This window comes from Spinacia oleracea, chromosome 5 (genome assembly GCF_020520425.1).
Source record: "Spinacia oleracea cultivar Varoflay chromosome 5, BTI_SOV_V1, whole genome shotgun sequence".
Classification (NCBI taxonomy): domain Eukaryota; kingdom Viridiplantae; phylum Streptophyta; class Magnoliopsida; order Caryophyllales; family Amaranthaceae; genus Spinacia; species Spinacia oleracea.
Window position 1 is genome coordinate 95,286,196 of NC_079491.1, and position 72,089 is coordinate 95,358,284.

General features: G+C 39.9%; 1 protein-coding gene and 1 long non-coding RNA gene across 7 annotated transcripts; both read right to left on the reverse strand.

Annotated features, from left to right (window-relative positions):
• Positions 1 to 1,104: 1,104 nt before the first annotated feature.
• LOC110791886 (endoribonuclease Dicer homolog 3) lies at positions 1,105 to 9,288 on the reverse strand. Of its 6 annotated transcripts, none has more exons than XR_008920545.1 (6): positions 9,056 to 9,288; positions 8,093 to 8,172; positions 4,491 to 4,618; positions 3,212 to 3,427; positions 1,970 to 2,151; positions 1,105 to 1,785 (listed from the first exon to the last, which is right to left on the reverse strand). XR_008920545.1 is itself a non-coding variant. In XM_021996657.2 (2 exons), exon 2 carries the CDS (start codon positions 7,994 to 7,996, stop codon positions 5,030 to 5,032), a length of 2,967 nt encoding a protein of 988 aa, XP_021852349.2. In that variant the 5' UTR covers positions 7,997 to 8,059; positions 9,056 to 9,230; the 3' UTR covers positions 4,770 to 5,029. The 6 variants fall into 6 exon arrangements, 2 of the variants coding, with proteins under 2 accessions (XP_021852349.2, XP_056683959.1); XR_008920544.1 differs by lacking the exon at positions 8,093 to 8,172 and having other exon boundaries at positions 1,105 to 1,417; positions 1,652 to 1,785; positions 9,056 to 9,287; XR_008920546.1 differs by lacking the exon at positions 8,093 to 8,172 and having other exon boundaries at positions 1,970 to 2,162.
• A 20,416-nt stretch (positions 9,289 to 29,704) lies between these two features.
• Positions 29,705 to 33,338, reverse strand: LOC130461128 (uncharacterized). Its single transcript, XR_008921503.1, has 3 exons — positions 32,993 to 33,338; positions 32,183 to 32,233; positions 29,705 to 29,949 (listed from the first exon to the last, which is right to left on the reverse strand). It is a non-coding gene; the product is annotated as an uncharacterized lncRNA (long non-coding RNA).
• Between the last annotated feature and the right edge of the window lie 38,751 nt (positions 33,339 to 72,089).

Below are 72,089 nucleotides of genomic sequence, written 5' to 3' on the forward strand. Positions count from 1 at the left end.
ATGAGCCACACCAACTTATGAAGTCTAAACATGTCGCAATATCTAGACCCTATGCAAGTAATACAATTTAGTCCACTTGACTAAATCCTATGACACGATAATAAAGATAGTAGACAAGAGGTAAGTAAGGGGTCGAACTCTCGGGGATCAAGTGTTTCCTATACCAGCTAGGCAAATGCAATCACTAGCACACTTTACTTCAAACACAATCCTTGATTGGTTTTTTGCACAACTTGTCACGAATTGCACAAACGGCGAAATATATTTTAAGGAATATGACTAGGGAAGAGGGATTCCTCCTAGTGTAGCTATGGCAAGCGAAAGTCATTCTTACTCTACTCAAGAATGAACACAAGGAGAATTACAAGTTAGAGTAAGGAACAATGCGCAGTACTACAAACCATTCCCACCCGATGGTCACGGTGTGGTTCAGTCTAGAGTTGTGTTTTTGATTTCCTAGCTAGGTTACCGATGGTCACTGTGACAACTAGGTAAATAGAAATGAGGCTCAACACCCACTAAATCACACTCTTATGGTCAACATGAAGAACAAACAATTTCCCGTGTCAAAGTGATCGTTTCTGGTGTCAACGACATTGTGCTCAATGCCTATATTGGAGAAAAAACTATAACACATGCATCACAACTTTTCCTTGGGGTTTGGAACATGGAAACAAACAAGAAAGACCAACATAATTCCTTCTAGCATGCTCATACACCCATCTCAAACAAGGACATAATACCACAACAACTAGCAAAACCCAACAAACACCAAAGGTACATACAAGAAGAGAGAGAAAGAGCTTTCATGTCATTATTCTACTAGGTGTCACCCAACCATAGGCCTAAGGGAACTACTTATACATAGTAGAACTTAAACCTAGAATATCTAAGCAACCATACCAGAAACATGACTTTCTATTTCGGGTAAACAAACTCAACCTAAAAAATGGTCGAACTTAATCACAAATTATGAAATAAAAACTCAGAAATTGTAAAGAAACCTGTAAATAGAAGCAATAACAAGATTAAGCTAAGAAATAATAATAGATTCGAATTGAAAGAGGAAATCTTGCTCCTAAGGTGCAGAATTCAAAAGAACAATAAAGCAAATTAAAGATTTAAATTAAAAAAGCAATAAAGTTGTGAGAGTGTGGAGCCTAGGAAATTCATAAAAATCAGAGAAACTACACTACAACATACTCCACACATGTGGGATTTAGGATAACATTCTATTATACTAGGGGGACATGTGCCGAAGAAGTGGAGTAGCCGCCGGGGCACAGTCCGCTCCAAGGTTGCATGGTCCGTGCCAAGATCTTTTCTTTTGCTTCTGTCCGCACGGACTTGGAAGCTGCACGGTCTGTGCTATGGTCGGCGGTAGGGCTGTCAAAAAGTGACCCGATCCAACCGATTTCTAACAAAAACCAAAGTGACACGAAAAATAAAATTCACGCATTCAATCCGCATAAGCGCACAACTACATTATCCGGTTATACCCGAACCGATTATACCCGACCGGTAACCGACCGATGACCCGATTGGTTGTTTTCACATAAACAACCCCACATGGGATTAAAATTTAAATCTAAACTAGTAACCCTACATGAAATTTAAAATTTTAGACCAATCACAGTCAAGGATATCATACCTTAGGGTATATGTAGCCTTTTCGATGCCCACTTGGATTCTTACAGTTGGTGGAAGTATTATAGATGGAGAGTTTCAATCATTTGTTCAACTTGAAAACGGACATAAAAAATTTCCATCTTTTTCATCAACATACTGCGTATAATAGACGTGATATTACAACTCAGTAAGGCTTACTCTGAACCCTGCTAAAAAAAAAAATCTAATTCCGGCATTTGGTAGGGTACAAGCCTATTAAATACACTACGAGAAGATAAACTATATCCACTGATATCTGCAGCTGATGCAAGACCTGCTAATGTATCTGAATAATGAATACCTGTTATGTTGTATGTTGTACATGCAGCATCCTTTGCAAAACTAGGAAAGATCATAGCTTGTCTTAGGGGAGACAACCTTAGATTGGACAAGGGCGATCAAGCAAAACTTGTTGGAGTTGTTGGCATGATTCTTCGCAATGACAAATCTGACGGAAATTTGTAGCTCATCTTCATGTCCTCCCTGCAACACATCTCAACCACAAAGACCTGATCGGCTGTATTTAACTACATTCATTCTACAAACTAATTATATATACTACATTCTTTTTACTGCCCCAAAAGCAAGTTTTGATGTTAAACCTGCTCCCAACATGGCTGACTTCTTCTCCAAATCCACTTACACAGAGATCTTAAAGGTTTGTTCTAACAACTTTTATTAGATTTTCTTTTATGCTATTCGGAAAGTATGTGCTACGTTTTCTTTGGGTAATCAACCAATTGGTTTGTTCATCTTTTACGCTTATCCGAAAAGATGGAAAACACCATGACCGAAGTCATAGTAGTTGCTGCTGTGTAGGTTAGATTCTGGTTTTCTTTTTCTTAATGATGATAATTAATAAACTAAATAAAACAATAGCATAAATAGGTTATTTGGTAATTCAAATGGAAAAGCGAAGAAAATGGAATATGTGGAAATCAACTAGTTATGTTTTGCCTGTTTTAATTTCCACACTTTTCCCCTACAAAGTGATGGAAAACTGAAAACAAAATTAAACAAGAAAAAAAAGTGTAACATTCCATTTCCCATAGTTTTCCACAATAATTAGCCAAACAAATTAAAATTTAGAGATTCCAAACATTTCTTTTGATTTACTTGTCTATAGATTTCCATAATTTTACTGCCCAAGTGTTCTTCCTGTTTTGACTTTTTTGTCTCACAAAAAGATTCCAAACAGGAAGAACAAAAAGAGAGAAGGAGGGAGTTCTTCGTATAGTTTACATATTTTACTTGAAACTGAGACTGTATATCTTCTACAACTAACAACCTAGTACAAATATAAAAGCCCATTCATTAAAATCTTCATGTCTCTCAATTATGCCGTTCCGTTTGATCAATTGTCTCCTAAGATAAATTTTTGAGAGTACAAATATTTTTTTTAGGAAAAAAAAAACCTATATTAGAGAATTTTCGTTTTTTTAAAACAAAAAAATAGATAAAACATTATCATTGTGACCGAATGGAGTAAATGAGTAATATAGAACATTAGAACGATTGCAACAGCATACTGTTAAAAACTTACTTCGTATCTTGCAACGTACTCCACAAACATATCCTTGTTTAGAAAAAGATTACGACAGTCAACAAATCATGTCTGAGCTCCTCCAAGTAGTGGAACATAGATCAGCCAGCATTTCATCTAAGCGTTGTACTCTTTCTTTCCCTTCACCAGCAGGAAACGAATTTTCTGCTTGTCCTGACAATCCCGATTCTACCCTATCTGTTTGCTGCAATTCAACTGCAAATTGCAAGGACAACCAAAACCTCCTTCAGAAAATTTACCAGGTAACGACGTACATGGTTTTATGTGAAGTGAGATCCATTGATCAAAGAAAATAAAAAGCACATCAGGAATCCTTAAAACACAAAGCATCTGTTTGCTGCAAATGTGTTACTACCGCATTTATGATCAGCCGTGAACATATTCTAAGGCTCTTGGAGTGATTTTCACATACACTTCAGTACTATGGATGAGTCAAGGCTTATTACAAATAACTGCAATATCATGGATGAGTCACGCCTAGGTTTTTTCACATCATATCCCTATCTATTCAAATTAAATGTTGAATGAGCATGGGACGTAAACTATTATGACAAGGATGGCTATATAATTTTGTTATGACAAAGATGATTGTATAACTGTTATGACAATGAAATACCTTTGGTATAGGTATACTGTCACCAACAAAAGGGTTAAATTTCAATTCTTTTCCCAGCATACAAATAATTGTTTTTTTAACAGAAAACTTACGCAGTTTCAGGTCATAACAAAGTATTAACTTTGGTGGTCAGTATTTTAACTAGTATTTGCTTTTATCCCACAGATAGTTAAATTTGAACTCCGTATCGAGTTATAATGGGAAAATAACATACTCCCTCCGTCCCAAAATTATTGTCCTGTTTTCCAAATCGGGCGTCCCAAAATTATAGTCCTGTTTCTAATTTTGACTATTAAGGTCTCCACTTTCTCATGTACTATATTAATTAAAAATGCATTGAAAACCCCACCAATGTACTATATTCCATTTTTCTATGTACTTTATATTCTTTCACATGTACTTTATTCTTTTTCACATGTACTTTATTCTATTTTTCTATGCAACTCAATCATCATTTGTACTTTATTCCACTTTTTCATGTACTATATTCCATTTTTCTTAAAAACCGTATTTTTGGTCAAACGAGACTTTAATTTTGGGACGGAGGGAGTATTAGATTCATCGTGGCTAAAAAAAGTTCCTGAAATAATCATATGTTAAACTTTTTTTACAATATAACCATAGAGAGAGAGAGAGACAGACCTCTAGAATGACTAGGGGCTCGTCTAGCTTCCCTCAACACTTGTTTATACAACTTCAGCACTTGAGCACGAAGAATAAAGTCCTGTTAATCAAGAGCTATACCCATGATGACCTGACCTGCTGCAACCCTGCAATCATATACTTCTACATTAGAATTTCATTAGGGGATCTTTATCACAACCAAACACAGTCTTAAGTAAAAAGGACCACAAAACACTCCCTGGGTTTTCTGGTAATAGTCAGTGCATTTAATCATAGGAGATGCTTAAAGAAACCAAATTTAGAAACGAATAAGGGACATAAATTACAGAAAGATATTATATCAGGAATTATCACATCTTCTAACGCCAATGATTAGGCGAGACAAGGCAACAAAGGAGTTCACAATTACAACAATGTTAGAACATAAATCCATAATGTACAGGGCCATAATTTATTCATTATTTCTAACAGGGAAATTTATCCTTCTTAGTGATTCTGGACTTCCTTAAATAGCTTGTTGTAGACAATCAAAGCCTAAAGGAAGTACTAGCTTGCCATTAGCAGTTGATAACAACTTTTCCCTGCTTTTCCAGCTGATAGAGCAGGTGCAATGCTGCCGAATCTTGGGAATTTTTCTTATCAGCTCGTTGCTCTCCTGTGGCCTCCATAACACCAGAATCAGGTATGAGCAAGGAAATTTTGGATGTGAAACTATTGAACCCAGTCCTTTTATCTGAACCTTGGCCAAATTCCATAGGCGATCTGGACTTCTCTTCAGTAGTTTCAAAGCTAGGCATTGGCCACTGCAATCTTTTACATAGTTCATATAATGAGCTTCTTGGTCCTCCTTTCTCTGCCTTAACAGCTGCAATAACAGGAATTGAAGCATCTGAAGCTCCATTATCTCCACAAGGCAACTGGGAGACCTTTTGCTTCTTGCGAGGTTTGTCTTTTATGACACTAAACTTCATATCAACCAAACCTGAACTGACATCATGAGATTCCTGTTTTTTCCTCTTCAAAACGCATCTATCATATGACATTCCTCTGCTCTCTAGACCCTTTAACAAATAAAGAGCAGCTTGTCCCTTGGCAGCTTTTTTGGTTTTACCAATACCTTCTCCAATTAATAGAATGTCTTCCAGTTGTAATCTCAATTCAACAAACACCACATCTTTGACATTAATACAGTGTTCTTTAAAGAAATATCCAAGGCAATCGCACAGTTCATTAAGTTCACGGAAGGGAGGCAACTCAAGATTATCAGGGGTTACAATGGGAGATAATAATGGTAAAAATATTCTCCAAACTTCTTCGACATTAAGCTTGGTATCGATTAGTATTGCACCGGCAATACTCTCAAAAAGATCACCAAGAACCTTGGGGCATTGTCTTCCCTGCAGCGATTTAGAATCTTCTGCATCAGTTACCAGCGTAACGTAGTCTGTTATTTGTTTCGAGATTGACTCGGAACAAAGCTGAAGATGTTGATACAGGTCTCTTCTAACAGAGACTTGAGCAAAATTTTCGTTGTTGACAGAAGCTGAACGTAGGTCAGTTAACTCTCCTGGATCAATATCCGTGTGGTTCTGATAAAGATGCCATGTTATCAGCACATCCAGCACAGCATCCCCCAGAAACTCCAGCCTCTCATAGCTGTAGTCCACCCCCACCCCCGTTTCTTGTTCTGTTAAATGAGTTATAGCTTCGAGTAACAGTCCCTTGGTAGAAAATTCATACCCAAGTTTAGATTCCAAGGCCGTAACCTGATCAATTTTTAAGGCGCAAGATCGGTCAGATGCCAGATTGATAGCTTTATCCACATAACAGGGCCCCAGTTCAGCTTCAATTCCTAGCCACTTCATTGTATGAAGAGCAGCCACAAATCCCCCACCAACATAGTATGCTCCAATAACTGCCTCTACACAATCAGCTATGCTTTTAGAAACCAACCACCGATGTCCCCTGTCACAGCTCTTTCCAAGTATGACAGTCTCATCAAAAGTATGATATGTGCTCTCCAAAGGCACTTCAGATGTGTCAACACTATGTGAACAAGGAACAGGATGAACTGAAAGCTGCCCAGGGGCAACCCAACGACGAGGCTCAAATGCACTATCACGTATGTACTCCTGTAGCTTACAATTAGTTCCCAGTTTATGCAAGTTAGCATTGCAAATAATACTTTGGCGCTGACCAGATAACTTTCCTTCATGTTTCTGGGGATATTTAAGAAAAACATGGCAGCTCACTGCATACTTGAGTACTGAATCACCAAGCAACTCTAAACGTTCCGAAGAAAAATCTTCACAACACCTTAGAGTCGTAAGTGCTTCCAAAATCAGTGAGCTTGGCATAGGAAACTTATAGGAAATCTCTTTCCTTAGCTGGCAGGCTAACATAATAGACTCCAACCTGTGAATCAATGAAGGTATTAAATACAATGCCCTTAAAGCTGATAGTTTGATATCAATACGGACTAAGAGCTCTGGTGGCATATTAACATGATTATTTCGTTTTGCATCAACCAGATCGCCGCTTGACAGCATTTTTCGACGCAACTCACTAGCCTCACTATCTGAGAGAAGATTGAATGGATTATGAGTCTGCTTCAACAGTAACAACGGCTGCTCAGGGTAGAACAGAACAATTCCATACTTTTTTTTGAAGTAATCAGCAAAACTAGAATACTTTGATGGTGCCCCATTAACATTAGAATCAAAAGGACTCTCAGCAGAGGTATTGACCAAGACTTCTCTAACATAATATATCCTTCCAGTGTGAATGGACATAACCACAGTTTCCTCTAACTTTTCAATAGACAATGAATGATTTGCCAAATGTATAGTACCCTCAGCAGTGCAATCTGCTACAGAAGAGTCACCAATTGAACTCCTATACTTAGCTCCAGATTGCTCAGCACTCAACCATGCAGAATTCCTCATAAATTCTACCACAGAGACACAGGAGTCGATCCCCTTCCAGTTGATTCTCCAGGAATCGTGATCTACCATGTTTGGCGGCTCAAGTGGTAAGATCAAGTATATGAATGAAGTGCTCCATAGAAGATTATTGTCTCTCTGGAGAAGAAACTCTCTATTTACCCCACTTGCTTTGGATCCTTGAAACAGTTTTCCATATAACCCATTGAAAAGAAGTTCATGAAATCGCATTGCCCGCTTTATTTGGTCTGACCCCAAATGTACTTCTCCACATGGGATAACTGATGATTTTGCCGTCTTGTCGAGTAAATACAGATCTACTTTAGCATTCGCTACATCATCATCTAGCTTTGACTCGGTCAAGAGTACAAATCCAGGGTATGACTCAATATCACAGGAGAAATCAATCTTGTAAACATGGAATACAGCACCATGAGGGTTATCTCTCCAAGTACCAGATAAGGCATCTAGACGTATTGTCCCATGTAACTCCTTTCTTTTTGTGGTTCCAGTACCAGCTGACTCATAGCCTTTCACATTTGGATCAATTTCATCACTATGATGATCATCTAAAATATCCATCAGATGCAATGTCTTACAAGCTTAAAGAAGTTGAGCAAATTGGCTATGAAAATGACGCAATACCTACATAAAAATGAATGAAAGACCCATAAGTACCTAAACACCAGTACAAGTACAAACGGTCTAATTTGATATGTTCTCCTGCTAGCAGAGGCATACTGGAGTACTGGACTTGTCTGTTGTCACAGAAAGAGACAGACAGATAGTCAGATTGATAAGTGATAGTCCATTGCTAGAGATTCAATTACTCTTGAAAAGCATCACTTATGTAAGACACAAATTCAAATACTTGGAATGAACAAGGGACACTTGGGCATTATCCTTCGAAATACAAAACCATTACAAGTTTGATGATTGTCAATAGCATAGGCTTGACATATTCCCTGGGTGGGTACCGCGACAAAATTGTCTAAAGCCAATGCAAGAATATGTTGTAACTTGTAACCTAATGATTCTTAACCTTCCACAACACATATAATGAATTCTACAAAATAGCAAAACCAGCATCAGACAGTCACTCTTCATAGTTCAGTTAGTGAAAGATCAATTACAGTTATACCAATTAACTAATCTCTCTGTTTTCTAGTTACACTTGACAATGAACATTGAAACTACTGACCTACTTCCAACCAAATTCAAAACATACTACTCACTCCAACAAACCAAACAATATATAGCCAATTGAGGGAACATTAATCTAATTACTATCAATAGGGAGAACATTAATTAAATTACAATTCAGTATGAACAGATGGCTAATTGAAATTAACAAAAATAATCATGCAAAAACCCCCTTCCCCTTTTTAACCGGTAATTTGATTGATGAATCACTATGATCAACCTACAATTTCAATTAAACTAGGTTATAATTTCAAATAAAATGCATATTAAAAGTAAGAAATTCTTGGGACATGGAAATTGAAATTGAGAAAATCAAAGTTTTACAGTAATCAAGGAAGCAGAATCATTCACAAATTTGAAGGTGGTCAGTTGAATAACATACATTGTGACTCGTGAGTGAATAAAGAAACAAAAAATAAGCTTGAATAGAAAGCGAACCAGAAGACGAAGAAGAAAGGGGATGAAGATGCCAAGATTCTTTCTTTTCCTCTCTCTGTTCCAGGCGCTGTTAATGTGGGTGATGAAGCTGTGAGACTGTAACTCCAACAACCGGTGGCGGAATGCATTTACTTTTATTTATTCATTTACGGTTATGCTTACGCACGACTGGAAAGTACAAGGAAGCCCATCTCAAGTATAAGCTCCGGTTTTTTTGTCTCTTTCATTTTACAGTTTTACCCTTTTTAATTGGCAAGTACCAAGTACAAGAAAGCACATCTCGAACCTCTATTTCTGCTTTTTTTCCCCATTGGTTACACTTTCTAGTTTCCACTACAATAAATGTGTAGTTCTTCTTCTCTTTAGAGTAGGTTTATCAAACAACAAAATTGAACTATTGAAACTTTGGGAGGCTGTTTCGGAAATTAATTAAACAATTTTATTAACTAAGTGTTGTCGCAATTTTATGTGTCGGAGTTTAATTGGTACATATAAATCCTACGTAGGATATGCGTCATCGTAATATTTTTTACTATGAATACAATATTTTTACTATGAAAATATGTAAATAAGGTAATTGATATAAATAAGGAAACAAATTAGTATTTTAAGATTCTCCTACCTTTTTTTGAAACATGTATAATAGGTTATATAAGTTAAATATTTTGATTTCCAATTTAAATCATGACATATAAGCATATCATGTCATGTTTGTGATACGGCTTATAAGTCGCATGTTACGACCTTTATCATTTTCATTAAGACATTTCAAACGGGAAAAACAAAAGAAGAGAAAAAGTTATGATCCATAATAAATTATACAAAGTAATTAAAAAATACGTCATGATATAATGGACCATGGTAATGGAGTTGAGATGAAGCGAAGGTATAAGAGAATAAGAGTTGAGTTGTTGGGCCCCTAGCTAGGTGGGATCTACTTCCAAATTCCAACCAATTAGATTATCAAAATGCCCTCCAATGGAAAATTGATAAATACCCTCGATGATAACTCATACTCCCTCCGTCCCTTAACACTCACCCTGGTTTGATCGGCACAAAATTTTAGTTAATTTAATTGACTTATTAATTTAGTAAGTGGTAGTTGATAGTAGGGTATGTTTTTTTAATATAGTTAGTGGGAAAAATGTCAAACTTTTTTGAGGTGTGAGTCCTGTTGAATTTTTTAATGTTTTTAGAAGGTAGGAATAGATAAGCTTTTGTGTGAGACCGCCTCACAGGAAAGACCGCTTTGTTGGCAGCCTCGTGGCGCGCGCTAACGTCATGCTGACGTCATCGTTTTTCAATTTTTTTTTCAATTTTTTTTCCCGGCCTTAACTAATTGGACTTTTAGCTTAACTAATTGGACTTCTGGCTTCACTAATTGGATTCCAAGCTTAACTAATTCAATATAAGGCTTAAAAATTATTCGACATTTTTTTTCTTCGAAAATTATATAAAGACAAATAGTTAAACTTATGACTCGAATAGTTATTATTTTTAAACAAAATTATTAATAACTAAAACTCATAAAATCTTAACTAATTAGTTCCAATGCTTAACTAATTGGTTTCATTGCTTAACTAATTGGTTCACCGCTTAACCAATTGGTTCCGTTGCATAATTAATTGATTTTGTTGCTTAACTAATTGATTTTCAAACTTAACTAATTGATTTCAGTGGTTAACTAATTAGTTCTAGTGTATAACTAACTGGTTCCGGTGTTTCACTAATTGGTTCCCATGCTTCACTAATTGATTCCCGTGCTTAACTAATTGGTTATATTGCTTAACTAATTGGTTATATTGCTTAACTAATTAGTTACATTTCTTGACTTATTAGTTAAAAATATATACTAAAACTCATAAAATTGTAACTAAAACCCATAAAATTGTAACTAAACCCCATAAAATTGTAACTAAATCGAAAATGTGATGGGAGGAGGGAGGGGGGAGAAAAAACCCTACCTCCAATATGATGAAATGAGGAAGAGAGAGAAAATGCGTGAGAATAAAAGGAGTATTTATTTTTGATTTTTTAAGCTGATGTCACTAACCACGTGGCAGCTTGATTGCCATCAAGGCTGTCTATCCTGTAAGACCGCCTTACCTAAAAGTTTGGAGTAGGAATATAAGTGGGTTCTTGATGAAGTAGGAGAAATAATATAATATTAGTAAAAGTATGTCATTTATAGAAACGGGGCAATTATTAAGGGATGGTTTTATAAGAAAAGCGGGGCGAGTATTCAGGGACGGAAGGAGTATATGAGTTTTTCTATAATTCTGTGGGTCAAGCTCAAACCTTTTAAGTTCTAAGGCAGATTTCACAACCTAACTATTACAAATATTTATCAACAATCTTGTCACACATTTTTGTTAAATACTAAATAGTTCTTTGATTTTTTCAGGTATTTGAATTATTGATAAACAAATTCTCTCTCCCTAATCACATAAGAGCCTGGCTTGAGCATCGGATAGACTTTTCTTGAAAACCCGTGAGGTAACTCGTTATGTTAATTTTGTAGGTGGCACATCGCCAAAAGATAGTGTGTCATGCCCCCACTAGGATGACCTCCTAATCATAATAAAAGAGACAACTGATTGTAAGGACATTACAATAATAAAAGAGACAATTAAACTAGGAAACCAAATCATTAACAAACTAACCAAGTTCAAATGTTTAGGATATACTTTTCTTGAAAACCCATGAGGCATAGTTCTCTCATTTAGTATTTTAAACGTTTTTTAATAATACTAAATATTTCTCTCATTTTTGTAGGTATCAAATTATTGATAAACAAACTCTCCCTCTCTATTCACGTAGGAGACTAACTTGAGCATTAGATAAACTTTTCTTTAAATCTCTTGAGGCAGCTCATTGTGTTAATTTCGTAGGTCACACATCGCCTAAAGGCAGCGTGTCATGACGAGCTCCTAGCAATAATAAAAGAGACAGTTCATTATGTGGAGATTACAATAATAAAAGAGACAATTAAACTAGGAAACCAAATGACTAACAAACCATACATATTTCAAAATCTCTTTTTACCTCTCCAACATCATCATTCCAGTGTCTTTTCCCTTGACTCTTGCCACGTTCTAGAACATATCCTATCTCACTCTTGATGAAGATAGGCACATTATTTGCCTAGTTGATTCAATCCTATGATACTCTCTTCCCGCTCCCTAACTGGCACGCGTTATAGCTAGTCGTCTCACCCCATGTTCGAACCTCCCTTGATCCCTTCAAATGGGCGGAGGGTGCGTAGGGAGGGGGCAGTTGGTAGGAAGGGATGGCAAGGAAGGTATATATAGGTGTTTGGGCTCCCAATTGATATTCAATTGGGCCATTAAGTCCAAATCCCAATAGCTCTAAACAACAGCATCAAACCTACCACCATGGCTATTCAGCCATCCATTAAGGCCCAAGACCCAATAGCAATAAATGACCTATGGGCATTTATTATGCAAACACTATAAATAGACCACCAAGGCTCACACCTCAAGGTACGTCCAATTTATCGCCTTAAGACTACTCTTCTAGAGAACTTCTCTCTAGAATCCGAGCATCGTTCTTACTTAGGCATCGGAGGGGCTTTCCTCGGAAACACCCCCGAGGCTAGTGACTTTGCTCTTGTGCAGGTGAATTCGGACTCGACTCATTCAAGCAAGCAAGATCTTCAACACATACGAAAGGGCCTTCATTCGAAGCCCATTGTTTCCATCTTTACAACACCGGAACAATTTGGCGCCGTCTGTGGGGAAGAACACTTCAAAGCCTTTGAAAGACATTAACCACCTCTTTCTGCAAAATGGTTAATGATGTTATCAACAACAATGATGACGATATGATAGTGCGGTCAGATTCGGAATCTGACGAAGAGGAGCACCCTCAATCGGTGGCGAGGTCACAGCCAAGCAGAGCTACGACCGCCACAAACGCAGGACCTCCGATTCCAACTAGGGAAGAGCTCACTGCGGCCATGACCATCATGCAAAACTTCCTCTTCAATGAGAAGCAGCAAGGATTGGCAAAAGACCGCAGAGAAGAGAGGAGGACCAGGCGAAGGCTGAACGAGCCGCCCAGTGTAGAGGTGTCCAGACCCGAACGAGAGCTCCTTCCCTTGACAGGAACACACCTGACGTCGAGATGGATGGAAAGCACGTGGGACACCCAAAAAAGGGCACAACAACAACCAGATTGGTTTGCAAGACCATCGCCTACTCCAACAGCTCTCCAAAGCGAATCGACTACTCATAACACTCGGATCCGAAGCTCGGTGCTCAGCAGGTTGAGGCCCTCGGTCCACTCAAGGTTAAGACCCTCGATCCATACGAGACTCGGGGTAGGCGAATCAAGCAGATCTGGCGAACGACCCGAGGTCAGTAGCCGAGAAAGAAGAAGAGACAGGAGGCATGATCGAACCCCTAGCCCCCATCGTACGCCCGAATGTTCTAATCACAGAACCTCGGCGAACGAAGGCATCAGGGCTAGACTCGGTAAAAGAATCATGACTCCCACGTCATCCCCTTTCTCGGACGAGCTGATCATGGAAGAAATACCGAAGGTAAGGCTGCCAGCACACCTGACATATAGCGGAATCACAGATCCGAGGGATCATGTCATCTCCTACGAACAGCAAATGTTCTTGAGCCCCTACTCCGAAGCATGTTGGTGTAAATATTTCCCAACCACGCTAACCGGAGTGGCGGGAGAGTGGTTTAGATCGCTGCCGAAGGGATCGATCAAAAGCTGGAAGAAGCTGAAAAAGAGATTCTGCACACAGTTCGTGAGCAACAATCGCCCCGAGCGAACCACAGCAGAACTGACCTCAATCCAACAAGAAAGAGACGAAAGTCTAAGAGAGTTCATGGCCAGATTCATGAAGGAATCAACAAACATACCAAACTTGCAGCCAGACGTGGCCATCTTCGCCTTGAAGCACGCGCTCCAGGAAGGGAAATTCCGTGAAAAGCTCTCGATGAAAAACCCCTCCAAAATAGCCGACGTGCTCCAAATGGCTGATGCATTCATCAGAACCGAAGAGTTCAACAAAGCTGCTGCAAGGTTGAAAGGATCGTCGGATCCGAGAGACACAAAAAATGCCCAGAGCAAGCCCGAGGGCAGCTCAAGGAAAGGGAAGGAGAAAGTAGGAGTTAGAGAAATGAGCCCGAAGAAAGACGGGAGAAGGGGTGAACTTCAACCCAAATACGCTAACTACACTCCACTGACTCTGCCCCGAAAAGAAATCTTTAGCCTCAACAGAAATGATGAAAAGTGGAAACTACCTGGGAAGCTCAAGTCCAACCCAGCTCGAAGAAACAAGAACAAATGGTGCGAGTTTCATGATGACTTCGGTCACCACACCGAAGAATGCAACTCGCTGAAAGACAACATTGAGGACCTCGTTCGCCGAGGTTACCTGAAACAATACTTGTTAGACCGAAGGGAGGAAAAAGAAAAGGCCGCAAGTGGCAAACAACACGAGCAACCCAAGAAAAGGGTCTACGAAGCAACAGGGCACAAGAAGAATGACATCCTAGTGGTGTTCGGGGGACAGAAGTCTGGCCAGGCCAGCAAGAAACACCTAAGAGCTCTCACCCATCGAGTCAACTTCAGCGCAGTGGGAGACAACCAACCACACCCCCCGAACATGACCTTCACTGCCGATGATTGCTTCGGAGTCCAGTACAAACATGACGATCCTCTAGTCATCTCCATGGACCTCAATAACCACAACGTACACCGAGTGTTGGTCGACGGAGGAAGTGCCGTCAACATCATCTTCAGAAACTGCTTCGAGCAACTGATCCTCGAAGAGTCAGAGGAAGCATTGACGAAAGTCAGTTACCCCCTGATCGGATTCAACGGATCCGCAGCTATCCCTCGAGGAAAGATCACCCTGCCAGTCACAGTGGGCGAAGGCCAAGCAGCAAAAACCCTTCGGGACGAATTTTTGGTAATGGACTGCGACTCAGTATACAACGTAATCATGGGAAGAACCATGATTCACAAGATGCAAGCAGTCCCCTCCACATACCATCAGCTGATGATATACGTCTCGGACGCAGGATTCGCCGAACGAATTAGAGGTGATCAAGAGGTTGCAAGAAGAACCTGCCACACCGCCGTCCGAAAGCCCAAATTAGGAGACGGTTCCGAGGCGGAGAAAGATGCTCCAGGAGAGGAGAGCAAGGCAAAAAGGAGAAAAGCAAGCACGAGCAGCTTATCTCCCGCAGAAGTCGATGCCCGCCCCGAAACCCTATCTCCCGAACCAGATCAGGAAATGGAGGATATCTTCCTCGAAGAAGGTTCAGACAGGAGCGTCCGAATAGGCAAGGGCCTAAGCTCGGGGCTCCGAATCGATTTGATCCAACTGCTCAGGGATCACAAAGACATTTTTGCATGGTCAGCAGCAGATATGCCAGGGATAAATCCGAAGCTGATTTGTCACAAGCTGGACGTCAACGCTGAAGCTCGGCCAATCAAACAAAAGAAGAGGAATTACTCCTCGGAGAAAAACAGAGCCATCGCCGAAGAGGTGAAAAAGTTGCAGGAAGCCGGATTCATCGAGCCATGCATGTACCCAAAATGGTTGGCCAACGCGGTGATGGTCAAGAAAGCGAACGGCTCTTGGCGAATGTGCGTGGATTTCACAGATCTGAACCGAGCCTGCCCCAAGGACTGCTATCCCCTGCCGAGGATAGATCAATTGGTTGACTCCACCAGCGGCCATGCACTGCTCAGCTTCATGGATGCCTTTTCAGGCTACCATCAAGTGTTCATGCACCCCGACGACAGGGCGAAGACAACATTCATCACGAGCGCAGGAGTGTTCAACTACAAAATGATGCCCTTCGGCTTGAAAAATGCCGGCGCTACATACCAGAGGCTAGTTGATCACGTCTTCGCCGACCAGAAAGGGAGGAACGTCGAGGTCTATGTGGATGACTCCATCGTAAAAAGCATTAAGGAGGAAGACCATGTCAAGGACTTGGCAGAGACCTTCGGAAACCTGAGGAAATACAGCATGAAGCTGAACCCAAAAAAATGTGTCTTCGGGGTGAAGTCGGGGAAATTCCTCGGATTCATGGTGAGTGAAAGAGGAATCGATGCGAACCCGGACAAAGTCCAAGCAGCGTTGGATTTACCCGAGCCAAGGACCAAGAGAGACGTGCAGAGGCTAACCGGCAGGTTAGCCACACTAACAAGGTTCATATCAAAAGCCTCGGACAAGGGAGCCCCTTTCTTCAAAGCACTAAAACCAAAGAGCCTCCCCGGGGGAGAAGCAGAACCAGTCAAGAAAAAGGGGGTCCCGAGGAAGGTGGACCCCGAGCTGATATGGGAGCAGGAGCAAAAAGAGGCTTTTCAGCAACTCAGAGCCCACCTAGCTCAACTGCCGACACTAGCCAGGCCAAAGGAGGGGGAAACCCTGTACCTATATGTCGCAGTCAGCCCTGGAACCGTCAGCGCAGTGCTTCTTCGGGAAGAAGAGAAGAAACAACAGCCAATCTACTTCACCAGTCGAACACGCACAGGGGCCGAAACTCGGTACCCGCTCATCGAGAAAGTTGCATATGCAGTGGTGGTAGCTGCACGAAAACTGAGGCCATACTTCGACTCCCACCAGATCACAGTACTAACCGACTAACCACTCGAGAAAGTACTCGACAAAATAGAGAGGTCAGGAAGATTACCTGCCTGGGCCTTCGAACTATCAGAGTTCGGCATCAAATATCAGCCGAGGACCGCCATCAAAGCACAGGCGTTGGCAGACTTCTTGGCCGAGTGCTCATACCAGGAAATGCTGGATGATACGAAAAGCACTTGAGAGGTCTTCACTGACGGATCTTCCACAGTAAACGGCTCAGGAGCAGGAGTTGTACTAATCCCCCCAACGGGGAAAAGCATAGAGTATGCATTGAAGTTCGGATTCAAAGCAACTAACAACGAGGCCGAATATGAGGCCGCAATCGCAGGGATAGAGCTTTGCTTATCCCTGGAGGCCGAGCATGTTTGCCTCAAAACTGATTCCCAGCTTGTAGCCAACCAGATCCGAGGGGAGTATGAGGCCAAGTGGCCCAGCATGACAGCTTACTTAGCGAAAATTAAATCCTTAACGTCAAAGTTAAGATCCTTTGAAGTCATTCTCATCCCCTGAGGACAAAACACGCAAGGAGACGCACTGTCAAAACTCGCAAGCTCAACACTCATCGACCTAAACAGGTCGGTCCACGTGGAAGTTCACCAAGAAAGAAGCATTGATTTGCTACCCCCACAGTATGCAGTTTACGTACCGAACCCAGCTGGATGGACGCAGTAATTGCATACAAAGAAAGGGGAGAACTTCCCGAAGATAAGCTACAGGCGAGAAAGCTGAAAAGATTCAACAAGTGGTTCATCATCAACGCCGAAGGAGAGCTCATGAGGAAATCATTCTCCGCTCCACTGCTAAAATGTGTGGGTCCAACAGACGCTGACTATATCCTAAGAGAAATCCACCTCGCGATATGCGGAAACCACATCGGAGGCAGGACATTGGCACACAAAGCCCTTCGGGCCGGATACTGGTGGCCCACTATGGTTTCCGAGGCAAAGCAGATGGCAAGGAAATGCGAGAAATGCCAAAAGTTCGCACCAGCTATCCATCAACCAGCTCAAACCTTACAATCAACACTGTATCCCTTACCATTCGCACAGTGGGGGTTAGACATCATTGGTCCCTTCCCCTCAGCTACGAACCAGAAGAAGTGGTTGATTATAGGAGTCGACTATTTTAGCAAATGGATCGAAGCTGAAGCTGTCTCCTCCATCACCGAACCTCAGGTCCGCAAGTTCATATGGCAGAACATCATCACAAGGTTCGGCATACCAAGACTGATGGTCTTCGACCACGGGAAACAGTTCGACAACACCCCGCTACAAAAGTGGTGCAAACAGTTCGGCATACACCTAGCTTACTCGGCAGTTTGCCACCCACAAAGCAACGGGCAAGCCGAAGCTGCAAACAAACTCATCCTCAACGCACTCAAGAAAAGAGTCGAGGATGACAAAAACAAGTGGTTAGAAGAGCTACTCGGAACGCTATGGTCCCTTCGAACCACCGAGAAAGAAGCTACTGGGCAAACACCGTTCCACCTTATATATGGATCCGAAGCTGTCATCCCTGTGGAAATCGGAACAGAAAGCTTGAGGATCCAGGCATACAACAGGTATGATGGACTCCAAGGAGAAAGCAACAACCAACTTCTGTCTGAAGCTCTCGACCTACTAGACGAAGCTCGGAACGATGCGAGGACACTCAACGCAGCTTATTTGCAGAGGGTCAACAAGCATTACAATCGAAGAGTCAACGCCAGACCCCTAAAGTCGGTGATCTAGTACTCAGAAACGCCGCCTCGGTTCAGAAAGGACGGATCCATGGCAAACTCTCAGCCACCTGGGAAGGACCATACATCATCCATTCCGAAAAAAGGCCAGGCACGTTTATGCTGAAACAGTTAGATGGAACAATCTTGAAGAACCATTGGAATACCGATGTTCTCAAGAAATATTTTGTATGATCTCTGTCTGTAAACCAAGTAAGTTTTTTAATGAGAAGAGGAAAGCCGTTTGGCACCATGTGTTTCATTAAACCTATCTCTATATTTCAAATTCATTGTCCCTTTATATATACATGCAGCCTCGGATCTGATCAATCCGAGACTAAAAGCAGGTTGACTTTGCCCATTCCTTGATAAAATGCAAGAAATGACCAAATCATACACTTCGGGGAATCATCCAGAATCCTCGGATTCGCGATACCCAGATAAACCTTGTTCGCAACAAACAGTCGCTCGAATCAAGTTATAAAACTTCGGCTCAGATCCACGGATCGCCAAAGTCATAACTAAGAGGCAGACTAGCGATCTCTTGCCCAGGTTTCCGAACCACAAGAGATCGGAAGAACAATTCAGACCTCTGAGCAGATCGACGGATTTGAAGAGTCTGGAAATTAAAGAGTCTCTTAGCAGATCTACGGATTTGAAGAACTCGCAAAATTAAAGAGTCTCTTAGCAGATATACGGATTTGAAGAACTCGCAAAATTAAAGAGTCTCTTAGCAGATCTACGGATTTGAAGAACTCGCAAAATCAAAGGGTTTCTTAGCAAGTCTGCGAAAAAGAAGAGCTCGAAAATCTACGGATTCAAAGGCAAAGACTTAAAACTTCGGAAGTGCAAAAAAATTGAAAAGAGGCAGCCAAGTAACAAATATTCATTTTTCATTCAATATTCGGGGGAAGTACAAATACATCAAACAGCTCGGTGCATACCCGAGGACCCTCAAAAATTGAAAACAAAATGAAACAGTTAAAATCGGCAGCCATCAACAGACAATACCGGCCTACCGAAGTACTAAAAAGCAAAAAGAAACAAGTACAACGCACCGCCGAGGCAAAAGGGGGAAAGGCAAGCACACATTCGGAAGTCCTCAACTGGAACCGACCGACTCTGAAGAAGACGACTGCCCGAATCCCTAACTCTTGGGAGTCTCAGGAGCAGCCCCTAGGGAAGCATCCTTCGAAGAACCCCCAGCAGTAGTGTCACCTTCGGAATTCGCCTTCTGGGCCCGAGCCTCTGCAAGAGCAGCTTGGCGTTCAGCTTCAGCTTCGTCTCGATCAGCCTGGCACTCCACCAAGTGATCATGGGCCCGCATTCAGAGAGGAACTTTCTCATTCCAAGGGAAATGAGGCATGTGCTTCGCAAACATGCGCCGAGCACCCAGAATACCATTCCAATACTGCTCTCTACACTGATCAGCAATATAGAGGTCAACTCGCTCTTGCTCCAACTTCCGAATGGCCTCATCCTTCTCTCGGATCTTCAGTTGGAGAACAGGCACCTTGTCAGCTTGGTTCTGAATCATCTCCTGATTCTTGACAAACTGACAAAGCCTCGCCTTCGCATCCTTGCTCTGCTTATCAGCCGCCTCAAATTTAGACGTCATCTCCTTGAGAAGTCTGTCTTTTTCTTCAAGTTCGCTCGCAAACTTGGCGGCCATATCTTTCCTCTCCTTGTCGAAGGAAGCTATTTTTTCAGCATCCTCTTCGACTCGGAAGGTGAGCTTTCCAACTTCAGTCCCGATCTGCTCAGCAGAAGCTCTAGCCTCGCGACTGTACTGAAGGTACAGCTGCTTGACTTCCACAAGCTCGGAGAAGAGCTGCCCAGCCTTCTGGTCCAAGATAGGAATATCACGAGCGTAAGCCTCCTGATATCTCCTCAGTTGTCTCTCCTCAACCGAGCTGCACTCGGAAGCGAACGAGGACCAGAAAACAGCCTGGGAGCGAAGGAAAGATGAGCAAAAGTAGGAAAAAGATAACACAAAAACACAAATCAAAGAGAAAATCCAACACTTACCTCATTCAGGTAGTACTGGGCCATCATAGCCGGGTTCCTCTCTTCAGCTCCAGGAACCCTCCACTGCGGATTGGCCCGAAGAAGATTCTCCCGAGCAGCTTCGGGACCCACTAAAGATCCCACGTGAGCCATGGGATTCTCTCCCAAAACCGGAACCCTAGCATACCGAGCCATCGCCTTCCTTACTTCCTCGGGGATTCGTTTCAGCGGAACATCCGAGCAAGGGTCAGCATGGATCAATCTATCCAGGGCCGAGGTCGAAGTAGAACCCAAAGTTGAGTGGCGCCTCTTCCTCGTCAGACCCTGCTCGGGCTGCTCCTCCTCAGCAGACGGAATATCCTTCTCAGCCTCGGGAACCTCAACATTGGGGCCTGTGAGATCCACCATCTCCTTATCTGGACTTCTCTCTCTTTCGAGAGGAACGTCAACAGATTCCTTCTTCTCCTCGGCCACGATAGGGACATCCGAGCCAGGAACAAAGTCGGCTTCAATCGCCTCCATCACCTTGGTGATATCCTGGATCTCGATCCCTAAAGCAGTAGACGGCTTCAGCGGAGAGGGGATGGTATCTTCCTCAGCCAACGGTTGATCCACGGGCGGCGGTTCCGCAACCACCACACTCTTTAACTTCTGCCCTGGCAAGGGCATGAAGTGAAGAAGGTTCTTGGGAGGAGGCATGTCTTCCGAAACCGTTTCCTACAAAACAAGCGTTCAAAGATGAGCTTCAAAAAAGGAAAAGACGGACTACAAGAAAGCTCCTAAGTCAGAGCAAATACCTTCTCCGAGGACTGAGAAACCTTCGCCTTCTTCGGATGCGCAGAAGACTTCAGAAGAGTGCTACCCTTCCTTTTCCTTTGATCCTAAGAAAAGGAGACCAAGGATCAATAAACTCAGAGGAAGAAAAAAGAGGAAATAAAGAAAAAAAGGTGAAGTACCTGGTTCCTAGATAAAGAGATATCTATCCGAGCCGGGGATGAAACCGAAGGAACGGCACGCGGCACAGCGTGAGTCCCAGGACCCTAGAAAGATGGTCCAGGACCAAGACGTTAGCCGACGGCCAACCAAAGAGAAAGAAAAGACAAACAAAAACCGAGCCTATAGAAACACTCACCGGATCCGAAGTTGTCCTAAAAGCAGGAAGCACGACATTCACTGGAACAGCTTCGGGAGAGGAGGCAGAATCCCACGGATCAGCTCGAACTTCTGATATCCGAGCAACACCCGAAGGAGACAACATGTAATCCTTCAGGCGAGGATTACGAGGATTCTCTTTCCCGAACTTGTAATCAGGAGCCGAGTCGTGAATAGTTTTCAGATCCAAAGATATGCCCAAAATCTCAGGATCAAGGCAGCTAAAGCCGTACTCTGCAAAAACAAAGTACAAAACGATTCAGTAAAACGAAGGAAAAAAGAGGAGGACAAACTCACTGAATCACGGTCCCAGCCGAAAGACACCTACCTTTGTCAAAAATCCTGCTGAGACCGGCGACAGCAAGAATGTCCTCCCGCAAGATGTAGTTAAGGTTCGGGAGCCAGCTAGACGGCAGTTTATAATTATCCTCCCGAGCCAAGAACCACTGGAGGAGATCCACGTAGTGTTGATGGTTCCGATCCGGAGCAGCCACGCCCCCCATATCAGGATCAGGAGTCACAAACCACTTTGGAGGGCGATAAAAATTGGGGTGCTTTGGATCCGTCGGCACGCGAACAAGCAACCACTCCGTCTTCCATTTATGGTCAGAGCTAAGCTAAGGGTATGCCGTAATATAGTTCGGCTCCCCTTTCCTTCGGGACTTTTTGTTGATGATGGTCCACCAACCATACCCATCACCCTTGGAAGCATGGTTGAAAGACAGATCGTGGAGATCCCGAAAAACGGCGACAAAGCAGGGAAAGTTAACGAAGTCGCACACCCATCTAAATCCGATGATGTTCCTCATAGACTTGGGTGTAAGTTGGGCCAAACTGATGTTGTACGACACCAGGAGCTCGGAAAGGAATGGATCCAAGGGAAAACGGAGACCGTTCTCCAAGTGATGAGTGTACACAGAGATGAACCCCCTCGGCGGATGAGTCACCCGAGGACGCTCCTGATCGGGAAGCTCACACCAGTACCCCAAGGCGTGCTGGATTCCGTATAGCTCCTCGGCCCTCCGATGGTAGTTCCCCAGCTTTGCCTCCACTAACCAGTCACCACTGACCGATTTCTCCAACGGACCATCGATCTTGGTGGTCTCATGCAAGATCGGGGCATACTTGCCCTTTGGATCAGCTTCAGTCCAATGAACTGGAAACTCAGGGTAAGGACGGCGTACACCCGAAGAACCAGCTTTCTTACCAGAAGTAGCACGTTCAGACACACCAGACCCGCCAACAGCACCATCTTTGGAAGCGTCCCAACCAGTCGAACGTTTCTCCACCGGCCTCTCCGAAGGCCAACCCCTTGAAGTCTTCTGTACCCTTCCCGAAGGCACATCCTCCCTCTCACTAGAAGAGCCAACGACAAACTTACTTTTTCCCTTATTCTTTGCCATGGTCGCGAATTCTCGGTCTAGGGTTTAGATTGAGAAGTAGAGGAAAGAACGAAAAAGTAAGGAAAATTCATAAACAAGTTACCTTTTTCCGAAGCGGAATTCGCCGACAAAGCGAACGACACAAGTTCCCGAAGTCTAGAGCTGACCGAATTCCGTAGATCTGAAGAAACTCGAAAACTGTGATCGCCAGAAAAAGAGAGGAAGTGTGTTTGAAAGAGAGAGAAAGTAAAAGTTTGAAGAGAGCTAAGCGCCCAGTATTTATAGAAAAAAAAGAGGCGCATCAACTTCTTTTCAAACCCACGATCTCCACGACACAATACAAGTCCCAACACTTGTCATCAACGCAAATCATCCATTTTCAAAAAAAGAGAGGGAACTTTTGGACTTCTGACAACTGGAAACCCACCCATTTAATTCTAAATGGACCGGGTCTGGGGGGCATGTTGTTTGGGCTCCCAATTGATATTCAATTGGGCCACTAAGTCCAAAGCCCAATGGCTCTAAACAACAGCATCAAACCTACCACCATGGCTATTCAGCCATCCATTAAGGCCCAAGGCCCAATAGCAATAAATGACCTATGGGCATTTATTATGCAAACACTATAAATAGACCACCAAGGCTCACACCTCAAGGTACGTCCAATTTATCGCCTTAAGACTACTCTTCTAGAGAACTTCTCTCTAGAATCCGAGCATCGTTCTTACTTAGGCATCGGAGGGGCTTTCCTCGGAAACACCCCCGAGGCTAGTGACTTTGCTCTTGTGCAGGTGAATTCGGACTCGACTCATTCAAGCAACCAAGATCTTCAACACATACGAAAGGGCCTTCATTCGAAGCCCATTGTTTCCATCTTTACAACACCGGAACAATAGGGGTTGCTTGTTTGTCTTTATGATTGAGGCATCAAAAGTTGAAAGGAAGGAAAGGTTAGAAATGTTGGGTTATTAATAATACAAAGAATATAATTCATGTGGAAAACCCATAAAGCTAGGAATCCAAATTAATTGCCACGTAGTCAATTAGCATAATTTAGGTTACATACAATGTGATGCGTGCCTTCCCTAGCTGCTCACGAACCGAACAAGAAAAGTCTTTAGAGCTCCGAGTGTCGCCCCTCCGTAGAAAGTCCACAACACGTTCAGATCCACCTCAGGTTCAAACAACTAGGATATTACTTAAGGTTCTATGTACTCGGGGTTAGGCTATAATATATGTTCTCCCTTGAACACAATATATGTAAAGAATATGATTTTGATGTATGTAAATTATGAGGGCTAGCCTCATATTTATAGGGTAGGAAATAAGGAATTTGAGTATTACTAGGAAAAAAATTACCAATCCCTTTAGGATTGAAATTCCTAACCAATTAGAATTGTAGAAATAATTAAACACTTAATTAATCCAATTCTAGTAAAACTAGGAAAACTAATACTCAAAGCCAAATTTACTTGGGGACTATGTAATCAAACATTGCTTGAAGCCCAAGACGAAGAAACCAATGCAACCACAAGGGCCACGCTGGCACGCGTGCCTGGCTAGGCCCAAACGCACGTTTGGCCTCGGCCTTGCGCTTCGGCTTGCCTTGGCTTGCTGCTGCTTGCCTTGGCTCGCTGCGGCCCACGGCGCTCCAGGCCCATTGCACACGGTTGGGCGCCGATGCTGGGTTTCGCGCCTAGTGTTGTGCGCTCGACCTTTTGCTTGTCGAGCGATGGGCCAGCTCGCTTGCCGGCTTGTCGCTCGTCGAGCTTCCGATTCGTTTTCCGATTCCGGAATCTATTTCCGCTTCGAACAAATATTTACGTTTCCGTTAAAATATCCGATTCTGGAAATAATTTCCTATTCCGACAATATTTCCGGTTCCGGGAATATTTCCGTTTCCGGCAATATTTCCAATTCAGACAATATTTCCATTTCCGACAATATTTTCCGATACGATCCATGTTTCCGTTTCCGGCAACGTCTACGACTTGGATAATATTTATATTTCCTTCATGAACCATATTTCCGTTTCTGGCAATATCATCATTTCCGGAATATTCTTTACTTTGCCTTTTGACGATTTCAGCTCCCACTGGAGCCGAGATCCGTCATTTACGAATGATCATAAATAGAGTACTTAATGAATAATATATTCACTTAAATACTTGATCCGTTTACGTACTGTTTGTGTGACCCTACGAGTTCAGTCAAGAGTAAGTTGTGGATTAATATCATTAATTCCACTTGATCTGAAGCGGCCTCTAGCTAGGCATTCAGCTCACTTGATCTCACTGAATTATTAACTTGTTAATTAATACTGAACCGCATTTATTAGTCTTAACATTAAATGCATACTTGGACCAAGGGCATTATTTCCTTCATTTGGGCCATACTAGTCACTTTTCAATAACCTGCAAAACAGTAGATATACAATATATACCATTCACCCATTCATTATCATGAATGGCCCACATAGCTGGTTAGTAGAACATATTATGCATCACATAAACATTTGCAGCAATTAATCAAGGCTTCCAATAATCGACCAATTATTCAATCCTTATTAATTCTAATCAAGTTGTTTTAACCTTAAAGGAATGTAGACCTAATCAAGAGTTTATGACTAAAACGCTCCCACTTAAACCAATAAATTTACATGCTTTACTAATTTTAAAAATAAAATTGTATTTCCTAGTCTAACCGGAAACATACAAATTTAATTAAAATTTAAAGCTCATATAAATTTATAATTGAATCCTTTTAATTTATTTTCAGTTGAATTAAATGAATGAATTTAAATTTATTCAAGGTTTTAATTTTAGTAAAATAATTAGTATAAATTAGAATTTATAATAATTAGATTATTTCAAAGTTTAATTCCGAGAAAACAATTTAAATGTCGAATTTTAAAGTTAATTAAAATCGTTTCCGAACTGAAATTTCAAAATTAAATTCAAAACGTATCAATCGTAACACGACGAGGCACTTGGGCTTGCGCCCAAGCCCCATCGAGTCATGAGGCAGCTGCGCCCCATCGACTGATCTCTAGGCATGCACGAGCAGGCCACACGCATCGCAGCCATGCAGGGCCACGCTGCGCGCAGCCCGCATTGCTCAACGCTGCTGGTCTGCTCGCTGGGCGAGGCAGCGCGCTTGCTTGTTGCCCACACGCGACTGATCTCCAGGCACCCGCATTGCCCATCGCCCATCGCCCATCGAGTAACACACGCCCAGCTCCGTTGCTTCGCGCGCGCGCCTCTTGCTTGTTGCTCGTTGCATTCGTACCGCATGGGCGACAAGCTCCTTTTCTCGTCGTCGCATTCCCGCACTATACAACACCCCTTAAGGCTAACACGTAGCATCCTTTGCTTTGTGCGTGCAACAAACATGAGCGAATTTAAACTTTTTAATTCAAATTTATTGACAAATTAATAAAACATATTAATTTCATAAATTTAGGGCGAAAAATCAAAAATTTATTAATCAATTAATTTCCGATTATCATGGATTCAAATATAGGTCATAAAAAATTAAAATTTATCATAAATTAACAATTTTTATGGTGGTTTTTAATCAAGGATACCTAATTAAATTGTCAATTAATTATGAAAATCAAATCAATTCTAAATTATTCGAATTTCAACAAATTAATTACAATTACAAATTAGGTTTATATAATTAACAAGCTTAGGCATTCAAATTTGTTAAATATATACAGTAGGTCAATAAAAAATTCAAGATTTAACAACAATAATCGCAAATATTTAAATTTAACATCTTAAAATTACAAACTTTGCGTTCGAAAAACTAAAACCTCCGAAAAGTCATAGTTATGCTTCGAATTTGGGAATTCTGGGTTCGGCCGAAAAAGTACTTATTTTTGTCAAAATTTTAGAATGCCTTTTACATGCGGAATCGACACAAAAATCACTCGATTTCGTTGAGTAACGAAGAAACTGCCGAAAAACTGCGTACATATAATTAAATAAACGCAAATTTGCAATTAATTACAATTACGAAAATTAATCACCCCTTTTAATTGCTTGCAAATTTATAAATTTTAACCATGTTAAGCATTTATTATGGAATTAATTAGAGGCTCGTGATACCACTGTTAGGTTTTGATACATATAAATGAATATAAATCATGCGGAAAAACCAGAAAAGCTAGGATTTCAAATTAATTGCCACATAACAATTAGCATAATTTAGGATGCATACTCTTTGTAGCGTGCCCTCCCTTGGTGCGCCCGAACCGAACAAGAACAAGTCTTTAGGACTCCAAGTGTTGTCCCTCCGTAGAAAGTCCACAGCACGTCCGGATCCGCCTTAGGTTTAATTAACTAGAATCGCCCCAAAGGTACTATGTATTTTCGGCTATTATGAGGCAAATAAGTCACTGAATTTTATGCCTAAAATTCTCTTGAATACTTAGAAAACTCGTTATAAATTGTGAGCATTGATCAACTATTTATAGGGTATGGAAAAGGTATTGGAATCCTACTAGGAAACGAATTAATTAATCTGAATTTAATTAAAACTCTATTAATTAATTATCTAGTAGATATAGGAATTTAATCTTTAAACGAATCCTACATGGTTTAGGTTTCGTACGCAAGAACGCATGAGCATGACCCGCATGCGCACAGGCCATGCCCGCGCATACGCAAAGCCCACGCAGCTATGAAGCCCACGCGTGCTGCCTTGTGCTCGCAGCCTAGGCGCGCGCTGGGCCAGGCCTTTGCGCTGGGCCTTCATCTAGCAAGCTCGTCCGATGCTAATTCGTACGACGCGCTTCCGATTAATTTCCCGATTCCGGAATTCATTTCCGATACGAACAATGTTTAACATTTCTGATTTCGGAATTAATTTCCGTTTCGAATGAATATTTAATATTTCCGTTTCCGGAATTATTTTCCGATTCCGATAATATTTCCGATTCCGACAATATTTCCATTTCCGATAATATTTTCCGATACGTACCATGTGTCCGTTTCCGGCAACATCTACGACCTGGATAATATTTATATTTCCGATACGATCCATATTTCCGTTTCCGGCAATATCATCGTTTCCGGAGTATTCATTATTTGCCTTTGACGATCTCAGCTCCCACTGACACCAAGATCCGTCGATTCCGAATATCCATAGATGAAGTATTTAAGGCCATTAAATACTTGATCCGTTTACGTACTATTTGTGTGACCCTACGGGTTCAGTCAAGAGTAAGCTGTGGATTAATATCATTAATCCACTTGAACTGAAGCGGCCTCTAGCTAGGCATACAGTTCACTTGATCTCACTGAATTATTAACTTGTATAATTAATACTGAACTGCATTTATTAGACTTACCATTAAATGCATACTTGGACCAAGGGCATTATTTCCTTCATCATCCTTATTATGTCCAAAGGTATTTCTCGGTTTCAGAGTTCAACTGATCAAATAAACAGATAATCATAGCCTATGATTCATCTGAGCACGACCATGCATTTTTCAGTTTCTAGCTCTCCGAGTGGCCTTGTACAATTTTCGGCATCTCATCCCGATTTATGGGAGGACAATCCCAATCTTGTGGTCTTGAGGTTAGACTTCGTTTGATAGGTGATTACCTGAGCGTTGTCGTATAGTCTCCTTTTGCGGTGCGATGCTTGACAACGCAAAGTAACCAGTTCTCAAACAAGTAATCTCAAATCACTCAGGTGTTGAGGATTATTGTTTAATAATGTAATGAAATTTACTTATGACAGATTTTCATCTCTTACAGTAAATTTTCAAAGGTCTTTCCAATACTAATCTTATCAAGTAAGTATCTATGCAAATGATTGCGACATTGCCATGTCCACATAGTTCAAGAAACAGAACTGCTAGTCATCTTGCATTCTAGTCGTCTAGCGTTTTCTATGCGTCCACCTTAATAGAAAACTTCCGACCAGGGACCATTTTCAACTCTTGACATTCAAGTTCACTTGATAGATATTTCTTAGTCACAGGACTGGTCCTGACTGTCTATCTTGAATATATTGTCAAATTGAAAGGACTCATAATTTAATAAACCACAAAATTAAATGAAAAAATAAATTCTATTCATTTATATGAATGGTTAACCAAAAATGTTTTATAAAGTATTAAACTCTAAAACTTGAAAAAATTAATTAAGGTCATCAAATCCATTCTCCAACATGCTTGATTCCCATAGCTGCAGTGTGCGAGTTATGCTTCGCTTGCGACAGAGCTTTAGTTAATGGATCTGAGATGTTGTCGTCAGTTCCAATCTTGCATACACAAGTAGAAAAAACCCTTATTGCAGCGGGCTTTTAGACCCCTTTTGCAGCGTACATCGTATGCTGCAACTGGGGGGCCTGCAACAAGTCTGAACTTGTTGCAGCGTACAATGTTCGCTGCTAAAAGGGGTTTTTTGCAGCGTACATATGTATGTACGCTGCAACAAGTGCCAAAAAATTGGCAAAAATTTGGACTTGTTGCAGCGTACATATATATGTACGCTGCAAAAGACTCAACTTTTTGCAGCGTACATTTATTTGTACGCTGCAACAAGTCTGAAATTTTGCGAATTTTTTTTTTCCTTGTTGCAGCGTACAATATATATGTACGCTGCAACAAAGCACTTTTGGCGGGAAAATTCTAATTTTGTTTAGGGATACCTAGAGTGCCTTGCACCAAATATAGAAACCTGTCAAAACAATAATAGAATAACGCAACCTGTATAACAAATATAAAAACAACAACTGGAGTTTTGTATACTATATATCCCAAAACCAAAGTGCACATATTACATTTAAATATATGTTCCAATTTCAACATAAACATACATTTTAATATAAAATTTATTCTATAACAACTAAACCAACTCGATCAAGCGCGCTAAAGCCAATAATAAATACTTGCTGGTAAAAAACTTAGCCCATTGCTCACGAACCACATCAAATTCCTCGCATAAGGCGCAATCCTCGGAGTGTAGACCTTTACAAAAACAGAAATTTAAATTAAACATTAGATTAAATACAAATTAAATATCACATTTTAACATTCAAGAAACTAATGACAATGTCCTAATAGTCTAAAATGAGTCCTTAGGTTCTTTAGTTCATAGTTTGGAGCGAAAATGTCATTTTAGCCTAAATATGACCTATAACGACCCAATGAGCCTATAGGTGCATAAATAGATTGGAACGAGTCTTAGATCGTTAAAATTATGCATATTAAACATGTAATAAGTTTTAAATGAGTCCTTAGGTTCTTTATTTTAAAGTTGGGAGCGAAAATGCCTTATTTTAGCCTAGATATGACCTATAACGATCAAACAAGCATTAAATGGGTATAAGTAGATTAGAAGAAGTCCTAGAAACTCAAAACTAAGCTTATAATTCATATAATAATTTAAAAATGAGTCCTTAGGTTCTTAAGTTCAAAGTTGGGAGCGAAAATGTCATTTTAGCCTAAATATGACCTAAAACGACACAATGAGCCTTAAATGTGCATAAATGGATTGGAATGAGTCCTAGAAAGTTAAAAATAAGCATATAAAACATTTAGTAAGTTTAAAATGAGTCCTTAGGTTCTTTGGTTCATAGTTGGGAGCGAAAATGTCATTTTAGCCTAAATATGTCCTATAACGACCAAACAAGCCTTAAATGTGTATAAGTAGTTAGAATAAGTCTTAGAAACTTAAAACTAAGCATATTAAACATGTAATGAGTTTAAAATAAGTCCTTAGGTTCTTTATTTTAAAGTTGGGATCGAAAATACCTTATTTTATCCTAAATATGACCTATAACGATAAAACAAGCATTAAATGTGCATAAATAGATTAGAATAAGTCTTAGCAACTTAAAACTAAGCATATTTATCATATAATAAGTTTAAAATGAGTCATTAGGTTCTTAAGTTCAAAGTTGGGAGCGAAAATGGCACTTTAGCCTAAATATGACCTATAACGACACAATGAGCCTTAAATATGCATAAATGGATTGGAATGAGTTCTAGAAAGTCAAAACTAAGCATATAAAACATTTAGTAAGTTTAAAATGAGTCCTTAGATTCTTTAGTTCATAGTTTGGAGCGAAAATGTCATTTTAGCCTAAATATGTCCTATAACGACCAATCAAGCCTTAAATGTGTATAAGTAGTTAGAATAAGTCTTAGAAACTTAAAACTAAGCATATTAATCAACTGGTCTCACAGTCGTAGAATTTAGATCTGTGTCAAAGTTCAATTCGGAAGTTTTAGCAAGCGCATCGCCTTGGTGACGAATGCAAGTCGGTTGCTAGTATCTCTGATCGAAATGTGCTACGACGCATTCGTACATGACTATTTTGCTACTCCCAAATATTAAAAGAAAGGGCCAAAAACACTCCTACCCCATATTATAGAAACCTAATGCCACCTTCCCTATGTGCACCTCCCCTGTTATGCTATCTCTTAATTAGCCCTCCTCTTTCTTCTGTCTCCTCCAATATGATCTACCCCTCACTCTCGTTTTCACCTCCCTTGAATTTCCTCTCCTGGCTTCTAAATAGTTGCATGCCACCAAAAAAGCAATCTTGAAGTCGGATCTAACACTAAACCATACTGCCGGTGATCTCAAGCAGATCATAAATGATCTAAGTCATCTAACACTAAAGCAATAGTTCAGACTTCAGATCATTTACACAAGTCCCAGTCCACGAATCTGCTCAACGGTACGATTCTTGACAGCAAGAGGCATATGATTGTCCACATCCTTTTGGGGGAATAATAAAAAGGAGCGCAGCTTTCTTAACCAAATGAGAATAGACTAATACAGTAACATAAATGACAGATAAAATCAAACAAAACAGTAATAACCAAAGCTATTCCATATCAGCTCATTCTGACAAACACCATCATAACAAATATTATCTTACTTTCAAACTAGAGTTGTATGCATGAACCTTCATAGTACAATAAATTGATATTATTGTACAACTAAAGAATCAGTATAATAAATTGATAGCCTATCCACCTCCCCCCCCCCCCATGTTACCCTGAATTGAATATCTACAACAATAGCTCATCAAGGATCAATTTTTATCCAACTTGGGTTGGTCTGTAGAATATTTTCATCAGAATCACCTCTAATTAATAATACAGGGAAGAAACCTTAGACGAACTCTTGAAAAAACAAGACAAATAAGAAAGATATGATTGTACAACTAAAGAAAGGCCATGAACTTACCAGCTTTAGTTTGTCCCCTATGGTCAAGACTGGGTTGGCTGTATCCAGACCCTGCATTTATAGTTCTATACTCATCAGTTCAAGGCCATAAAAAAGAAGGCTATCTAAGCAAGAATATTATATACTCCGTACTATCAATAGATAAGAAACCAACTCACTGACTTATAACTTGAATACGCTTTGGTATTTCCAGTCAACATGAAGGATAATAAAACTTAAATGAGGACATTATTACAAACCTCTAAATTTCCAGTCAACATGAAGGATAATAAAAATTAAATGATAATAAAACATGAAGCATTAAACTATTGAATATGTTATGCGAACAACTTTTAACCTCTAAATTGTCGCAGTGACACCTATCGAAAAGAAATGAGGAAAATAAACCAAATTGAGACCCTAAACTTGATTCAGTGCTAAAAGCAGTGTTCCTCAGAAAACTGAGAACTACACAATTCATTACATTAGGATTGACTATTGAGGGTGTAATGAAAAGAGTAAATCATGGAGAATTCTAACAAGAAAATAGAAATCTCCTGTAGCTAGTTTGTAATGAACCATCAAAAGCATGTTTATTACCTTTAAATATGTACCAGAAAGCACATATATTACCTACGGAGTATCTCACTTTCAAAGATGCATCACAAAGAGTATCTACTATCCTATCAATCTATCATACTAGGATTTTACTCATTTAGTAGTTCTTATACTATTTTCCGAAGAGGGTATGTCTTAAAATCAAGGTCATTTGGAAGCAAGACAAAAATGTTGAGACAGGAAATAACTGTCCTGCACAAGTTCATAACTTACAGTAAGAACATATGGCTCATTTAGAAGAATGTTGACTTGGCCACAAACAGCATCAAGATTCAGCAATACATATTCATCTTGCTAATTGTGATCAATTGTTGTCACATCTAGTTCCATTACCTGTCAAATAGAAAGAAGCAAAGGTATAGAGGGACGGAAAGCAGAAGCACCACATCCATGGGCCATAAAACCAAAAAAGGATTACCTTTTTATATGGGCATAAAACCACCTGTCAGGCTATCATAGCATTACGTCCAAATTCTTTTCAGTTTAGCATAGACTACTTAGTTTCTCAAAAAGTACTTCTAAAGCAGAAACTGTTTTATAGAAGCTTGGCCAAACAGGCCCTTAGTATATTAAACAAACACAAATTTTAGTACATTAAACATCTAACTCAATTCCTAAACCATAAATTAGACTCTTACATTCAGAAGTAAATAAGGATAAGCATGTACCCAAATGCAGAAGAGGAAAAAAAAATAGTTTTGCCTTCCAATTGGAATAACTTACAGGAATTTCAATCTGGAATACAACATTAAACTACTAATTCAATACATACAAAAAAGGCTAAGAGATTAATGGTATTAATTAATGAAAAACACCTTTCGGAACTTACAAGATGAAATCAGATTCTAGCCATTCCAAACAATGTCAGCGATATGCCTATATCTTAACACCATTTCAATTTCTTGAATAAAGAGGAAAAATCAAACCCTGTTTCAATATCAGCAATTCAGCAGCTTATGCAAGCAGAATCACATTTCAATATCCCCTAACTCATAAATTGACCTAGTAGGTCGAAAATCAAAACAAAACGAACACAATTTCATTCCCCCTAACCCTAATTTCCCAAACTTGATGACATTCTAGGGTTTGCGAAAATAAAAATAAAAATTAGGTCAAAATTAAAGGTCGAGAAGATCACCTGAGCAAAGCACACCACCCCCGCAACACGAAACCCTTAGATTGCAAAACCTATGTCGCAAAACAGCAAGCAAAATTTGAAATCCTTTGCCCTAATTTCCGAAACTAGGGTTTTTTAGGGCTTGTAAAACGAAACTAAAAAAAAAATCGATTTTCCTTTTTCCTCCTCTTCAACAAACGAATTCGAACCCTGATTTCATGAAATTAACAACGATTTCTCTCTCCAAAATCCAAATAGAAGAATGCTCGGGTGGAAGAAGGAGTGAGCGCGAGATTTTAGATTTTTTAGTTTTGCTCGAGGTTTGAGACGAAATGGGTCTGAATAGAACTACCTACCTTTACAGCGAAAAAAAATAAAAAAAACAATTGCAGGGGGCTTTTACCATGTACGCTGCAAAATGGAAGGTCTATTGCAGGGGGCTTTTATTATGTACGCTGCAATAAACTCTTTTGCAGGGGGCAAGTAATTTGTACGCTGCAACAACCCTTTAAAAGGTTTGACCCGCGTTGACCGACTGGTTGTTGAAGCGTATTAATACATGTACGCTGCAACAAGGGGGCTGCAACAGGGGTTTTTTCTACTAGTGATATCTCGACTTCTTTTCTCTCCACGAACTCTCTTAGAAGGTGAAATCTATGAAATACATGCTTGAGTGTGTGGTGGTGTCCAGACTCCTTTGCCTGTGCAATAGATCCATTATTGTCACAATATAGAGATATTTGTCCTTTAATGGAGGGGAATACACCAAGCTCACCTATGAACTTCCTTAGCCAAATAGCTTCATTTGCTGTTTCATGTGCAGCAATGTACTTCGCTTCAGTTGTAGAATCCGCAATGGTGCTCTGTTTAGCACTTTTCCAGCTTGCTGCACCTCTGTTGAGGCAGAAGACAAACCCAGACTGTGATCTGAAATCATCTTTGTCGGTTTGGAAACTTGCGTCCGTATAGACTTTAACAATTAATTCATCATCTCCACCATAGACCAGGAAATCATCTTTGTGCCTTTTCAGGTACTTCAAAATATTCTTGGCAACAGTCCAATGTGCTTCTCCTGGGTCTGACTGGTATCTGCTCGTAGCACTGAGTGCGTACGCAACATCCGGGCGTGTACATATCATAGCATACATTATTGAACCAATCAATGATGCATATAGAATCCCATTCATTCGTCTTCGCTCATCCAGTGTTTTTGGGCACTGAGTCTTGCTTAGAGTCATTCCATGAGACATGGGTAGGTAGCCTCGCTTGGAGTCAGCCATTTTGAACCTTTCAAGCACCTTACTGATATAAGTGCTTTGACTAAGTCCAATCATCTTTTTAGATCTATATCTGTAGATCTTGAGTCCTAGTATGTACTATGCTTCTCCTAGATCCTTCATCAAAAAACATTTCCCAAGCCAAATCTTGACAGAGTTCAACATAGGAATGTCATTTCCGATAAGTAATATGTCGTCGACATACAATACTAGGAAAGAAATTTTTCCCACTGACTTTCTTGTATACACAATGTAGGGGAATACAGTTAAATACATATAACTTGTGCGGAACAATCCCCAAAGCCAGGAAACATGTATAAAGCACATATTAAGCAAACTTACACTCGAAGCGTGTTTTCCCGAGTTTATGATTCACGAACACGAACAAAGAACTCCAATCGTCGTTCCTCTATTTGGTTCACCGACACGTTCAGATCCGTCTTGAGATTCGTAGCTTAGACAATGCTCAAGAGTGTTTGCTTTTCGGGAAGAACAGTTTTGTGTAGAGTGAAAAACTGAAAGTACGTAATATTTAGAATTAGGTTTTCATATTGGAAAAACAACTATGGAGTGTGGAATATAACCCTAAGGTTATATTGTGTAACCGGCCAAGGCACAAGGCCCTAACTGGACACACAAGCACACACACTCACCGAAGCCCACACACACACGACAACCGAGTAGCAGCAGTGGGCCGTGGTCCTTGTTGCTCTGCTCGCTGCGCTGCTACCTAGCTGCGCGCGCACACGCTGTGCCGCAGGCTGGCTGCTTGCTGCACGTAAGCTTGCTGGCTCGTTGGGACTTGCGCGCATGTGCGCTTGGTTCGACGGGCCGTCAGCTCTGTTCCGGCTCGTATTCGCGACGAACCCCATACGACTATTATTTATCGTATCGTACACGACGAATCACCGTCGTACGATACGATTATTCGTTTCGCCCAGCTTACGAATATTCGCAATACGATATAGGATTCCGATCCAACGTCATATCGTATATTATGTTTTTCCGAACTAATTCTCGAAAAGCTATTAAATTAATTTCCGATTCATTTAATCCGGTGATCTGTTACATGCCATTGGTGTGACCTTATAGGTTCAGTCAAGAGTAAGATGTGAGCCTAATATATATTAGAACTCACTGATCGGAAGCATTGCTCCAGCTAGCTGTTCCGATCACTTGATCTCACTGAATTAATTGTTCGTAATTAATCTGACCTTGGTATTGGACTAATGCACCTTGGGTGAAGGACATATTTCCTTCAGTCTCCCACTTGTCATTCAGACAAGTGTGCATTCCGATTCCTTTGTTTCTTGGTGTTACTTACTGAACATAAGATTAGATCCAAGCCATCCTTATTAGGTCTAGAAGTGTTTCTCGAAATACAGAGTTCAACTGTTAAAATTTTACAGAAGGTTAAGCCTTAACCATTCTGAGCACGGCCATGCATTTTTACAGTATCCTACTCTTCGAGAGGCCTTGTACAACAACACCATATCCTATCAAAGATAGGAGGACAATCCCTTCTTGTAATTTATAAAAAACTTACTTTGATTCATAGTACGCCCAATAACTGCTTTTGTAGCCTCCTTTTACGGTGCGACATTTACCGAGCATGAAAGTGAACTAATTCTCAAACAAGCAGCCATAACTACTCAGGTTATGAGGAATAGGTTCCAATCACTATTAATGAGAACTACTTATGACATGACTTTGATCTCTTAAGGTGACCTCATGGTCAATCCGATACAAGATCCAATAAGTATCTATGCAAATGATTTCTGACATCAAGTCCATCTACTTCAAGAAACTGAACCATAAATCAACTTGCAATCTAATCTTCATTAGTCATTGGTCGTCCAACCTTTCAATGACCTAGATTAGGGATCCTTTTGTGATTTCAATATTCAAGTTCACTTATGGGTGTTTCTTTGTCAAAGAATCCATCTTGACATCCCATTTGAATGTTTTGAATCACTTGGACTTCATCATTTAATACTAAACCAAGATTAAATGATCTATGAAATGTAATTTCGTAAATGATAAATGTTTAAACCAATTGCTTACCAATTTGTGGGCCTCTAACCCAAAAAATGTTTTATAGATATAGGCCTTTCACCCAAGACTTAAAACACTCATGGAACTAAAACTTGATTCCATTTCTGCATATGAGTGTTGTATCTCATTTGATGCAGAGGTTTAGTTTATCATACTTTGTTATTCTTAGCATCTTTTCTATCGAAAGTCTTTCGATGTAAGATGAAAAGATCTTTGAATATGTTTATAGAATGATCTAATCTTTCATTGCTGTTTAGAATGATAATCATATTTAAATTAGAAAATCATCCAGATAGCAGACTTGTGATCAACCTGAATTCATTGAAGAACTCCCACTAGAAACAATTCCCTTTCATTGCTTCTTAGGCAATAATGAGTTCATTTAAATTATGTATAATTGCAAATGATGCTATCCTTTTGGAACACTCCAACCAGTTTACAGAGATGTGGGAGATACATCTTTCAACAGAAAACTTGGAAACTAATCATTGATTCAGTTTCCCATGCATCACATATGGTTTAGAACCTATGTTACCACCTTTTAATCATGACGCCTAATTGCCCGTGTATGTTTGTGGTTTGCCTAACAACAAGATTCAGCTTTTTCTTTGGCAAATGCATGTAGAATCAAAACTTTAGTTCATCTTCACTTCCTCTTATCAAGTGCTCATCCTTCATATCCAAATGTATGGGATGTTCTTGATATTATTCCAATGATCTTTGATCTAGATCAATAAAGATTGGTATAATCTCTTCACGATGCAATGTTCACGAGTTATCTTGGCGATCTATATATCACATCATACATGATTGATTGTAATGCAAAAACTATTCGCATTTTAAAATCTATCCATGTAACTTTAAGCTTTATTCTTTTTCAAGAGATACTGAATCTTGCTAAAATCTTGGCATTGCCATGTGATATAAGGTGAAGGCACCTCTTCAAGGTCCTTCATGTTTAACTTTAGTAATAACAGCCTGGCTTTATACTTAGTTAAAGCATTCATTACTTAGACTTACTCATATGGGTTGAGAGTCTCTTTTGAGTATCTCAATTGTGTTTGATATTATTTAGTAATAACTTTTACAGAATCCAAACAACGCTTTAGATCCTATCCAATAGATCTTTAACCCAGTATGTTCTAAGTTTCGCCATGGTTCTAAATATTGACAAATACTTTCAAATCTAACCATTTAGAATTTGAATGTCATTTTCAATAGAGAGATGTGTATCTCATATATATAGAACCAATAAACTTCACTTAGCTCCCACTAGACTCCTCATCTACAAGATGATCCATATTTTCATAAAGCTATAATTGCTCAATAGCCTTGTTGAAAAATATGGTCCAATTCCTACTTGCATGCTTTAATCTACGAATAGATTTCTTAAGCTTGCTCTTTTATCTAGCATCCAAAACTTTTACATTGTGTCATGTACACAATTCCTTTCTACAAGTCCAATTGAGGAAGGTGTTTCGTTTTCCAATTGCCATATTTCCATATGCAATGATTGCTAGATTTATCCAAAATAGTTCAAGCATTTCGACTTGGTGAAAAAGATTTCAACATTATCAACACCGTGAAGTTGTTTATAATCTTTAACAACCAATCTAGATTTTATTTTGTATGTGTATACAATATCATATTTGTATGTTTTGAAAACATGTTTGCAACCAATGGGAGTGAACCCTTTATGAAAATCAACCTTGTATGTTTAGAAAACATGTTTGCAACTAATTGGAGTGAACCCTTTATGCAAATCAACCAAATCATAGATTTGATTCTTTAAGATGAAGATACTTCGGATAAAATGGCCTCAAACCATTTTGTATGGCCTCGAACCATACTTATGTTTCTGATGGCCTCAAACCATACTCGGGAATTTTTAATTCGTCGTAGCTAACCAGTAACTTGTATGCTCTTGAAGCACTTCCAAAGTCTTCATAGTTTTCATTCCTCAAGATATCTATGTATCTATCTTGGTTGAATTCTATTCCTTATACCATTTACCTAGGTATTGAACATCAAACGTTAGTGTCTATAAAGACAGTACTCAAGTCCTTTGAGTATTAGGATTCTCTTGAAGCACTTCCAAAATCTTCCTGAATCTCTTCCAAAGGCTTCTAAGTACGGAGCTTTTCCAAAGACTCCTAAGTATCCTACATTTGTTTGTTGCTTGACTCGAAGTTCTTTTGAGGTCACTTCGAGGTCATTTTTCTCCCACTTGCCTTTTTGGAAATATGATGGTTTCCTAAAAGACATTATCTAGAGCAACAACCATATGTTCTCAGGTTTTTGGTAGATTCAATACCTTTGTTTCTATGAGTTACTCATAAAGAAACATATATCTATTCTTGAGTTTGTTTGATGTAAACACTAACTCCCACTGGGTTTGACAACCCTAGATATATATGTACTGAAAAGATGTAATGAATCGAAGTTAAATCCTCATGACATCTTATCCTTAGCTTTGACAACTTTGTTTAGTGTGATAGTCACTTGAGACTATCATTTAGAAACACTATATAGGAAAATAGTCGTGATTATCGTTAATCGAATAGATTCCGATTTGTCCATTTGGACATACCATATTCTTATGGAGCTTCGATTTTCCTAATGCCATATAAACAATCTAGATAATCTTTCTTGGCTCATGCAAACATCACCTTGACCCAGCCTAGATGTTCCAAAATTCTTGACAAGTTGATTTTATACCCTTTTTTGAATTGCATTGAAGCATTTCACATATTTCACCTTGAGTAAATATAGCCATATTTTCTCAAATTCTTGTGAAATAGGTAAGTCATAAAATCTATCTTTGGCCCATGAACTTTATTGTCTAGAAACTTCTAACAATAGTCCATTTCTATGTCATGTTCAACAAGCAAGACCCACATGTCTTTAATTAACCAACTTTCAGAAATCCATGCCATGGAATTTTAGAATGTTGTCTTGTTGATATGGTCGTATGACATTGCCAAAGATATGTGGCACACAAATCAAAATATTTGATTTGAACCTTTTGAAGTTTAAGTGTGAAGAGATTTGTTTGTCTATTAATCAATCATATGAATCAACCCTTAAATTACCATTTCATTCGAATAAACACTCAACGAATGTTTTGTTTACTTTGAATGTGAGTCTTTCTGTTGTCCAAACAGAAATTATTTATGATGATTAATGGAACTTAATACCATTAAGTTCCAGCCTTTAGAAGGACTTTAAAACAAACATGATGACCCTACAACTAATGTAGCAAGACTTTGCTTCATTTCCCACTTGTAGGTCAAGTAACCAGACTTAGCTCCTGGAATTTGAGTTCTTAACAAGATTTAGAACCTCAAGCGGTAATCTAATACCATAGGAGTTTATTTACTAAGTCGTTTCTCTTTAACATAAACTTCAAGGTAGAAATTGAATATCTAAATTCATTTCTTTTGTTCCCGTTTCCTATCTTTTCTAGCACGTTTTCTTATAGTCCAAAAGATTTTACTCTTTCCTTGATCTTCTTACTTTGTTATGATTACAAAGTCCCTTTCTTTTATTCACTTTGAATGACAACATCTAGTGAGTCTAGTACATTTATCGAATCAAAAGAAAATTGGTTGTTAACCATTGGTTATACATGAGTCTTTAACTCAATACTTCATTATTCCAAAACTACCCAGTATTCTGAACATATGAGGTCCAATTGGTCTACCATTCAAATTTTAGTTTGAAAACAACCATGAAGATCACTATAAGAAAATAGCATTCAAGATACGCTCCCACTCTCCTTTTCTTTGAGAATCGCTCTCAAAATTACTTACCAATCGATCGAAGAAATATCGCAGTTCTATTGTCCGAACGCAATAAGGTTGAAGATTTACGATTCTACAAAATGAACTAGCAAAGAAAACATTTATCATACTTTAATAACCTGAATAAAAACATTCACGCAATCATTAAAGCTATTAAACATTTCATTCATGCAAAAGTAAAACATGGTCCAAAAATGAATGAAACGATTCCAAGACCCTAAAAGTCTTAAATCCTTAAGCAGCTTTGGCATGTCTTAAAAATATATAGTGCATAAATAAAATTGGTGAACTAGTGCATAAATAAAATTGGTGAACTATTATGGCCCAAAACTCTTGTCTTGAAGCATCCAATCTTCTTCACCATCTTGTTAGCTTGGCATCGTCTTGAATCGTCATTTAATGCTAACTTAAAGTTCTAAACTAGAAATACTTGAAATAATTAAAAATTACATCAAAATTTCAATGATACGCAGACCATATTGAAAACTTTACATTCAAAGATAAAACGGTTCGCATACCGTATTTAACTATCCTAGATTGGCCATACTAGTCACTTTAGTACCCGCAATACATAAAATATACATTCTATGCATTCATCCATTCGTATCCTAAAACAAATGGCCTAAATAAATTATGCAACTATTTACATGATTTATTTAAAAATCAGGTTCACATAAACGCGTCCTAAAAGATTAATCAATTCCGAATTGTTAATCCTTAGAATTTATTCTAATCAAAATTTAATTAATTAAAATAAAGCGCCCTACGAAAATAATTAAAATAATTATTTCATTTTAATTTCCTTAAGAGGCTCCCACTCAAACCAATATTTTATTCCGGATAATTAAATATTAAAAATTAATTAATTTATCCCCGCTAGCCAGTTTTAATGCAAATATTAAATTTAAAAGCCCAACGAACGAAAATTGCCGAAATTGTGCAATGCGGGCTAGGCTTGCGCCCAACCCAGCACTGCCATGTGCTGTGTGGCCGTACGAGGCCACGAGCTCATCGCCCATGCCCCGCAAGCCCATCGCACATTGCCGCAGCCATCACTGCTTGTGGCTCGCTGTGCTCGTTGTGCGCAAGGCAAGGCAGCCTTGCCCCTTGCTTGCTCGCAGCTCGCAAGCCAAGGTCTGCCTGCCTTGCTTGCTTCCTTGGCCAGCGCGCGCGGCACGCAGCTTGCTTGCTGCTGCCCGCGTTGTTGCGCCTGTGCTGCGGGGAGGCAGCGCGCATGGGCTACGACGAGCCACACGCACCGCACACCCCTTGTTCGTGCCTTTGGTTCGTGCCATACGAACCAACTAATTTTAAACAAAATATTTTTCAATTTCACAAAACCATATTTGCATTAGTTATTTTTCATAAAATTAACCGATTTTATTTTCGAAAAATAACAAGTTTCTAATTTAATTAATTTTTTACAACAATCCAAATTTGCAAAATTTCTTAAATCTAGGCTAACTATATTCAAATTTAACGAACGAACAATGTCAACAAAAATTTGAACGTTTTGATAAACGAATCTAAAATTTTAAATCGTTCTAAACATTCAAAATTCTGATTTTTATCAATTTGGTTTAAGTGTTGATTAAAATTAACGAATCTAATCAAAATTTTAATCTAATAATTTTAAAGAATGCCACTTTATACGAAATTATTATCCCTTTCCCAATTAACCAAATTTCCAGATCTAAATTATTTAAAAAATCAATTAGCGATCTAAAAATTACAAATTTGGGGAAAGTGAAATTAGGGTTTATACTTAACATTCATGGCCGAAAATTTTACCATAATTTTAAAATATACCCAAGAACAGTAGGGAAAATTTCAATCCATTCCGAGTAGTTTAGGTCGACCAATTAATTCAAAAACTTTCCGAATTTGTTAATTTTAATTCGTTAATTAATAAAAACGCCCAAAAACTCATACTTCGAGGCCTGTTTTTGCAATTCTATTCTCATGAGTTGATATTAGAAAATCGTTTTCAATTAGATTTGGGTCAGAAAAATCGAAATTTCGAAACTTTTTGAATTCACAACATATTATACGATTCATGCAATAATCCAAAATATTTCGAAAAATTCAACAAGAATCCGAAAAAATTCGACAGCATACAAAAACATATAAATCATGCTAATAAGTACTTTAATACATAAGGCTCATGATACCACTGTAGGGGAATACAGTTAAATACATATAACATGTGCGGAACAATCCCCAAAACCAGGAAACATGTATAAAGCACAAATTAAGCAAACTTACATTCGAAGCGTGTTTTCCCGAGTTTATGATTCACGAACACGAACAAAGAACTCCAATCGTCCTTCGTCTATTTGGTTCACTGACACGTTCAGATCCGTCTTGAGATTCGTAGCTTAGACAATGCTCAAGAGTGTTTGCTTTTTGGGAAGAACAGTTTTGTGTAGAGAGCAAAACTAACCGTACGTAATATGTAGAATTAGGTTTTCATATTGGAAAAATAACTAGGGAGTGTGGAATATAACCCTAAGGTTAGATTGTGTAACCGGCCAAGGCACAAGGCCCTAACCGGCCACACAAGCACACACACTCACCGAAGCCCACACACACACGGCAGCCGAGCAGCAGCAGTGGGTCGTGGGCCTTGTTGCTCTGCTCGCTGTGCTGCTGCCCAGCTGTGCGCGCACACGATGTGCCGCGAGCTTGCTGCTTGCTGCACGCAAGCTTGCTGGCTCGTTGGGCCTTGCCCGCATGCGCACTTGGCTCGACGGGCCGACAGCTCCGTTGGGGCTCGTATTCGCGCCGAACGCCTTACGGCTATTATTTATCGTATCGTACACGACGAATCACCGTCGTACGATACGATTATTCATTTCGCCCAGCTTACGAATATTCGCGATATGATATACGATTCCGATCCAACGTCATACCGTATATTATGTTTTTCCGAATTAATTCCCGAAAAGCTATTAAATGAATTTCCGTGAATCCGATGATCTGTTACATGCCATTAGTGTGACCTTATAGGTTCAGTCAAGAGTAAGTTGTAAGCCTAATATAGATTAGAACTCACTGATCGGAAGCATTTCTCCAGCTAGCTGTTCCGATCACTTGATCTCACTGAATTAATTGTTTGTAATTAATCTTAACCTTGGTATTGGACTAATGCACCTTGGGTGAAGGACATATTTCCTTCACACAAGATTCGTCTGCGTTCTTGACAAAGCCAAAGTCACTGACTGCTTCATCAAAACGTATATTCCAGCTCCTTGATGCTTGCTTTAATCCATAAATGGATTTCTTAAGCTTGCCTTTTTAGCATTCTTTGTATCCTCAAATCCCTCAGGCTGTGTCATAAACACAGTTTCTGTTAAAATTCCGTTTAAGAAAGCGGTTTTGACATCCATCTGCCATATTTTGTAATCGTAATATGCAGCGATTGCTAACATTATCCAATTAGACTTTAACATTGAAACTAGTGAAAAGATTTCATCATTATCCACACCGTGGACTTGCCTATATCCTTTTTCAACCAATCTAGCTTTGAAAACTTCTAGTTTCCCATCCTTGTCCTTTTTCAGTTTGAAAACCCATTTGCTTCCTATGACTTGGTAGCCATCTGGAAAATCGACCAAATCCCAAACTTGATTTTCAGACATGGAGTCTAATTCAGATTGCATGGCTTCTTGCCACTGCTTGCAGCTAGGGCTCGTCATAGCTTTTTTTGTAAGTCGCAGGTTCATCGCTTTCCACCAACAGAATTTCATGGCTCTCATTCGTCAAAATACCTATGTATCTTTCTGGTTGAGACCTATATCTCTGCGATCTACGCGGGGTTATATTTCTAGTTGGTTCTTGATTCTCACCATATACTTCTAAAGATCTTTGTGTTTCAACCTGAATGTCATCTTGATCATTCTCTAGAGTTTGTTGTTCGACTCGAATTTCTTCGACGTCTAATTTTCTCCCACTTGTCATTTTGGAAATGTGATTTCTTTCTTAAAAGATACAATCTCGAGCAATAAATACCTTTTTCTCAGATGTATTGTAGAAGTAATACCCCTTTGTTTCCTTTGGGTAGCCCACAAGGATGTATTTCTCAGATTTCGGTTGAAGTTTGTCTGAAATTAATAGTTTGACGTATACTTCACAACCCCAAATCTTAAGAAAATACACTTTTGGAGGCTTTCCAAACTATAACTCATATGAGTCTTTTCGACAGCTTTAGACGGAGCTCTATATACTGTGAGTGTAACTGTGTTTAGTGCATGTCCCTAAAATCTAAAATTCTATTGGAAATTTGCCTGACCCATCATTGATCGAACCATGTCTAGTAAGGTCATGTTCCTCCGTTATGACACACCGTTTTATTGAGGTATTCTAGGAGATATCAATTCTGACAAGATTCCACAATCTTTCAGATGGTCATCAAATTCATAGCTCAGATATTCACCGCCTCTATCAGACCGCAGTGCTTTAATCTTCTTGCCTAGTTGATACTCTACTTCACTCTGAAATTCGTTTTATTTGTCAAAGGATTCAGACTTGCTTCATTAGGTAGACATAACCATATCTACTGAAGTCATCAGTGAAAGTGATAAAGTAGCTGAAACCAGCTCTAGCATTTGAACTCATTGGTCCACATACATCTGTATGGATTAAACCCAATAGATTAGTTGCTCTTTCTCCAAATTTAGAGAAAGGTTGCTTTGTCATTTTGCCATGTAAGCATGATTCACATTTACTAAAATCCTCTAAGTCAAATGGTTCTAGAATTCCTTCCTTTTGAAGTTTTTCTATGCGTTTCATGTTAATATGGCCTAATCGACAATGCCACAAATAAGTGAGATCTGAATCATTCTTTTTGGCCTTTTGGTATTTATGTTATAAACTTGTTTGTCGTGATCTAATAAATAAAGTCCATTTACTAATCTAGAAGATCCATAAAACATCTCTTTAAAATAAAACGAGCAACTATTGTATTTTATTATAAAGCTAAATCCTTTAGCATCTAAGCAAGAAACAGAAATGAAGTTTTTAGTAAGACTTGGAACATGGAAACATTCCAGTTCCAAAACTAGCCCAGAGGGCAACGACAAATAATAAGTTCCGACAGCTAATGCAGCAATCCTTGCTCCATTTCCCACTCGTAGGTCGACTTCACCCTTGCTTAACCTTCTACTTCTTCTTAGTCCCTGTGAATTGGAACATAAGTGTGAGCCACAACCTGTATCTAATACCCAAGAAGTTGAGCTAGCAAGTATACATTCTATAACGAAAATACCTGAAGATGTAACGACAGTTTCGTTCTTCTGATCTTCATTTCGTTTCAAGCAATCTCTCTTCCAATGCCCCTTCTTCTTACAGTAGAAGCATTCAGACTCAGAAGTGGGTTGGCTCACCTTCTTCTTTTCAGACTTGGTGCCACCAGTTTGCTTAGTTGGGCTGGCTTTCCTGCCACCCTTCTTAGCATTCCTCTTCTTGTCAGATTTCTTGAATTTGCCCCCACGCACCATAAGCACATCATGCTTATCACTTTTGAGCGTCTTTTCAGTGGTTTTGAGCATACCGTGAAGCTCAGTGAGTGTTTTGTCCGACTATTTATGCTATAATTCAGTTTTAACTTATCATACCCGCTATGAAGAGAGTGGAGGATGGTGTCTACAGCCATTTCTTAAGAGAACTGTTGATCCAGCCGACTCATATTCTCAATTAATCCAATCATCTTGAGAACATGTGGACTTACGGGCTCGCCCTTCTTGAGCTTGGTGTCAAGAATTTGCCTATGAGTCTTGAATCTTTCGACTCGAGCCAGATCTTGGGACATGTTCTTCAACTCACTGACGATCGTGGGAGCATCTGAGTTGATGAACGTTTGCTGTAGATCCGAACTCATGGTTGCAAGCATTAAACATTTTACATCCTTGTTGGCATCAATCCAATGATTGAGGGCTGTCTGAGTGACCCCGTCGCCCGCAGCTTCGGGCATCACCTCTTCCAGGACATACTCCTTTTCTTCTTGCATAAGAACTATTTGCAAGTTCCTTTTCCAGTCAAGGAAGTTTTTCCCGTTCAACTTCTCCTTTCCGAGAATTGATCGGATGTTGAATGAATTGTTGTTTGCCATAGTTAAAACTACAATTTAAAAGAATAAACAAATAAATAACCATTCATACATGCTCTTAATAAACTTAAATTCTAGCATACATGCATAATTCAAAATTTATTAGGCATTTTATTCGAGTTTTTGTGTTCTGACAGGTATGAATAAAATGAATCTAAGATCCTTAAATCATTGAAGAATTAAGCACATTATGTATTTTGTCTCAATTCTAAAATATTTTAGGTAAGAAAATTAAATCCTTTGCTAATAGTCTAGAAACTACTCTTGGTTGATTGGTACGTCTAAGAACTTATTAGGTAAACCTATCCCATTTGCCACGACATAAAAGGACTCCTTACTTATATCGTTGAGTTTTTCCAAAACTAACATGTAGTCACAATTATTGTGTACCCTACCCCTTTAGAATCAATAAGTAATACCTCGCTGTGGCGGAAAACTATTACTAGATTGATGTAAAGGTTATCCAAGTAAGCGTTATTTTGGAATGACACCTTTTAACTCAATTTTAAAGTTTGGAACTTAAGTCTCTTACTATGTTGGTTAGATTTTAAGTGAACTAAAATCCTTAATCATGCAACATAATCAAGCCTCAATCTCATGCATAATATCAATGACATATTTAAAGCAATAAAAATCTTAAAGCATGCATAAGATTTAAATGTGATCTAGTATGTCCCGACTTCATCTTGAAGCTTCAACTTCAAACTCCATATTGAAAATGGATTGGAAACTTCGTCTTGAATATCACCATGGGAGGCGCCAATTTCTTCAAATAGGATATGTTATAATTAAACTCATTACAACTATTAGATGGTACGCAGACCATATTTAAATAAAAACTTTGGTGCATTAGACCAATTTACATTCAAATTAATGGTACGCATACCATATTTACTATCCTATTTGGGCCATACTAGTCACTTTCCACAACCTGCAAAATAGTACATTTACAATACACCATTCATCCATTCATTTATCAATGAATGGCCCACGTAGCAAGTTAGTAGAAAAATATGCATCACATAAACATTTGCAACAACTAATCAAAGGTTCCAATAATCTACCAATTATTCAAACTTATTAGTTCTAATCGAGTTGTTTTAACCTGAAATGAATAAAGACCTAATCAAGAGTTTAATGATTAAAAGCTCCCACTAAAACCAAGAATTTACATGCTTTACTAATTTTAAACATAAAATTGTATTTCTTAGTCCAACCGGAAACTTGCAAATTTAATTATAATTTAAAGATCACATAAAATTAATTTTAAATCCCTTTATCATTTTCCAGTTGATTAAAATTAATTAATTATAATTTTACCAAGGTTTTGATTTTATTAATATAATTATAATAATTAATTTAATCAAAATTAAATTCCGAGAAAAATTAAATTACGAAATTAAATTAAATTAAAATTGTTGTTCAATAGAAAATTAAAAAACATAACGAAACAAGTTAATCGGCCAAGGCAAGGCCCATGGGCGCAACGTCCATGCCTAGCCAAGGCTTGCAGCGTCGTAAGAGCTGACCGCACGCATGGTCGAGGCCATCGCAAAGCCAAGCCCTCGCCAGCGCTCACTGGCTCGACGCCATCGCCGGCTACCGCTGCTTGCTTTCTTGTTTTGTGCGCATGGCACGAAGGCATCCATCGATGCCTCGTCGTCATCGCTTGATGGGCACAACACGAGGCTAGAAGACGCGCATGGCTCGAAAGCCATCGCTCGCTGCCCGGACACCAGCTCTGCTGGGGGTGTGCACGCATTGCCCTCTCGCCTTGCTCGATCACCCGCACAACACACACTGCACAGGCGCTGTGCCCGCGCGCGTGCTCGTGCCTTGCTCGTTGCCTTGTACCGCATGGGCGACGAGCTCCCTTGCTCGTCTTCGCATGCCCGCACTATGCAACACCCCTTAAGGGTAACACTTAGCTTCCATTGCTTCGTGCGTGCAAGATTGTGAACGATTCATAAAAATTTACAACTTTTATAATTAAATTTAACGAAAAATTAATAACCAATATTAATTTCACTAAATTTAGGTGAAAAATCTAAATTTATTAGTCAAATTAATTTCTGATTACATGATTTTTTAGGAATTAAAATCTAGGTCATAAAATTATAAAAATTTTCAACTTTAACATATTTAATGGTGGTTTTTAATCATCTGATCTAATTTAATTATAAATTAATTATGAAAATAAAAAAAAATTTAAATTATTTGAAATTCAACAAATTAATTATAATTACAAATTAGGTTGTATAATTAAGAAAATTAGACCTTCAAATTGTTAAACATATACATTAGGTCAATCATAAATTCAAGATTTACATGCAAGATTCGCGAATATTTAATTTAACATCATAAAAATTACAAATTTTGCATTCGAAAAACTAAAACCACCGAAAAGTCATAGTTAGGCTTCTAATTTGGGAATTCTGGGTTCGGCATCAAATCTTTGATTTTTGTCAAAAATTTAAAACGTCGTTTACATGCGAAATTCACTATAAACATAAGATTTCGACCATTATTGACAAAACTGCCGAAAATCCTGCGAACATATAATTAAATAATCGCACGAATTTGCAATTAATTACAATCACGAAATAATCACCCCTTTAATTCATTGCAAATTTATAAACTTTAATCCATGTTAACTATAATTGATTATGGAATTAATTAGAGGCTCGTGATACCACTGTTGGGTTATGAATAATACAAAGAATATAATTCATGCGCAAAAACTATAAAGCCAGGAATCCAAATTAATTGCCACATAGTCAATTAGCATAATTTAGGTTACATACAATGTGATGCCTGCCTTCCCTAGCTGCTCCCGAACCGAACAAGAACAAGTCTTTAGAGCTCTAAGTGTCTCCCCTCCGTGGACAGTCCACAACACGTTCGGATCCGCCTTAGGTTCAACCAACTAGGACATTACTTAAAGTTCTATGTACTCAGGTTAGGATATAATATATGTTCTCCCTTGAACACAATATATGTAAAGAAGTGATTTTGATGTACGTAAATTATGAGGGCTAGCCTCATATTTATAGGGTAGGAAATAAGTAATTTGAGTCTTACTAGGTAAACAATTACCAATCCCTTTAGGATTGAAATTCTTAACCAATTAGAATTGTAGTAATAATTAAACACTTAATTAATCCAATTCTAGTAAGACTAGGAAAACTAATACTCAAAGCCAAAGTTACTTGGCGACTAAGTAATCGGACATTGCTTGATGCCCAAGACGAAGCAACCAACGCAGCCACAAGGGCCACGCTGGCGCGCGTGACTGTGAGGGGGTCGAAAAAGCACGAGGCTAATGCGTGACCTCGTCCCTCGTGGGTGTGACGATTCTTTTTATTCAATCAAGTGTAATTGGATTCCCTGTGAGTTTACACCCAATTGACTAGTAATATAGGAGTCGCCATTCAGTTTTTAACGACAATGAGAAAAACTGACAAAACCCGGTTATCGTGGCATAAAGAGAGTGCAATTATGTTTGATCACGACGGCCGTAGGTTCTCTTATGATCCCTGGTGTGGGGATCTCTCAACATACACCCGCAAGGTAGAGATTGAGGGTTCGGGGGACTGTAACTACCGAGAGGAGTACTTCGCTCGTCGATAACTCCAGAGGCAGGATATCCTTACTAGCTCAGCATAAATAATTGAAGGGACATGCGTTAACTATTAAACTAATCTGAGTTGATTTTAGCAATATGCAGCATATGATACTAATTCGATCGTGATTATCTGATTTAAATAGGATTAAGGGACCTAGCATGATAATCCGATTTCCCAAAAATATTATATTTGTTAGGCGTGATAGAACAATCAGATTTAGTTAGTTTAACAGTTCATAAAAAGGGCGAGGAAAGCAATTAAATCATCGAGAAGGGACACATTACGACGCACCCTTGAGAGGTGCGTCACGGTTCTCAGAAAACTAACCACTTTGACTTTGCTATTTCTCCTTTTTATTTAACGAATCTCAATTATGGGACAGGATACGTTCTGTTCGATTTATGGATCGATTGCGACAGAACGCGTGAACAGTTTCGCAGCGTGAGGCTTAGGCTAAGGGTTGGAGTCAATACTCAGAGTATGAATTGTGTGTTTGTGTGTTCTTTTCACGTCGAATTTAGGGGTCTATTTATAGGGAAGAGTTCGTGGAAAGATAGAATTGCAGAGTTCTAATCCACAAAGAATTAGGAAAAAACACGTACCCAGGTATTTTCAGCGCCCAGGTCTGGGCGCCGAAGATTTCGGCGCCCAGAGCCAGGCGTTGAAAATAGGGTCTGGGTTGTTTTCTTTAGTCAGATTCGGATTCCTGAAATCCGTAGAGTTTGAGACTTAATCGAGTCTTTTAGCGCGTATCAATTTTATGACGGAATGCGTCTGGGCCCGTTACGAACTCTAGGCTCGTTAGGATTTTAATTAATACGTAACTCTTATTTCCGAATCATATTAGGAATAGGATTCACGCAGTTTTCTATCTCATTTAGGATTTATGTTGGAACGCAACACCTAATTTTGACAAGTTTCTATCCTTTATAATTTGCCACTTTTATAAGCTACCTTTTTACGGCAGTTACTATTTTTAGCAGGTTTCCATAAATAGCAGGTTTCGGGTGAAATGAAAAGGGGAATTGAGATTCGTTTATTTTATAGGAGATGCGTTGTCAACTGGAGATTTATGCTTTCATCATCGAACCTTTCCCTTTCGGGAATTGGGACAAAAGTAGGTGTCTACTGTTAGCCCCCACTTTGACTGAGTCTTGGAGTAAGACGATGGTCAAAGTATTAGACGGAGTGCGCCACACAAGCCATGGTGTATGTGACCTGTTTTGCGAGGGTCTCACGAGCCCCCGAGTGATAACATTTGACTTAAGGGTCATCACTTGAAGTGTCGACATATCCCTCACGTGTCATTGGGATTTGTCAACTGATAGTATAGAAACTTCCTCACTTTGTCATTGGAAAGATCTAAAGGTGCGTAGAAACTCCCTCACTTTGTCATTGGGAGTAGCTACAGATGTTTTCAAAATCAAAGCTATAAAGTGTAATTGGGCCTGGCCAAGCCCAATCACGAGGTAAAAGTGTTTTTAAAGATTCTCATTTTCAGGGCTAGCTAAACGAGAAAACCCCCTTTTTTTTATGGGACGTAAAACGAAGGAAAATCCAGCATATCGCTTTTTTTTGGAAAAAACGGAAAACCAATCCTTTTAATTTTTGGAAAAGGGAAAACCAGAAAAAGTTATCGCTGCATCGACTAAGGACCTGCACGGTTAGTGATGCAGACCCCGCCGGCTAAAGATGGCGAGCCTGTCCTCTAAGGGTGGACACCCCGTCCGATAGAAGTGGACGAATCTGTTTTTTGAAATTTGAAAATAAGGACCTACGCGGCTTGTGACGTAGACCCCGCCGGCTAAAGATGGCGAACCTTGTCCGCTAAGGGTGGACACCCCGTCCGATAGAAGTGGACGAATCTATTTTGAAATTTGTTTTGCTTTTTTGAAAATAAGGACCTACATGGTTTGTGACGTAGACCCCGCCGGCTGAAGATGGCGAGCCTGTTTTAATTTTGAAGACTTTTTTTTCGAAAACTGAGGACCTGCGCAGCTAGTGACGCAGACCCCGCCCACTGAGGTTGGGCGAGCCCTGTCCGCTGAGGGTGGACGTCCCTGAATTCGTTTTTTTTTTGATTTGGGAACTCGCGCGGCTTGTGACGCGATCTTGCCGACTGAAGAGGGGCAAGTTCCTATTTCTTTGGTTCTTTGTGATTTCTTTTGAGAATTTCTTTTTATTCATTCTTACAAGAGCGAATTCATTCGAGGGATGCTCGAATTTAGTTGTAACCTGAACATGGGCTGACAACGTGTTCAGACGGACCTTTGTCTTGCGAACGTCTGCTTTCGTGATTTTGAGCTAGTCTTTACGGCTCGACTTGGTCTTCGATCAGAGGACCGTGCACAAGTGTCAATGACGACCTTTCGATGAGGTCGAACCTGTTGTTTTTTTGAGATATCCAAACATGATATGGTGTATGGCGCAGTCCGGGAATATGATTTTGATCGTGCGCTCCTTGTTGGAGTCTATTTTTCGCGAGCCCCCAAGCACTGGGACTCGTCGGTCGTTTTTCGCATCTTGTAATCATGTTTGGGGTCATGCTCGTATGTGCGAGCGACGCTTTTATAGTAGTGTGCTACTTTAGCGAAGCCGTGGAGTGCGACTTTAGTTTTCAGGCGACATCCGGCTTTAGCTTGGCCTGGGTTAATCCTTTAACACACAACAATTTTGTTTATTTGGAAAACCAACGACTTGACGACACATATTTTTGGTGTTTCGAAGAATGACCATGATATTTAACTTGTTTTTTTTGAAAAGTGTACATAAGTATTTTCTGAGACGAGTCTAAGTTTCGACCAAGTTTTAATGTTTATATTTTCTTATTTGGGAGCTAAAGGTGCTTCGGGCTTGATCCTACTTGCAATAGGGCCTCGTGTTTAGCAACACGGTCTTAAGTCCTTTCCTGTTCCGTGTTTTGTGAAATCTGGGCCTTGGGCTGCATTTTCAACGCCCAAGGCCAGGCGTTAAACATTTCGGCGCCCAGCCGTGGGTGCTGAAAGTCTTTTCCTGGTGACATTTGACTTTCGGATTTCCTAACACGTTTCCGAATGGGATCAGGATGCCATTGGGTGCGTTCAGCTATATATAGGGGCTAGATACGTCCCTATTTTCCACCACTTTCAAATTCTTTCTCTCCTTTTTGCTGTGCTTTAATTATTCATTGATTTTGCCATGTTGATCCCTACTTTCTCACTCCAACGGACTGTTAGGCGTTGGCTACGGGCCCTTACTCCCACAGAAAAAGCTTTGTTAAAAGAATACCACTTAGAGGCACTTTTAGGCTTACAATAAATTAATATTAATTATAACTTTCTGCATGCTGCCCTAAGCTTTTGGGACTCCGATCATCATGTTTTTGCCTTTCGGGGCAACGAAATATGTCCTTTGCCCGATGAATTTGCTGCGATCCTTGGTTATCCTACTAATGCTACTCCTGTTACCCCTGGCACTATTGAAGAGGGTACAACCATAAGGGCTTTCCTAGGACTAGATGATAACATGTTTGCTGAAATTGTTGTAGATGATAAGGTTAACTTGGCAAAACTTGTAAAACATCACTTTAGGCCTAGTAAGAATATGACCGAACAGAAATTGAATATCCGAGCCCTTGTATTTTGCTTGTTGAATCATTATTTGCTGTCGAATAACAATGGTGAGTTCGGTGACATAAGGTTGATCCCCTTGATTAGCCAGATGGAAAGTTGCTATTCTATCATGCTGTTGGTTGTTGCCGAGACTTTGCTGAGTGCGGATGAGTTGAAGAAGGATGCCAAATCCGAACATTTTAAGGGAAGCCCCCTATTACTGCAGGTGATCGATTTTTCCTTGCGCACGTATACGTCCCTTTTGCATATTTTTTTTTGCCTGGGGCTGAGTTTCAGCGCCCGGGGCTGGGCGCTGGAGTTTTCGGCGCCTGGTCCTGGGCGTTGAAACTGCGCCCCAGGGACCATTTTTTCATTCTTTTGATTCGATCGTACCTGTTTTTGCAGATTTGGCTTGCGGAACTGCTTAGACTTTTGGAAGCTCCTGCCGATCCTAAACATTATCGCCCTATAGCCTTGGGTAACCGAAAATACTTGCACCAAGGCCAGGACGAGGCCGAATGGACCTCCTTTTTTACTTATGGCATTTGTTCTATTAAGTGGGTGGTACCATGGTGGGGTTTGACTACTATGACAGGGGGTTCTGATGTATCGGTTTATGTTTCTTTGTTGGGGCTATCTCGTCCCATTTATATTTTCCCTTACCGAGTCATGCGTCAATATGGTTTAAGGCAGACTATCCCCTTTTCTGATACGGTACTACCTAAGGTAGCGGCCTTTTCACAAACACGGGTCTTAGCGTGGGCTAAGTATTATGATGGTCTCCCGCGTTGGGCCGTAGCTACAAATGACTTTGTGGGTCTTTCTGAAAACTACAAGTTGTGGATGAGCTCCGATGACAAAGATGTGAGGATCGAGGCTCGTAATGGGGAGCCGGCTGAGCTTTTGATACCTCGTATTCGTGTTAAGTATGAGGGTCCTGATTCTGCCAAACCTCGTACCTATAGTATTAAGACTGTGAAAGCTCGTCCTGATCGAAAGCGAAAGGAAGTTCCTCCCCATTCCAGTTTCAGGCCTAAAAGGATGCCTAACATGAAGGGGCCTGCTGTTGTTAAAAGAAATGCAAGCTTTCGCGGAGATCGTCGCCGGAACAATGTATGGGTTAGGAAGCCTCAGCCGCCTGTAGAAACAATGGCTAGTCTGGTTGATGATAATAATCCCTCTCCCACCATTGCCTTTGCCCTCGAGGCTGAGCGGGCTATAACTGAGAATGTTTCTGAAGCCTTGGCATCTTTGGAAGTTAGTGTCCAGGAGCCGGCTCTTATGGAAATTGATATTGGGGCAGCGCAGAAGACTGTGGGGGTGGATCCTACGAACATTGCCCTCTACAAGACTTTATTTGATGATCCAGAAGAACTAGAGTAGTGTAGTTCTTGCTAGGGTGTAGGTGCCCTCCATTTATTTCAGTCGTGTTTGTTTTTATTTTTAGCACTCTATTTTCCTTCTTATTATATTTTAATAAAGGCGTATTTTTAGTTTTCATTTTCATTTATTTTTGTTTCTCCTCCTTTTTATGTATTTTATATGTCTAACACTTTTTGCACAAAGATTTTTTTTTTTTTTATTTGGACCGAATCCTTGGTAAGGATTGCCTACGTATCTTGTCAGAATCAGGTCGCGCGTAGTTCTAGCTTTTGAATTAGTTCTAGTATGCCGGATTTTGGTAGATATGCCCTGAGGTGGAAACATATTACTTAGTCGGTCAAATGAGTGAAGTATTCTCATTATTTTCATCTGCCATTTTTTTTGCCATAAGTCGTGTAAAATATGAAATTCGAAATTCGACTAATTTGTATGGCTATATTCTTGGTTGGTACGCCTATTTGGATACGTACTGTACCCCCCAAGTGTTCGTTATTTTTCCGTTGTGTGCGGATAAAATGACGAGCACTTCTGGAAAAAAATTTTGGTCAGGCAGAGAGTTTCAACGCCCAGGCTGGGGCGTCAGAAATTTCGGCGCCCAGCCCTGGGCGCTGAAAATGACTTGGGCGGTCAATTTTTGACGCTTTGCTTCACATGTTCTTGCATTTCTTTCTCTTTCTCTTTTTTGTGCCTTGATATTTTGCTCGTACTTAAAGTCAATTTTGAGGCTATTTTGGAGGCTTTTTTGACTTTTAGCGTGAAATGCGTTTTTGTCCGGATTAATTTTTTTCTATTCGTGACTCGAAACACTTTTGAAAATGGGGTTAGGGTGCGGAAGTTATGAAGATCTTTGTGTAGGCTTTTGAGGTGTTGTTAGTGAAGGGTATGATGGAATCTATGTTTTATGAATTTTTTTTTTTTTTGGTAACATTTGCATTGTTTTGGATTTTGATTTCCTTTGATTCTGAGTTGTATGGATTGATTCTTATGATGACACTGGTTTGGCTTTTTAGGTTTTGGGGATATGAATGGGATAGTGTGGTTTATTTTGTGGGTTTCGGGAATTGGTTCCCATGGCACTATTTCAAAACCGAGTGGGCTTTGTTTATTGGGCCTGGAGTGGGCCGCCTCTTTATTTTTGTATTTTGCAAGTACATTTGGTGTTTATTTAGTGTTAGAATAAAATTTTAGGAGAAATATTACGCCTTTATTGATTCGGAAAGTAAGGAAAACACACTGAAATAAAACTGACCCATATTCTAAGGGGCCTTAGGACCATCTAAAGTCTCTATTATTTTTTTATCAATCTAAAGAACTACTAGGCGCTTTTTTCTAATGGTGCTCTATGTGGCTCAAGCCTGGGGTTTAGTCTCATAAAACTTCGGTCCTTCACCGGTACTCATCTTGAATTCCATTCCCTTTGCATTGACCCACTGATATGTCTTCACCCATCCGTTCTCGACCTCTTCTAGTGTTGATGCAGGAGAGATTAACCGGGTTGGATCCAAAGCTTCATCTTATAAATCTAGGGTAGTCATCACAGTCTCGTTCTCCATAGGCCTCGATTCGTTAAACAATGTCCATAGAGCCTGGTTGTCCAATATTTCAGCTATTTTAGTCTTGGTGAGGTGGGGTGCCTCATCCAAGGTGTGGCAGTCATGGAAAATTTCAAATCCGGGTTTTAGCAAGCCATCCTGAACGAAGGGTTCAGGGAAATCACAGCATGAGTGTTCTTCTCCTTCCCGAACGAACATCCCGTTAAGGGTCCTTTGATATGGGGAAGGAGGGTGGTTTGTTTGGCTTTGTTAAGGCGTAGCCTAGACAGGCGGTCAGCAATATCTTCCTCCGTTGGTTCATAACCTAAGCCAAAGGGAGTAGATTTGTCGGGAAAAGGATGGAATGTGTATTCCTTCTTCCTTATGCCCAATGGGGTTCCTGGGAAATAACCTTGAGCTAACAACATTCTAGGGATGACTCGGGATGTATGCGGGTCTAGGAAGGCTGGGTCATAATCTTCGATGAACTGGATTATTTCTTGCATTTGAAACCCGTAAAGGTCGTCTGCAGTTTCGGCCGTTCCAACCATAGTGCAACTGACGTCGAGAGGAGGGGCGCGGATTTCTAGTATTACCCCGTTATGGTTAAGTTTAACCATCTGGTGCAAGTTTGAAGCCACACTTCCTAAGTCATGGAGCCAAGGTCGCCCCAAGAGGACGTTGAAAGTGGGCTTGATGTCGATTATTTGAAACTCCGTGGTGCGTGCCACAGGCCCGGTTTGTATGGTAAGGTTGATTTTTCCCAATACAGGCCTTCGGGAGTTATCATAAGCTGGTACCCCTTGCGTGGAGGTTTGGAAGTCATCGTTTCCTAGCCCCAAGCAATGGGCGGTTCGCAATGGGTAGACGTTAACCGCCGAACCATTATCTACGAGCGCTAGGGGGATGTTTTGTCCTTTGCATCCAACTACTAGGTAAAGGTCTTTATTGTGAGCACCCCCCTCTTTGGGTAAGTCTTTATCGGTGAAAACTATGGCCTTTTCTCCGGCATCTCTCGTGACATGGCTAACCAATGAGTCAGGTGTGATATCTGTAGGTACTGAGATGAGGTCAAGTTAGCGAATAAGCTTTTCGCGATGTTCCTTTGAAGTACACATAAGATCCCAGATGGTAATCTCGGCCTTGGTTCTTTTTAGTTGTTTCAGGAGAGGATTTTCAATGACTTCTGCGACGGTGGCGTGCCGTCCATTCTCAGGAGTTTGCCTAACCGGGATGTCGTCCATAGGAGGTGGGTGAATATCCGGTTGGTATATTCTTCCGGATCGGGTGAGGTTGTCGACCTCGGGCTCCTGAGGGGTGGTGTCAATGAGAGCATACCCGGGCCAAGTTTCAGTGAAGAGGTCCTAGCCCGACACTTGAGATAGGTAAATATCTTCAGCATCATCATTCCACACACCGCACACTTCCCTCTCGATTTGATCCATAGGGACCACAGCGAGTGATGCACCTTGAGGTGTAATATACACCGTGGGGTCGAAATTCTCTGGTTGGTCGAGAGAGATGTGACAAGAGACGAGTGGGCTCTTGTTGTTGTTGGGTTTTCCAACGTTAGGGAAAGGTATCACTTCATCCTCTATCATGTCCTGGATCGTATGTTTTAGATTCCAGCAGTTTTCAGTGTCATGCCCATTTCCTTGATGGAATCTGCAGTAAGTACCTTCGACCCAATATTTGCTTTTGACAGGAGGGTCACGGGTGGGGCCTATAGGTCTCAACTTTCCTTGATTGGTTAGTCTTTCGAAGGCTTGTACCAAAGTCGAACCGAGTGGGGCAAACTTTCGGTCTCGGACCCATCTTCCAGGGTTTCTTCGGGTGGGAGTCTCTTCTACAACATGGACTTCTTGGGCTTGGGATGTGTTACCCCGATTATAGGTGTTGTTCTTATATGAGGTCGTCCTCGATCTTTATTCCCACATCATAAAATCTTTTGAAAGTGTCAAGTCCCAGGTACCTAAGGTGTTGTCTGTAAGCCGGGTCCAGGTTGTCAATGAATTTTGGACCAATTCTGTTTCGGGAGGCCTATTGATTAGCTGGGCCGCCTGGTCCCTCCATCTAGCAAAGTAGGTCGTGAAACCCTCGTTTTTCTTTTGGAAGAGAACTTCCAGCTCGCGCATGGTGACTTGGAAATCTATGTTCGACGAGTATTGCTTGATGAAGACATTGACAAAGTCCTCCCAAGCGGGGAAGAGCTTAGGGTCCTGGTGATAGTACCATTTGAGCGGCACAGGTTCCAAGGACAAAGGAAAGGCAGGTAAGTACATGGACTTGTCCACGCCTTTCAAGTTCATGGCATTCACAAAGCTCAGTAGATGATCACGGGGGTTGTCCGTGGCCTTGAACTTTGGTAAGTCAGATGAACTGAACTTTTCTGGTAGTTTGCCAGGAAAAGGTTCAGGATCGAGGGAGAAGTATTTGCTCCCCATGGTTTGCTGTAGGACCATTTTTTCAATCCTCTTCTCGTTATCGAGGTCATTTTTGGCTTGCGCAGCCGCTAAAGCTTCATTTTCCATTTTTAGTTGGCCCATGAGTCGGGTCATTTGAGCCATCTGCTCTTGCAAATCTTCGATGGACATGTTTGAAGGTGCGAATCGAGGTTGGGGAAGCGGAGATCCTTGAAATGAGGGATGACGGACGGAGCTTGGAGTCACTAAACCTGGTGTTGGCGATGTATCTTCGAGACGCACTAACCGTTGATTCCCTGATCGGCACCAAGTGGCAGGACCAGTCCTAGGCATAAGATAAGCTAAAGTTCAGGTTCCCAAAGTTTCAAGCATTACTTAGTCTAGACTTCGACTCTCTAAATTGGTTTTTCACTTTTTCTTTTGTCGGTACACTTTTTGGGTTTTTTTTTATTTTGGTCATTCTTTGGATTTTCGAAACACTTGCCCGTGTGACATTCATAGTTATTAGCACGTTTGGTTTCGGTGCCGAGTATTGTCGTCGTAGGAGGCCTAACAACGACACAAAGAGTTATTAAATTTTTTTTTACGAGTCGCTTTTGAAATCGAGTGCTTTTCTTACGCCCTCGTAGGAATTCTTTTTACGAACATTTTTTGTGCTACGTATTTTCCTTTCGCGCGGGTACCGAGGCTGCTGTGCTTGACCAGAAGGCCAAGCAGCAACTTCAGCGCCCAGCGAGGGTCGTGAGAAATTCTGGCGCCCAGCCAGGGGCGTTGAAAATGCGTCCCTGGCTGGTTCTCGTTTTCTGTCTTCTGTTTATGCGACTTCGATTTGCGTGCTTGCCTAATAACGTCCTTTACGCGTGGCAGCGTTTGTGGGATTCATTACAGGCCATCCCGAGCGTCGCTAATTTTTTTGGCGATCATTCGAGTTTGCGGAACACGTATTTCGGTTTGGCAAATTAGTCTATGAATGTTTGGGCAATTTTTAAGGTCGTTGGTTTTCTAGGATAGTTTGTCGCACACAATCACATATTTCGCTACACATAACTACATTACAAACATGGATTTGAAAATTAAATATGCCACGTAGTTTATAATAGGCTTCTATGGGTAGTTTGTTTGCGCCTGGCTTGGTACCGCTTCTATCGTAGATCCAACACATGCCCCGGTCGAGGTGGTGTCTTCAACAGACGAATTTCGCCCAAGAGGCCAACCCGCAAGTGCAAGCCAAGGGGGCATGCAGGCGAGAGGGACCTAATGAGCGAGCGATTGGGTTCGGGATAGGTGTACTACCTGCACAAGTACCGAGTGGGAAACATGCGCGGCGTATGCACCCCCCTATTGGCGGAAAAGGTATCCTTAGTCCCAACTCCCGAGGGAGCCGAGATTCGTTATGCTGTTCTGCCCGTTCACATTAATATGCTGATTTTCAGGTCGTCCCAGCTTGATGGGGAAATAAACGCGGGGTAGGATCGTTTCACCCTTCGGCTATTTTGATTACCTACAAGCACGAGTATTTCCTTCACTATCCCCAGCGGAGTCGCCACTGTGAGGGGGTCGAAAAAGCACGAGGCTAATGCGTGACCTCGTCCCTCGTGGGTGTGACGATTCTTTTTATTCAATCAAGTGTAATTGGATTCCCTGTGAGTTTACACCCAATTGACTAGTAATATAGGAGTCGCCATTCAGTTTTTAACGACAATGAGAAAAACTGACAAAACCCGGTTATCGTGACATAAAGGGAGTGCAATTATGTTTGACCACGACGGCTGTAGGTTCCCTTGTGATCCCTGGTGTGGGGATCTCTCAACATACACCCGCAAGGTAGAGATTGAGGGTTCGGGGGACTGTAACTACCGAGAGGAGTACTTCCCTCGTCGATAACTCCAGAGGCAGGATATCCTTACTAGCTCAGCATAAATAATTGAAGGGACATGCGTTAACTATTAAACTAATCTGAGTTGATTTTAGCAATATGCAGCATATAATACTAATTCGATGGTGATTATCTGATTTAAATAGCATTAAGGGACCTAGCATGATAATCCGATTTCCCAAAAATATTATATTTGTTAGGCGTGATAGAACAATAAGATTTAGTTAGTTTAACAGTTCATAAAAAGGGCGAGGAAAGCAATTAAATCATCGAGAAGGGACACATTACGACGCACCCTTGAGAGGTGCGTCACGGTTCTCAGAAAACTAACCACTTTGACTTTGCTATTTCTCCTTTTTATTTAACGAATCTCAATTATGGGACATGATACGTTCTGGTCGATTTATGGATCGATTGCGACAGAACGCGTGAACAGTTTCGCAGCGTGAGGCTTAGGCTAAGGGTTGGAGTCAATACTCAGAGTATGAATTGTGTGTTTGTGTGTTCTTTTCACGTCGAATTTAGGGGTCTATTTATAGGGAAGAGTTCGTGGAAAGATAGAATTGCAGAGTTCTAATCCACAAAGAATTAGGAAAAAACACGTACCCAGGTATTTTCAGCGCCCAGGTCTGGGCGCCGAAGATTTCGGCGCCCAGAGCCAGGCGTTGAAAATAGGGTCTGGGTTGTTTTCTTTAGTCAGATTCGGATTCCTGAAATCCGTAGAGTTTGAGACTTAATCGAGTCTTTTAGCGCGTATCAATTTTATGACGGAATGCGTCTGGGCCCGTTACGAACTCTAGGCTCGTTAGGATTTTAATTAATACGTAACTCTTATTTCCGAATCATATTAGGAATAGGATTCACGCAGTTTTCTATCTCATTTAGGATTTATGTTGGAACGCAACACCTAATTTTGACAGGTTTCTATCCTTTATAATTTGCCACTTTTAGAAGCTACCTTTTTACGGCAGTTACTATTTTTAGCAGGTTTCCATAAATAGCAGGTTTCGGGTGAAATGAAAAGGGGAATTGAGATTCGTTTATTTTATAGGAGATGCGTTGTCAACCGAAGATTTATGCTTTCATCATCGAACCTTTCCCTTTCAGGAATGGGGACAAAAGTAGGTGTCTACAGTGACTGGCTAGGTCCAAAAGCAGTCGTTGCTGGCCCAAGGCCCAGCGTGCGCTGCCGTTTGGCCTCGGCCATGCGCTGCTGCTTGCCTTGGCTTGCTGCTGCTAGCCTTTGCTCGCTGCGGCTGTTAGGTTATGATACATATAAATGAATATAAATCATGCGGAAATAACCATAAATGCCAGGATTCCAAATTAATTGCCACATAACAATTAGCATAATTAGGATGCATACTCTTTGTAGCGTGCCCTCCCTTGCTGCGCCGGAACCGAACAAGAACAAGTCTTTAGGACTCCAAGTGTCGTCCCTCCGTATAAAGTCCACAGCACGTCCGGATCCGCCTTAAGATTGACTAACTAGAATCGCCCTTAAGGTTCAAATATTTTCGGAAATATGGGCAATAAATGTGACTGAATTTTTCCTTTTTGGCCTAATCGACAATGCCACGGATAGGTGAGATCTGAATCATCCTTTTTGGCCTTTTTGGTATTTATGTTATAAACTTGTTTGTCGTGATCTAATAAATAAAGTCCATTGACTAATCTAGCAGATCCATAAAACATCTCTTAAAAATAAAACAAACAACTATTGTCTTTTATTGAAAAGGAAAATCCCTTAGCATCTAAGCAAGAAACAGAAATGATGTTTTTAGTAAGACTTGGAACATAGAAACAATCTTCCAGTTCCAAAACTAGCCCAGAGGGCAACGACAAATAATAAGTTCCTATAGTTAATGCAGCATTCCATGCTCCATTTCCCACTCGTAGGTCGACTCCACCTTGCTTAACCTTCTACTTCTTCTTAGTCCCTGAGAATTGGAACATAAGTGTGAGCCACAACCTATATCTAATACCCAAGAAGTTGAAATAGCAAGTACACAGTCTATAACGAAAATACCTGAAGATGGAACGACTGTTCCGTTCTTCTGATCTTCCTTAAGCTTTGGACATTCTCTCTTGTAATGGCCTATTCCATCACAATGAAGACAGCTTGATGTGGACTTGTCCTCTTTTGTCTTAGCATTGCCCTTGGACTTTCCACCTTTCTTGAAGGGTCTCCCTTTAGCCTTGAGTAAATCTTTGGCTTCACAGTCGAGTACTATCTCAACCTTTCTGACAAGGTGAACAAACTCTGAAACTGTTTCTTCTCTTGGTTCACTTAGGTATAGTTGCTTGAAGCAACCAAACCCACTGTGCAGTGAATTGAGCAAGATAGAGACTGCCATCCTTTCACTTATTGGTGTTCCTAGCAGACTTAGGCAATCAAAATATGAAAGCATAAGCTCCACATGGAACCTTAGTGGGACGCCTACTCTTTGTTTAGTGCGAAGGAGTTGAACATGTGTTTCTTGGACCTCCATCCTATAACACCTGTTGGGAGAACCAACCTTTAGACGAGACATTGATTCAATCAACTCATGGACGTTTAGGTCCCTGTCCTCTGTGTATCCACGTCAGATATCCCTCAGATTCTTGATGAGCGTAAAAGGTTCGTAAGCTACAAACCTTCTAGCCCATTCATCAGGGATATTGTTCAGCATGAGACTCATAACCTTTTTGAGATCCGCATCCCAGGCGGCAAATCTTTCAGGGGTCATGTCTCTGGCATAGTAGCTTGGCATGGGATGTAACAGTACATACTCAAGTCCATTGAGTCTGACTATTTCAACTAGCTTAGCTTCCCATTCAAGAAAATTTGTTAGGTTCAGCTTGACCATAAGCTTAGAACCCATGATGATGTTTTGATTGTTGTTTTCCATAGTTAAAACTACAATTGAAAAAGAATAAACAAATAAATAACCATTCACAGTTTCTGTTAATAAACTTTAAATTCTAGCATACATGCATAATTTATTATTTATTAAGCATTTTATTCAAGTTATGTGTTCCGGCAGGTGTGAATAAAATGATTCCAAGACCCTCAAATCATTGAAGAATTAAGCACATTATGTATTTAGACTTAATTCTAAAATATTTTAGGTAAGCAAAGCCTTTGCTAATAGTCTAGAAACTACTCTTGGTTGATAGGTACGTCTAAGAACTTATTAGGTAAACCTATCGCATTTGCCACGACATAAAAGGACTCCTTACTTATATCGTTGAGTTTCACCAAAACTAACATGTACTCACAATTATTTGTGTACCTTGGCCCTTTAGAATCAATAAGTAACACCTCGCTATGGCGGAAAACTATTACTGTGATTGATGTAAAGGTTAACTAAGTAAGTGTTATTTTGGCATGGCACCTTTTAACTCAATTTTTTAAGTTTGGAACTTAAGGCTCTTACTATGTTGGTTAGATTTGAAGTGAACTAAAATCCTTAATCATGCAACATAATCAAGCCACAATCTCATGCATAATTAAGACATATTTAAAGCAATAAATAACTTAAAACATGCATAAGATATAAATGTGATCTAGTATGGCGCGACTTCATCTTGAAGCTTCAACTTCAAAGTCCGTCTTGAAATGGATTGGAAACTCCGTCTTGAATTCTCCATGGGAGGCGCCATTTTCTTCAAATAGGATAAGCTATAATTAAACTAATTACAACTATTTGATGGTACGCAGACCATATTTAAAAGCAATAAAATTTGGTACTTTAGACCAATATTACATTCAAATTAATGGTACGCAGACCATATTTACTATCCTATTTGGGCCATACTAGTCACTTTACAATAACCTGCAAAACAGTACATATACAATATATACCATTCACCCATTCATTATCATGAATGGCCCACATAGCTGGTTAGTAGAACATGTTATGCATCACATAAATATTTGCATCAATTAATCAAGGGCACCAATAATCTACCAATTATTCAGTCCTTATTAATTCTAATCAAGTTGTTTTAACCTTAACGGAATGTAGACCTAATCAAGAGTTTATGACTAAAAATGCTCCCACTTAAACCAATAAATTCACATGTTTTACTAATTTTAAACATAAAAATGTATTTCCTAGTCTAACCGGAAACATAAATTTAATTAAAATTTAAAGCTCATACAAATTTATAATTGAATCCATTTAATTTATTTTCAGTTGAATTAAATGAATTTAAATTAATTCAAGGTTTTAATTTTAGTAAAATAATTAGTATAAATAAAATTTATAATAATTAGATTATTCAAAATTAAATTCCGAGAAAACAATTTAAATTACGAATTTTAAAATTAATTAAAATCGTTTCCGAACTGAAAATTTAAAATTAAAATCAAAGCGCATCAATCGTAACAAGACGAGGCACTTGGGCTTGCGCCCAAGCCCCATCGAGTCATGAGGCAGCAGCGCCCCATCGAATGATTGCACGGCATCACACGAGCAGGCCACACGCATCGCAGCCAGTCCAGGCCACGCTGCGCGCAACCTGCCTTACTCGACGCGTCTGGTCACTTCGCTTGGCGAGGCAGCGCGCGCTGTGGCGCAGCACGCTCGCTGCCCACACGCGACTGCTCGCCTGGCTAACGCCATTGCCCATCGCCCACGCGCAGCACACACGCCCAACACCATTGCTTCGCGCGCGCGCCATTGCTTGTTGTTCGCTGCATTCGTACCGCACGGGCGACGAGCTCCCTTGCTCGTCGTCGCGTGCCCGCACTATACAACACAACTTAAGGGTAACACGTAGCATCCTTTGATTTGTGCGTGTAACAATCATGAGCAAATTTCATAAAAATTAAAACTTTTAATTCAAAATTAAAACTTTTAATTCAAAATTAATGACAAATTAATAAATCATATTAATTTCATAATTTTAGGGCAAAAAATCGAAAATTTATTAATCAATTAATTTCCGATTATCATGGATTCAAATCTGGGTCATAAAAATTTAAAATTTATAATAAATTAACAATTGTTATGGTGGTTTTTAATCATGGATACCTAATTAAATTGTTAATTAATTATGAAAATCAAATGAATTCTAAATTATTCGAATTTCAACAAATTAATTACAATTACAAATTAGGTTGTATAATTAACAAGCTTAGGCATTCAAATTTTTTAAACATATACAGTAGGTCAATAAAAAATTCAAGATTTAACAACAAGAATTGCAAATATTTAATTTAACATCTTAAAATTACAAACTTCTGCGTTCGAAAAACTAAAACCTCCGAAAAGTCATAGTTAGGCTTCGAATTTGGGAATTCTGGGTTCGGCCGAATAATAGTATTTTTGTCAAAATTTTAGAATGCCTTTTACATGCGGAATTGACACAAAAATCACTCGATTTAGTTGAGTAACGAAGAAACTGCCGAAAAACTGCGTACATTTAATTAAATAAACGAAATTTGCAATCAATTAACAATTACGAAAATTAATCACCCCTTTTTATTCTTTGCAAATTTGTAAAATTTAACCATGTTAAGAAATTATTATGGAATTTATTAGAGGCTCGTAATACCACTGTTAGGTTATGATACATATAAACGAATATAAATCATGCGGAAATAACCATAAATGCTAGGATTCCAAATTAATTGCCACATAATCATTTAGCATAGTTTAGATGCATACACTTTGTTGCGTGCCCTCCTTAGCTGCGCCCGAACCGAACAAGAACAAGTCTTTAGGACTCCAAGTGTCGTCCCTCCGTAGAAAGTCCACAGCACGTCCTGATCCACCTTAAGATTGACTAACTAGAATCGCCCTTAAGGTTCTAATATTTTCGACAATATGTGCAATAAATGTGACTGAATTTTTCGCTCAAAATTCTTACCTTTGAATACTTAAAACTCGTTTTTAATTTATGAGCATTGATCTCATATTTATAGGCTATGGAAAAAGTAATCGAATCCTACTAGGATACGAATTAATTAAGTAGAATCTTACCAGAACTCTTATTTATTAATTTTATCTTTTAGGATTAGGAATTTAATCATCAAACGAATGCTATACGCTTTAGGTTTCGTATGTGAACACAACCACACACGCACGAACAGCAGCCCACGAGGGGATCCATGCGCGCGCGCGCTGAGCCCGAGCATCGACGCAGCCCACGCGGCCACGAAGCCCATGCGAGCTACCGCAGCCCGCGAGGCTGCCTGCAGCCTTGGGCGCGCGCTGGGCCTGCCTAGTGGTGGGCCTGGCGCAGCCTTGGGTTGTTTGTGTGTGGCGCGCTATTGCTAGCTGGACGCGGGCCTGGCTTCGTGCTGGGCCTTCGTCTAGCAAGCTCGTCCGATGCTAATTCGTAAGACGCGCTTTCGATTAATTTCCCGATTCCGGAATTCATTTCCGATACGAACAATGTTTAACATTTCCGATTCCGGAATTAATTTCCGTCTCGAACAAATATTTAATATTTCCGTTTCCGGAATTATTTCAGATTCCGGCAATATTTCCATTTCCGATACGTACCATGTTTCCGTTTCCGGCAACATCTACGACTTGGATAATATTTATATTTCCGATACGATCCATATTTCCGTTTCCGGCAATATCATCGTTTCCGGAGTATTCATTTATTTGCCTTTGACGATCTCAACTCCCACTGAAACCAAGATCTGTCGATTCCGAATATTCATAGATAGAGTATTTAACGCCATTAAATACTTGATCCGTTTACGTACTATTTGTGTGACCCTACGGGTTCAGTCAAGAGTAAGTTGTGGATTAATATCATTAATCCACTTGAACTGAAGCGGCCTCTAGCTAGGCATACAGTTCACTTGATCTCACTGAATTATTAACTTGCATAATTAATACACTACCGCATTTATTAGACTTACCATTAAATGCATACTTGGACCAAGGGCATTATTTCCTTCAGCGGCCCACGGCGCTCCAGGCCCTTCCCACACTGCTGGGCGCCGGTGCTGGGCTTCGCGCCTAGTGTTGTGCGCTCGGCCTTTTGCTTGCCGAGCGATGGGCCGGCTCGCTTGTCGGTTTGTCGCTCTTCGAGCTTCCGATTCGTTTTCCGATTCTGGAATCTATTTCTGTTTCGAACAAATACTTACGTTTCCGTTATATTTCCGATTCCAGAAATAATTTCCTATTCCGACAATATTTCCGATTCCAGCAATATTTCCGTTTCCGGCAATATTTCCATTTCCGACAATATTTTCCGATACGATCCATGTTTTTGTTTCTGGCAACATCTACGACTTGGATAATATTTATATTTTCGTCATGAACCATATTTCCGTTTCCGGCAATATCTTCATTTCCGGAATATTCTTTACTTTGCCTTTTGACGATTTCAGCTCCCACTGGAATCGAGATCAGTCATTTCTGAATGATCATAAATAGGGTACTTAATGAATAATATATTCACTTAAATATTTGATCCGTTCACGTGCTATTTGTGTGACCCTACGGGATCAGTCAAGAGTAAGTTGTGAATTAATATTATTAATTCCACTTGACCTGAAGTGACCTCTAGCTAGGCATTCAGTTCATTTGATCTCACTGAATTATTAACTTGTTAATTAATACTGAAACGCATTTATTAGACTTAGCATTAAATGCAAACTTGGTCCAAGGGCATTATTTCCTTCAAGAAAAGGATCACGAACTTGATGAGATTCTTAGAAATTACACTCTTGATGAGTAAGATGATGATGATGACCCCTCTACCTTGACTGGTAGAAGAGGATAATGAGGAAGAGGATCATCTTCATAGCCATCGCGACCCTTTTGCAGGAGCTTCCCGCTCCCCATAATGAGGTATTTTCTCTACCAACTGAGTAAACCACATCGGAACGATATGCTCAGTTTAGCTTGTTGGTATTTATATGTAGTTTTTATTTTTCTTTCTTTGATAGTTTTCATTGCATATAGGTTTATTTCTTTCTTTGCTTACTTATTATCGTAATTTCTTACGTCGGTTTAGCATACGAGCTAGGTGCTAACCCTTGCATTAGTTTCGTCATTGTGCATATTATTTTTCTTTTGGCTCCTTATACATTCCCGAAGTAAGTATAAGGATGAAGTATTTTGCGTTTAAATCCTTGTCTCATGCTATAAAATGACTTGTACATTGTCACTATGCTTGATTGTATAATTCTTGTACTTTATTGTGTGTGACTTAGGAATTTCTCGACCCAAGCATAGGTTTTAGAAAACCAAATATTTTGTCTTCCTATGTTAGTCTAACTTTCACAATCGAGTATCTTACCTAAAAGTAGCTCTCAAGAAATGATCATTTCCCCCATTCCCATTCCCATGACTCATGAAACTTGGATTTGTTTTATTTCTCGTTGTATGCACTTGTCTTTATAAACATCATGCTAATTTAGGATGGAGGTCATTTTTCGTATTATGTTGTGCCTAAACAAAAACATTTTCTTGACCTATCCTTTGCTTAACCATGTTCAAGCCTACCTAATTCTTTGATATTCCAATCCTAGGAAGCTAAGGTTCGCGATGGAAGTACGATGGCTTCTAGAACCTCAAGAAAATCGTGTTTAATTATCCACCACATGTTAGTTTTATTTTGTAATTATTTGTTCACTACTACAAAAATAGCCTAAGAAACCGGGCAAAACAAGGCAAAGAAACCTCACTTTATACGGTGCCTAGGTAGTAGGTCTCTTAGCATAAGAGACCGGAGTTTTCGCTTGGTTTCTTTGATATATCTAAGAAACCGATTTTGACAGAAAACTAGTTTCTTAGATTCTTTTCTGTCAATTTAAGTACAAAGAATACGAGACCGATATGCGGTTTCTTTAGCTGTACTAGGAAACCACTTCGTTACAAAGTGCGGTTCCTTTGATTTTTTTAAGAAACTATATTTTAATCATCTACGGTTTCTTTGATGATTTATTAAATATCTAGTTTTTTACTTTTTTATTTTTTTAAATTAAATTTCTTTTTTTTAATAAATTTTTTATATGCTGGTATTTTTCTTCAAAAACAAAAAATAGTTTAACTAGGGTTTTTCTTCCAATATACTTATCATCAACCGCATCCTACATCGTCATCGTCATCATCATCACCACCGCCATCCCACATCGTCGGCATCATCAATTAGCAAATTTTTAAAACAATTTGCTACTTTCGTTGAAATGGTCTTACATTTGTTAAGTTTTTGATACACAAAGACTAAGTTTTTGATACACAAAGACTATCAAATTTCCCGAACACATATCAATCACCAAATATCCCCAATTAAAAATGGTATAGCCATAACCATTGGAAGTTAAATCAATTAAGGGAATTTCCATTCCTTCCTTCTTCTCCTCCCAAAATTCAGTCTTCATTCAGTTGAAAAATTCAAATTGCTTTCTTCTTCTTCTTCTTTTTCATATTCCACATTCCAGAGTGGAATTTCAAACTCAAATAAATCGATACCAATTTTTGTTCCCCTTTGTTTCCTGCTTTGTGTGAACCACCACCACCATCGGTGGCTACTTCCTGAAACCACCACCACCACCATTATCACCACCGATCAACACCTCCTCAACCACCCCAACACCACTCGACCACCACCGTGCCTCCCCCTCCCATTCTCTTCCCTCTCACGCACTCCCATGCCTCCCTCTTTCTAAACCCAGGCAACCAGCCACCACCCAGCCACGCAACCACCCATCCACCTCTTTCTTAGCCACCACCACCACCCAGCCACACAACCACCACAACCGCCCACCACACCACCTTCTAAACCCACCCCTGCCCCAGAATCCCCGGCAACCGCCCTCCTTCCTCCCAAAACTTCCCAGAAAACGCTCCCTCAAACTTTGTTGTTCGCCGGAATCCGTTGTTGTTCGCCGGAATTGATGCGCTTGAATCGCAGATCGAGGAAAGAGAAAAGAAGGAGGTCTTGGATTTTGATTTTTGAGAAAAGAAGGAGTTCCCTGGAATATATGGATTTTGATAATTGAAATTTTGAAAAAACTGCTACACCCTTAACAAAGAATCTGAAACTGGTGAGGAGAGAGAGAGTAAAATGTGGATAGAACATGTTTATATAATAGTCAAAATTACCTCAAAAAAAAAGGTTGAAATTAATTAGTATTATTTTTTATTTTATTTTAACGAAATTAATTAATTTTGAAACCATAGTCAGCAGGATATGAGTAAGAAACTGGTTTAGAAAGATCTCCGGTTTCATTGATTCTTATTATCTAATAAACCATATATTTCAGGTATGAGGTTTCCTATATTTTTTTCTAAGAAACCGCAAGTCTAAGATAATAGGTTCCTTTATCAAAGAAACCTAATAAGTGACTTATGCGATGCCCTAGAAATGGTTCCTTAGCCCATTTTTGTAGTAGTGGTTCGTCATTCATTCTTCATTTCTTCAAAAACAAATTGAAAAAGAAAAGAAATTTGTACCTTATTCCGGAAATGGGGCTTATGCAGAAAACAATAGAAAAAGTAGAGTAGTGAAAAATCAAATCAAAGGTCTTCAAGTGGTAAGTGTAGCATCGTTCTTAAGCAAT

Bases quoted from the DNA above. Each gene is read 5' to 3' on its own strand.
- LOC110791886 (XM_021996657.2), bottom strand. From the start codon at position 7,996: ATGGATATTTTAGATGATCATCATAGTGATGAAATTGATCCAAATGTG.